Genomic DNA, 72,089 nt, shown 5'->3' on the forward strand with positions numbered 1-72,089 from the left:
AAATATATATTTATTTTTTTGTATTTAACATGACCATTTATAGCGTGGGCACAGCAGGAGAATAATGTAGCTTTTATGTTTCCTATAGTTAAAATTGTTTTTTTTCTTAAAGTTAAGTAATTAAATTTAAATTATCTTAGAAAAACAGTTAAGTATTTTTGTTTCTTTTAAAATACATTAATATAATAATACATATATTAATTAATTATTTAAAATTAGCAAATATATCAACATTTTATTGCATTTTCAATTAGTATATTAACTATAATCAGATAAAATATTTTTATATATGATATGTTTAAGTATAAAACCATATAATTTAAATAGAGATCGATAAATTAATAGATATCGTACTACCATTTCTTGAATCTAGAGGGTAGAAAATTCTTGAAGACATATTATTATTCTGCAGATACAGCGCTACCAGATCGCATTGAAATTAAATCGTAAATTTGTGAATAAGCAAAGGAGGATATGGTAAAATGATAATAATACCATAAAGGTTTATCAAGATGACGAGATATGTTTAGGATAGACTAAATAATTTTATTTGTGATTTTGCAAACTTTTTTTATGTAGTTATATAACAAGGATAAGAGTTTATCATACTATGATGTATAATAAAAATGTACAAAATATTTTATTTTATATGGTGTTTATACATATTTTTTGTGTTTTTAAAGATAGATAAGTGTATATTTTTATTTATTTAAAATTTTAAAGTGATAGTCCAAAACAAACCACGTTTTTAGTACGATATAATTTTTATTGTTCTAATATCTTATATGATAATTTTTTAACATAGGGAACTAAATATTTGCATAAAGGTAGATCAATTAAAAAAAATTGATTTTTCTTTTATCAAAAATATATTAGGTATTTAAATTTGTGTACTTTTTAATGTCACAGAAGAATTTACCTGTATTTATACAGTTCGTATTCTGGGATTTGTTTTTTGTATTTATATTTAATTTCCTTAATTTAAGTAATTTTTTTAATATTATAGTCGCATTATATTCAATATATAAATCAAATTCCAAAATAATATACCAATAGTTATAACTGTTATAAGATACCACAATTTATTCACGGCGCTGATACCGTGCACCGCACGGAAAAATACAGCTAGTGGAAATCAGTCACCACTGCTCTTCTTGTTATTTATTTCTTACATAATATGAGTTTATTTGACAAAATCCCTTCACAATTGAATATGGTACATTATATTGAAATAAATATAGACAAATAAATGAAATAGAAATAAAAATACCTAAAAATAATTTTCATTTGTTAATTAATATAAAATATTTAAAAAACCTATTCTTACTTTTTATAATTTATTAATAATTACAGCAGGTAGAAAAAGCTAATATTACACATACGTGAATATATATTGAAGTATTTTTAAGCGTCTTAATACTCTAACCTTAGAATCATTACAACAGTATCATGGAACTATATTAAAAGAAAAATATTCATACATAGATCTTAAAATTATTGCGAACAGTTTTAAAGTTTTAAACATTCATTGACTGTAAATTGTCATAACATAAAAATAATATTATGCTTTCTTCATTTTGGAATTAGAGTAATATTGAATGCAAACAAACAAAAAAAAAAACAACAATTAGTTAAAGTGTTAAACAAATCCAATAGTTCAATAATATAGAAATACATAATAATTAACATGATAAAAATATATAACAATACTCGAGTAATATTATAAAATATACTATCACATAATAAGAATATTATGTAACAATCATATTATAATTTATACTTTATACGTGGATAAAATTATGAATTCAACTATTTTATTCACTTAGCAAAAACATTTAGTTCTCATGTTGAAATCATTTTCAAGAAGTCGTTATAAAATCGATGACCATATTATTAAATCATCGTACTATGACTGAGAAAAACAATTTTGAATAATTAACTCAGCATATCCACTTTTACTTTACCTGTTTGTTTTTGTTTTTAAGTTGTTATTTTTTTGGTTGGGGAGAGGTGTTCGTCGACGTATGTAGTCACGTAGATCATCATAATACGACGGTGACGTGTCTTTTGTTATAAACTAATATCGCTATAGGATAAACTTATTTCACACATCATATAATCTGTTTTTTCAAGGGTGTATGTGTATAATTAAAAATTACTAACACCGGAAAACGATTTCGAACTCAAGACACGTCCTGTACACGGGGTCTCTATGCTCTATGATATAATGATTTTTTTTGTATACGCCTTTTCGCATGTACACAACTGTTCGTTTAATACATAAGTCTTCGTTAAAAATGTATAAAGTAATTTCGAGTGCATTCCTTTGACCTTGATGACCTATACACGCGCATACGTGTGATAATAAATATATTATCATTGTATGTTATCTGCATGATCAAATTGTTTAAAGCATCTAGGTACATGAATATGAATATATTTCGTATGTATATGAATATGATGTATATGAAAGTACAGCTTTTTGAATACATTCTAATTTAATCTCTTTCAAGACATTATGTATTACATGGATGATTTAGAATTTAGAATGTTATTTACCTAAATTTCGATCTTAATTTTATAGAGTTACATACTTGTGTGCATTCTTTGTATAGGAGAAAATGAAATTATTTATTTCGTAATTAATATTGTAAAATAAAATAATATAGTATTTTAATGTCAAATAAAAAAAAAATAAAATCTTAAAGGCAAACATAATACACAAATAACTTTTTATTTTTGATTTCGAAAGATTTTTGTTTTTATACACCTGAATTAAACGTGATGATATGTGTTCGTGATTAATTTTTAGAAAGTGCTTAGTTTCAGTTCAAAATTCATTTCAATCAAAATTTAGAGTGCAGTTGTAATGGGCGTAGACCGTTTGGGCGAATCGACCCAAAATATAGTCCGTTTGGGCGAATAACTATATACCGTTTGGGCGAGGGTTTAGTCAACTAAAACTACTGTTTGGGCGAGAATTATTCAATTAAAAATACTGTTTAAGCGGTATAAAAATGTTTATAATATACACTCAACAATAAATTAAACAAAATTATAAAAAATATGAATAATTAATAATAATAAGTCAAAAATCATATAAAATGTAAATATTTGGTCAAAAATCATATAAAGTATAAGGAGTCTACAGCCAAAAATCATATAACGCATAAATAATTAATAATAAGTCAAAGTCATATAAAATATAAGTAATTTACAGTCAAAATCATATAAAATATGAATAATTAATAATAAAATAACTTAGATATTTTAAACCACATATTTAAATAATTGTTTTTTGATTTTAATGTTAAAAATATATATGCTACTGGTACATAATAATTGTAAGTATAGACATGTAATGTATATAGTTGACAAAAAAACTTGGGACCATACGAAAATGTCCCGTTTCCAAAGACATTTTTAGATTTACACAGGAATTGTAAATTGTTACGACACGTTATAATTACAATTGACTTTTGTTGATTTATAAAACGAAATTGCTGATCATTGTATTTAATTGTTGATTGTATATCATATAATTGATCAAATGACTCTTTTTGCGATTTTGGTAATATTGGGTACTGTTGTTTACGACTACGATAAATTGATCGCCTAATTAAATCAATATCAGAATAGTTAAGTTCATCCTGAAGTCCTGACTTATCTACTAATTATTCTTTCCTAATAATTTTATTAGGTTTTTCATGTATTTGTTCAGTAACTTTTTTTTTTAGAAGAACTTCGAATTGTATCTATAGCTAAAGATCTTTTTGTACTTGGCTCATGATTATGTAAATGTGTTGTCATCTCTAATATATTTTTTAAATGACTATCAATTAAGACACTTACTTTACATTTTTTGTTTGTACAACGAAATCGAATTGTTTCATTTTGAAGAATATTTGATTCCGTGTACTTGAACTGTTCGATAGCTATACATCTTTTACCTTTTTTCGTAGTTAAAATATGTTCGATTTTTAAATCCATTTTAGATAAATGTAAAAAAATAAAAAAACTTACAACTGACTATTATTGTTAAAATTAATTTTTAAATATTTGTACATGAAAATATTATTCAAGACACTACACATAGCACACTACAGTGTTATTATGTACAACTTGGACTGCGTGTCTGAATCGTATTCTTATTTTCGATAATAGTGATTAATAACGATTAGCAATATTGCAATAATATCATCAGTATCTATCTGTCACCCAGTTTTTACCTCGCACGCAGGTAAAAATAATTTCACTCGCCCAAACGGTACAAATGATAGTCGCCCAAATGGACTATTATTTTTTTGGTAAAAATTATTACCTTCGCCCAAACGACCACCGCCCTTTGTAATGCTACACCGATATCATTAAGATGATGGGTCTTCGATAACACTTTGTTTTCTTAGTAAATAAAAATGATGGGGGCTAATAATAACAATCTTCAAGGACCCTTATAAACATTTGTTTTTACTTTAAAATCAAAATATTTTTCTAAAGTAAAGACTGATCAAAAAAAAAAAATTATCTCAAGGAAAATGATATGATACCTTTAATTTATAAATATATACCTATTATATTTCATAATTATATACCTATACAAAATTTTTAATAGCCGTATTTTTAATTTTTCACGAATTAGGTGTTAGGTATTAATTTAATTTTATTGTAATAAATAATGTTATATGAACTAACGAATACCTAATTATATTTATTTATTTCCAGTGTCTAGTTGATCTGAAAATGCTTTGCTAATGCTAGATTTCGTTCTAAATAGGTATTAAGCTGAATTATCCAGCGTTTCTCGAGATAAGAGTCGTTTATTTTAAGTATAAAAATACGTTCGGCATGGTGTCCTACCAGTGTTTTATTGGCTCGTATTTTTATTGAATAATTATTCGCAGATAAGTTGTTAATAGCAATTTTAAATAATTTTATCGAAGTTAGGAGCTTGGAATTGCATCACATCATTGATCTACTTACGCATCTTCGTTGCCTATAAATAAGTTTGTAAAAAAATGTGTGTTTAGTGTCGGAAATCTACTCGATAATACATTTGTACTTAAATTTTAAAAGTTAGCATGTGTTAGTCTTGGATTGATATCCAAAGGATCCCATTTTAATTGCAAAATGATATTTGCGATTGTTTTGTAAAAGTACTTTGAATTGACTAAGTTTTCAGTAAACAATGAAAGCAGTGATTCAGATGGTGAGATTCTAAACCTTTAGCTTGAATTTATTATGTTCGTAGTAAATTCCTGGTGTTTCATTTTTAAACTTTTGTATACTGTAATGCCTTCATACTTTATTAGTACTTCGATAACTAAATTTGCATGCAGACTGTAATAATTGTAATTTACATCATACTAGTGGCCTAACTATAAATTTGGGTCCCCGGAGCAGTATCAAGTGTTATGGTCACCATATATTTATGTTACTTAAATTAAAAATAAATAACAGTTATTACTTAATATAATTACAGTTTATTTTTATTATATGTACAAAACTACAAAGTAACTATTCAAAGTTTTTTTTTTTTAACTTTCGGCTTAGAAAACGTTTTTATAAGTTCTTTTGTGCCCAATTTTTTCTGCTTCGTTAGCTTTTATGGCTAAGATTGCTAAATCGTTAAGGCGCTTTTATTCTTGGATATTTCTTAAATAACTTTTTATTAATTTAAACTTCAAGAATGATCGTTCGGTATTGGCTGATGTTAAAAAATTATATTAAAGTGATTGTTATTTCTGAAACACTTTAAGTTAGTAATGGTTATTTTATTAAGAACTCTAAAAATTCTTTTATTGAGTTTAACTTGGCTTATTTTTGAAACTAGCATTACTAATTGTAGGGTAAGTTCAGTTGATGAATAATTACTATATTTTAATTGAATCTTCTGTGAATATTGCATTATTATCTTTTTCTGAAAGAGAAATTAATACACTAAGGCTCAAAAAATAAAACTAACTACACACTTTATTTATTGATACAAAACGTTTATGAAGTTGACAACAAACAACATCCAAAATTTTATAAAATACGTTAATTTCGAATGAATGTCTATGATTTTCAAACCTAAAATGCACACTTTGTGCACTACGAAATTTCAAATGTGCACCTAAGTAGTCATAGAACAATGACCAATAAACTATACTTTGCGTTCACCACGTCCCCTATTTTATAAAACTAAATAAATAAATAAAATTATGCATGCCAAAAAGTCAAAAAAATATTAGTCTCTATATTGCTATATGGTAGGTATTGAAATGTCTAAATAATGATTAATGTTTCCAAATTTTTTGAACTCACGGTACCTATAACAAAAAATATAACATAAAAGTTAAACTTACTTGTTCTATCCCAATTTTCAAAACAAGTCGATAGTCGAATGTAAAATGATGTGTGAATGAACAAACCAGAAAATACGAATAATTATTTTTTTATGTTATTATATAATTGTTTTTACAGATGGTGTTTATATTAATATTACGATGGATGTATAGATAATTATTATGCGATAGTAGTGACAATTGTCATACCTTCGGCGTACACAGTTTGCAAGAACTAATCACTAATGGTTACTTTTAGTGTTTAAAATTAATAATTATTTAAAGATATTTATAGTTATGTATCAATATTACGTTTACAACGTCGATGACAATGCTAATACGACGCTGTATAGACATTTTCGATGACAATAGTTTTAAGTTCATAATAATACAATTTAGTTAACATAATATATTACAATCTTTTTTTCTTATCATCCCCAGTAACCCTCTAAGAAGATTAAAAAAAAAAAAAAAAAAAGGCCAAAAGACATCCTTGTCAAAAAAAAAAAAAAAAAAAATAAAAAAAAACAATCTTTCCATATGAACCCAGCAAATTAAACAGGAGGTACTGTTGAATTTTGATGAACGGCCTCCCTCCCCATCAAGTCAATCAAGTCATCTTTATTATTACTATTAAATGTTATTCAATTAACTTATTGTGCTTTTATGTATATATCGTGAATATAGCTTTTATTAATAATAATAAAAAAATCTTTTTTCATTTTTATTTATTTTTCGTTGTCTACAATTATTTCAATTAGTAATACAAAACCCCAACTCGGTCTTAAATTTACTTAATATATGAAATGTGACATGTTTCGCATTTTTTTCTGTCTCGATAACAGCATATCTAAATTTTAAAATTAAACTTAAAATGTTGGTTCATAATTTTTGTATAATAAAAATTGTATTTACGAGGGTCGAGGGCTCTTCCAAGTCTAAGGTCCCGGGGTATTGCCGTGCCTTTCTATCTCATAGTTACATCACTGTATCATAGTGAAATGTACAAAGTTCCAAATCAATATGAACTGTTTGTCGTAATTGAGCCACTTGTGAACGGATTACTTGGACCCTTTTTGCGTGTTGTTTTTGCGATTTCAATTCTCGCGATTGAGCTATTCGTAAACGATCTGCTTCAAGTCTTACTGTATATATTTATCGAGTGATTTTGTTGCACATAATTGAGCAACTTGTAAACGAAGTAGAAAAAATGAAAAGGAAAAATCTCGAACATGGACATAGATAGAACGAAAGGCCAACATAAATATAGAATGATAAAATACATAAAAATGTTTTAGTTATGTTACTTGTCTTTGTATAACATAATTCATAAGGGCATAAGACGCATATAAAAAAATAGGAGTACCAAGGTACATTTCTATCATCATCCAAATGGAGCCTCTGAATTCAATAATTAATACATAGGTAATAGTTATAACAACATTAAACAAAATTTTCAGAAAAACTGAAATGCTTAATTTTTGAAGATCGTCATTATATTAATGCCTTGAAATAAATATTATTGTTTGTTTTGTAATTACGTGTTAAAAATATTTATTGTTTTCAAATGTTTGAATTGTTATAGTTTTATGCATATCTACAACCAAAAAAATTTGTACTTACAGTTCTTTGTAATAAAAATTAAAATATAATCATAAAGTTGAAAAGGTTAATTGAATAAATTATAGATAATTATTTATTCCAAAACACATTCTCTGCGTTATTTTGGAAAAAATATAAGCATCTGCATGCACATTTTTGAAATACTTCATGGCGCTTCGATAATGGTCGGAATGTTTTGAAGTGTAGGACATTATAACGACAATGCCGTTTTAAATGCGCGGCCTTTTATGTATAGACATTCCATTTTATTCGGATCCTTAAGTCTTTACAGGTTTCCAGCTTTCTCGTAACAATTATTCATACGTATCTTTTTTTCAATTGTCATTCATATTTCAATATGCGTTAAAATAACCAATAAACAACATAAAATATACTATAACCTATACCTGTCCTATACCCACCAATTTAATGTTAACACCTAAAAATAGTTATTTTTTATAATTTACAAGTACTCATTTTTATAATACCTAAAGTTATTATTTTCATTATCACATCGACTTCTAAAACTTAAGAAAAATAGAGACGTGTGATCGCTTTTCAGATCGAGTTTGTTTTGCCGCTGCGTAATAGGATATTATTGTTATATAGTTATCATATATTTTGATATATGTTATATTAGATGTCGTTTAGGTGCACGTACCCATTGTGATGACGTCAAAAGGCTATAATATCAGATAGCTCGCACTTTTCAGCGATTGATTTACGCTGTCCGGTAAATTAATATATTATGGTTTTTGCAGATTTAGGTAAATACAATCAGTCAAATATTGAAATATATTATTATCTAAACCGATATGTGCGTTATTATAATATGATAAAAAAAAAATATATTTAAAATGATGATCACATATAATATTTAGAATGAATAATTTAAGTTAAAAAAATGAACTTAATCCATTTCTTTGTAATATATGTACATGCATTGAATAAATAGTTAACTATTATATTTTTATACACTACTATATATTTCATAAATAATACCTAGTTATAACACTCAAAATAAATATAGGTTATGAAGTATTTTTTTTTTTTTACTTTTAAATTTGAAAATTGTATTATAAATATATCATTAATCATTAAATATACTAAAATGATAAAATTGAAAATATGCACTAAAAACTTTTAATATTTTTTTTTATAATGTCGTGAAATTAATTTCAAGCTTACTTAACAATAAATCTAATAGCCTAAAAGTAACATGAAAATACAATAACTTCTGAGCCTTAGTCATTGTTACTTAAAATTCACCATAACCACTAACCATGAATAGTGAAGTTTTAAATTATTGATGTGTGTTAAATATGTAGGAGACTACTAGAGACTTTGGAGTGATATATAAAGTATAACTTTAAGATTTTGACATTTTGACAAAAATGTGTTAGTGACCATGGCAACTAAACTAACTTAGTTTTTATTTTATTATTATTATTTTTTGATAAAACCAATTTTGTTATTTTATTGTTATTCAAAAAAATATAATTTTATAGAGATAGTTGAATTTTGAATATTTATTTATTTTTTTTTAATTTTGTTTCTTTTCAGTTTTATATTATCATAAAATGTCACGTTGCAAGATCAACAATATTTTGTTTATGCTATTATGTTATTCTGATTCCTCTCAACTGTATAATATATAACAGAAAGTACTTAAAAATAATTTCATATACCAATAGAAAAATAAGTAATTATCATTACAATAAATATTATAATATAGTGCATATTATTCGTACAGTATAAAATTCACGTTAAAATTTATCTTAGTACTAAGTGATATATGTAAATATGCGAGTGTTATGAGTGTACATATGTCGCATCCACATAGTGTAGTAGCATTTTTCTTGAAATTGATATCCATTTCATGAATTACAATTATATTGTGTAAGACAAATTAAAGTTCATGAAATGGACATGTATTTTATTCATTACATGAAATGAAAATGCTTATTTTACATTTTTTGTAGTACTATAAATTAATTATATTAATAGGTAACTTTTTCTCTATCGTAACTCTTCGTATGATACAACATACCTGTTTAAAATAATTAAATTATGAAAAAAATCAAAATTACCTTATGTCTTCATCTTCATTATTTTTTTTTATAAATTAAAAAATTTTGATCTGTAACACACAGGACGTCGTACGTTTTGATGAGATAATAATCATGTCTCTCTACTACTATAAAAATGTAAATTTTAAGTTATAAACAAATATTTATCGTAAATAATATTGTTTAAATATTTTGTGATTTAAAAAAATCATAACTTTTTTTAACTAAAATTTTACAACTTTATAATACAGTTAGATTTTGTTATTAATTATTTTTATCTTAGCAAACAAACCAAAAATATTAATATATTTATACAATTATACCTATAATATTTAATTATTACTAATATTAAACGTAAAAGTTTCATACTTTTAAAATGTCATACTCTGATTATAATAATTTCATTTGAATTGTTTTATGTAATTTGTATTTACTAGTATTTTGTATATTTTGATGATTACTTACATTTTTACATTGGCTGCTAAAATTTCTTTAATCATCAATTGAACCTCATTTTTAGTTGGTGGTTTTTTCCCAGTTTGTCTACTTAATAAATATTTAATTTTTCATAAAATTCAAAAACTTAACCAAATATTATTTTAACTATAATATTATTTTGTAATAAACGGTTTTAACGGTTTATGATCACTCATATCAAGTCAGAGGATGCACTTACATTACATGAAAATAAAAATAATATAATACAGAATTTTTCAGAATGCTGTGTTCGTATCGTATTCATACGATGGATGATGGATGCCATTATTTATCGATAACAGGTGTGTATAATATACTAACACTTTAAAAGTATTAGATTCGTATTTCGTATTCACAAAAAGTTACCTATTGATGTAATTAATATATAATATTACACAAAATGTAAAATAAGCATTTCCATTTCATGTAATGAATAAAATATGTGTCTATTTCATGAACTTAAATTTGACTTATACAATATGATTGTAATTCATGAAATGTATATCTATTTCATCAAAATACTATTACACTATGTGGATGCAACATAGACATTATAACTATTACACGACAAACTACGCTATATGTTGGCTTTTCATTGGATCAATTGGTCAGTTATTGAATAATAATAACAATAATAGACCGCCAATTAATTTCACTGTCTTATATTAATCAATGGATGTGTATATATATACTGTATAACATTTATATACTCAGATGCTCTACAATATCTTTCCCGGGAAATCAGCTAAAACAATCTTTTTAATTTAACAGATTCTTTTATGTGTATGACTGAAGTTAACATTTGATACGATTACATCAGAGTGAAAAGTGAGAAAAAAACATAATGCTTCTTTTTAAAATATGTTTACAATACACGGGTAGTGAATATGTATTATATAGTGTATAAGTTATATAAGTATTCTGTATACAATATATATATCAAGTTTTATATTTATAATACAATTTATATTTCAAAAAGAGCACTCGTTTTATAGTAAGTAAGAGTAGTATGATTTACGACTAGTAGGTAGTTGCACTATCACACGTAATATTAATAACGTTTCATAGTGTCAGAAAAAAAATTGAATTTATTTAAAATTTTAAGTTTCAAGAAAAAAAAATATTTCACCTCAAAATATGTAATAATATACTAAACAAATGAAAATGAAAGCATTTCAATACCTATTATGTTTATAATGATTAAAATGTTATTTCTTTATTTCTTTATTTTGTAATTTTTTTTTTCATATATTTTAAACAGAATTTTGTTTAAATTCAGTAGGTTAATCACCAACTGTATTCTTTCAAACCTGATCATGTGTCGACAAATGTGTAATTTTTATTTTTTTAAATAATAATAAACATTGTATTATTATATAACTTATAACGTACGTTTTGAATATCTACCATCACGATATTGGAAAATACCCATTTGGTGGAAGAATTGTTTTTAACATAAAAATAGTTGAAGAATGGGTTAACAGTATAGTTATGCTGCAATAAATACGATACCAAGGGGTTTCTGCATATACCTAATGTATTCAAACGACTTTGAATATAATTTTCAGACATACTTTTTTGATTTAGGTATTACGTCTAAACTTTTAATGCAATATGAAACTAAAAACTATTTTTACTGGCCTCATGACGTTACTCGAAATGTAATAAATCATCACAATTAATTTACTCAGATATATATCTACTGAATACTTATAGTATATTATAGTGTTAAGATATACAACGTATTTAAATTAAGACAAAGACAATATAACTTTAGTTAAAGTTATGAACAAATAAGTTGATGGTAAAATTTGATGATGATTGATTGTCTCTTAATATTATATATGAATCGTATGATACTAGTTTATATAATATGTTAGGAGAACGAATTAAACATAAACGAAGTAAGTCCTGACGGTAATAAATAGCGAGTTAGTAATATTATTTTAAAAGTATTGGTAGTTTTCCTTATAATTATTGTATAAAGGTACTTAATTTATACACAATTATGTAACGGTTTTTAAAATACGAATAAAAATAATAATTAGTTTTGTATAATGGTTTTACAAAGGATTTATATTACATAAATACAAATAAATATAATTAAAAATAAAGTAAAAATGAAATTTTGGTATAGGTCAAATAATTAAATTTTCATTCTGATGTCTGTTGCATATTATGTTTAAATAAAAAAAATAAACCAGTAGGCTCGATCTGCTGTATAGTTGATCTGAATTCAATGATTTATATCATTGTACTCAAAAAATGATTTTAAGTGAATAAAGATTTTCGTTTTAATTAATGTTGTATTATATATTATAACTGTTATCAGTGATTTATTTTTCTATTCTACGGTATATATAAACTGAACTTATATTTTTCAAAGCATTTTATATTTTATAGAATAATTATTATATTATTATTAGATATATCATAGGTACTCATTATACATTGAAGTATTATATTACTTAAAAAAATAATGATATAAACAATTCTGAAAATTTAAAGCATCTATGAGAGCAATAATTAGTTTTTAAATAATGACAAAAAACAAAATCATTTTTATTAGAATCTGGTGTAGCTGTTTTTTAATATAAAAAGTATTTTCAGACATATACACACAAAAAAAACATCATTATGTAACCAATACATTCGTTGCTCTATTTATAACCTAAAAATGCATTACTTATATTGATGATTTATCAGTTACTACAATAATAAATAATATTCATTACAATACGTGTTCACTGCTAAGCAGGGTTTACTCGTTTTTGTGACAGAAAGATCAACGAGTGGGATTCAGACGAGTACACATTTCCTAAAGCATTCATGTCTACACTTTCACAGTTCACTAAACTAAAACTGATGTAAATCGTTAGACTTTGTTACTTTATGAAAAAGACACCGAGTTCCATTTATAATCGTTTTCAGTAGTTATGTATACGGTATATAATAATATGTATACATGAATGAAATATCAAATAACTAACAACTATAGAAATGTCATTTATTTTCAGACCGATGATGAATGGTTTTTTCGTTTATAATATCAACGCAATTTAACACGTTCACTCGCAAAATACTTTATACACAAAATGGTCAAAAACATGAAATTAAATTCGGATAATGTAAGAAATGTTTCCAATGCACATCGCTCACTTTTACTTACATTAAAAAACCACTATTTACTCAATCAATATTCGATAAGAGTAACTTTTTTTCAATATTTTAAAATGTTTCCACATTATCGTTAATGTTTTTTTTATTATTATTATTATTATAAACAATTTATAATTCCCATGTCCATTTTTTAGTATACACACCAATGCACTACATTAGGTTAGACGTTAAGTAAAATTATTTACTTATATATTTGTTGATAATTTGAACTAAATAAAATAGTTATATCTACCAACATCCAACACCATTACCTATATAAATTAAACTAGAATTTGTAATTAAAAATCTAGTTATTTTACTTTCAATAACTGACTCAAAATGTTTAATAGCTTTTATTTAGATACTTAAATAATTAGTAATAACATTAAAATATTATTCATTAGGTACTAAACTATTTTTTCCATACAACATTTATTCAAATGCAATATATTATTACCATGTACTGTTCTTACTTGTTTCATAATTGCTTTCATTTTGGAACTCATTAATTATAATAATAAGTAAGCTATAAACCAATCAAATTTACTTTAAATTAAAAATACCGTAGGTGTCACCTAAATAATTGAATTCATACTAAAGTGACTAGACACAACATTTGACAGCCAACCACTAATTTAGTTGTAGAGTAAACGTTGTACACTTAAAAATAATACAAGAAACAATTTATAATTACTACATAACATGTACATTTATGTACGTCGACAAAAATGAGTCATAACTGGTATCTACGATAAATAATGTAATGCAATAATTTATATGATGCAAATATAATAAGAGTGTATATTTTGTCAGTGGAAATGAATTTCCATTTATTAAATTAAATCACAACAGTCAAACAATAACTTTCCATAATATTAGGAATTAGTTTTTCTGAAATATTAATTCATAATTTATCATATGAGGGAAATCATTATTATTTGATACTTTAATGATACAATTATTGTAATAACTAATAATGTAATAAAAATTTCAACTAAGGAAACGCAGTGACATTATTCGTACCTATGCAATTTTACGAAATCAAAAATATGTCATAATAATACAAAAATTATAAACAAATAACTGAACAAATTATTCTTTCATAGAATTATGGTAAATTAAAAAATCATTTTTTAGTTTTCGAAAAAAATGTTATCCATCGCGACGAAGATGGGATTCGAACCCACGCGTGCAGAGCACATTGGATTAGCAGTCCAACGCCTTAACCACTCGGCCACCTCGTCAGGTGAAAAAACAATAAAAATTTGACGGTTTAATGATAAACGTATGTTTTTATTTTTATAAATTAAACATTGAATTCAATTAATACAGACTTATATTGCTTAGTAAATAGTTGCTTGAAATAATATCCCGAGTCAAATATATAAATAATTTTGTGTATGCGGTATACTTATTATTTAGGTATTTAAGTATGTTACATACAGAGTTATATTAAAATAAATACCTATTTTGAAAATATTTTACTTTTACTTTTTTATTGAACCAAAAAGAGTTTGAAAAATTAAAGAAAATTCAATATGCATCATACTGCCACACTAAATCAGCTAAATTAGGTATCTGTTAGTTATGGTCTTGAAATACCTAGGTATTATATTCAACAATCAATATATTCATTATTGATAATAAACAAATATAACCACATAATCCTATGAGCTAAATAATAAACTAGATAAAAATTTTTCTGACTTAAATAATAAGAGTTAGTAAGTATTTACTATTTACCAATTAATTACCCAGTGTCAAGTGGTGAATCCAAGGAGGGCACAGCAAAACGTGTCTCTCTGTCAATGAAACTATGTTATTAGTTATTACAATATAATTAACAGTGAACAGCTATCCTACCTATAGAAGTTTTATAGTTGGTGCCAGAAAAAATATTTTAGAGCACAAATAAATTGAAAATTATTAAATTATATTTTATTTAACACATTAATATAGGTATTCTTAGGTAATAGTAAAGGATCGTCCAAAATTGTAATTTCTAATTTCTAACTATTATATATAAGTATATAACTACAAAAAATAATAAAAATTCAAATTGAAAAAAAGAGTAGAAACGATACACAAACGTTTATGGTTCTAGTCAAACTTGCCAACACAGTAGCCTAAAGTTGAGGTGGAAATTATTTTAATTTGTAAAATTTCCAGTCAGTAAACGGAATATATTTTTGATCTGTCATCATCAGGGCAGTCTGATATAAAACTTTTTACATAATATTTTGATATTTTACGTAGGTTTAAAAACAGTAGTTTAAATTTTAAAATTGTATTTAATCAACTATCTTATTTCATATAACATATTATTAAAATCTATGGATAATTCAAATTTTTATACATAACGATATCTTTGTGTTATGACGATGTACTATTTCATACTTTATTGCGATAAATAATAATAAATAATAATGAGTAATGTTTAATTTTAATTAGCAATATAAAATATGTAAAAATATTGTTGACAGATAACTTATTTTTAATCATCATAAAAATTATATTAAATACTTATATAAGTTTTTATAAATCGTATCAAATATGTTTGAATATTCTGTATCGTTTAATATACTCGTGACACTTTAGACTTATTCGGCGATAGACTGGTTGAGAAATACTAGTACCTATATAAGGTTATAACGTTATAATATATTGTAAAATTGTATTGCAAATTGTTTTATCTTAATTTTTTTTTTCACAATTGTGTATAATACATAGATGTATATTATATTTTCATTCTAAGTTATAATTAGATACAATTATATTTAATATTTTTGACATCATAACTAATTTTAATATTTTCTATTTATGATTGAATTTAAAAAAAAAAAAAAATGTTTAATTGAGTTGTTCTAATAATACATTTTAAAGAAAACTACTATCTAAAAAAGGGACTACTTAAAAGTTTTGGCCAAAAAGGGTGAAATCTCCATTTTATTGCTTATTGTATTTAGGCATTAGTATATTACTAATTATACATAGTTAATATAACTCTTTGAGTGTGAATAATAAACTAAAACTTCACATTCTTCACAAACTTCAATAAACTGTAATGTATACATTTTATAAAACCTAATTTAAAAAATAAATTATTGACTATGGTCCACTTTCAGTTATTTTTTTTTCTACAGTATATATTATCAATGATTAAAATATTATTCTAACCACCAATATTTGATGATATAATTTTAATTTTACCTTGGAAGAAAACATGAATTTAATAAAAACTATATAAATATTTTTTTAGTTTTGTATTTACTATATTTAAAACAAGACTCGTATTTTATAGATTACGTTTAATATATACATTTTTCGTTACGGTAATTTCCGCTAATTATAGCTATATTTTTACCCTAATTATTATTTCTTACATTAAATAGAAGAGATAATATTTGCGAGTCGCAAAATACACTAATGTATTCGAAACCACAACTAAATACATTTACTTTTATCGGTATAAATTGTAAATTCAATATTAACTTCAAAGTCGTTTATCGTTTTTATGTCTATAATGTGTATACAAATCACTAATTCTTAAATAAAAGGATCATAAATAAATCACGTTAAAACCAAAAAACAGTGGCCGGTGGTTTATGCACTGAATATATAAGACGCTTTTGAAACAAAAGTGTACTGTAAATTCTAAACCAAATTTGTGGAATAATTTATTAGTAATTGATTGTATTCTTTATTATTATGTTTCTTAAAAAAAAAACAGCAAGAAAAATTCAAATAAAATTAATGTATCAGGTTGTTTTATTTTTTTTATTATTTTGATAATGACAAATTTGAAAATGAGCCTGAATAATAATTTAATGTTTATTAGATACGCACACGCATATTAGAGAAAATGGATATTGAGAAAGATGTTTGTATATGCTATCATAATAACCGTACTCGCTTTAAATCGATTTTTTAGTGTTGTATTAATATATTTCTCTCACGACTCTAGAGATTGAACATTAGATGTCTGAAATTCCCTTAGTAACATTTTTATTTTTTTTTTTTTGTTTTATAAAGTAATTGTGTAAATGACTTAATTTGCAATGTACATTTATAAAAAAAACAACAATGCAAAAAACATGAACTTAAACATAAATATACTCGTCTAATTTTCAGATTCGTACGTGCTTTCTTATGCTTTCTATAACTTTAAACTCAATTATTCTTTCCTCAAAAAAAAAAAAAAAAATGAATAAATAAATAATAAACAATAGTTTCTAAAAAAATTGTCAAGTATTTTTGTAAATTCATTATATTTATATACTTATAATATGTAAAATGTTCTCTAAAAATTGATTGACAGTCTTTTTAGTTTTTTATAACTAAGTAGTATTATTGTAATAGTAATATTATGCAATGAATTTACCAAGGGTAAATATACGAACAAAATTGAACTTGAGAATGTAATTATATATTTGAATTCGATCAAATATTTATAACATATCCAAGGAGTATAATATTATATTACACGATGTTAATAGCTTTTGAAGCGGAAAAGTTAATAAGTATAGCCATAAAAGAACATACTTTTGTAATAAATTGTTATCTTATAAGTTATAAAACTGCCTAATCTTTGTTTACTTGTATTTAAGTTAGTAGTAGTGTGTCAATTTAGTTTTTTTATTTTTGTTTACAAAACTTGAAATCAATATATTATTATTTATTATACACTATAATATTAAAAATTATAATGAAAAATGAATATAATATTTAAAAAAAATGACGCGATAAAGGAGAATATCCATTAATAAAATCTTTCAGAACAATCAGAATAAATAAATTTTAATTAATAATTAACTCGAGCTATTTAGATAAAAATATTTTGACACCAGCGTCTTTTTAGATGATGTGGATGGTTGTTGGGGAGTGTGAACGAGGAATGAGGATAAATGAAAAACAAGTCAAAGATTGTGGTAGGTGCAGTTATTTATTGTGATAATTAACGAAATAATTTTTGGATAGTTATACTCAACAGTTTCTATTTTCAATTATAAATTTAAGTTTTAAAATTAAATAAGATTTTTAATTAACTGTTGTATACTTGCGTAGTTCACGTAGTTGTGTATGATTTACTTATTATTTCTTTGATAGTTTAAACATGAGGGAAACTTTGTTAAATATTGGTGTATAATTTCGTCATATTATGATATATGAATTTATAATATTATGTTCAAATATAACAAAGCGGAAAAAGCCTTTCATGCACTAATGAAATTTCCTAACTACAAAATGCTTTCGAGAAGATCCAAAATAAGATTATATTTTTCAATTATTAGGACTACACTGATATATGGATGTGAAGTTTGGATAATAACAACGACTACAAAAAGAAAAGCTAAGAAAATTCGAAACCAATGTATGGTGGAAAATCTATGGCCCCGAATTTGAGACGAATGTGGGAAATTCTCGAAAAAGATAGGTATAATAGGAACTGCGAGAAATTATGAGCATGGCTCTAGGAATTAATTTCATTAAAGGTCGATGAATCCAATGGTTAGGGCATATCTTAAGAAGAGAAGAAAATGGCCCTCTACGAGTTATTTTCGAATGGAAATCTTAAGGAAAACGATTACAAGGACACCTCAGAAAAAGATGAATTGATGGAGTAACAGAAGATTGAATCATATTGGTTATAAAATATAGGCGTGATGAAATTGTGCAAGACAGAGAAAAATGGCAGAATTTGTAGTGATGACTAAAACTCTTAGAGAAGAGTATGGCCAGAAGAAGGAAAAGAAAAAGAATATTCAAATATACACTACTTACGAACAAAATTAAAAATATAAAAAGAATAATATTTTTCTAATAGAGACCTGATTTGGTTTGTTGGCCTAACGAAATAATTAATTATTTTTCAATAATTAAATTATAGAAAAATACATACATTTAATTATAATATTTTGGCTTAAAAAAAAATCCTCTGTACAATTATTGTGTTCAATAATGATTATTAAATGCGACTTATAAGTTATAAATTTATGTTATTATTGAAAATAAAATGTAATGAATAATGTTGATTGGGACTATACAGAACATAAAGCTTTGTCCCTTCATGGCTCAGTAAAAATCTTTTTTAAATGTAATTTAATCCATGGATTATTTATTTTTTTTTTAACGTATTTGTTTCATCATCAGTCATTAAAGTTGTATTTCTTTATTAAAACAACTCGAGTCAAGAAAATTAATAAATGGTAATGTATAAGTCATAGGTATTTTTATGAATTATTATTATTTTATTACTAATATTTATAGGGTTTATTTAATAAAATAGTTAATAAAAAAATAAAATAAATAAAATTTATAAATCTAATAAAACCAACATGTAAATAGGTTATAAATCACATCCCTTTAAGTAGTTTAGGATGGCTCGTCGGTATCAATAATAGGTAAAATCAATACCCATAACGTAATGTTAGTGTCAGTGCTCTGTTTTAGGTTTCTATCTATCGAACATCAGTCATTGTAGCTAATACAATTGAATTGATAAAAAACTAAAGTGTCTTGTTGAATAATGAACAATGACGAGAACAGACATTAAATTCACCAAATACCTATGAAAAATAATTTTAACATTTACAATTATATATTATAATAAACAATATGTTCAAAAATAAATTGTTGATCTTATTTTTTACCGATAATCATATTAAATTCATACACAGTACTGCAGAATATATAAGTTTTACACTTTTACATTACATCTTCATCGGTCATAAACCATGAAACTACTGAATATTATACTTAATTAATTAATTAATTTAATTATAAGAATGTTATAACTGACACTAAAATTCTTTACAATGTCATGAATTTCTAATGCATTAAACCAAATTCAAGTATAAAACTTAAGGCTGTAATGCAATTTCTTTTCATTGCGTGATACCATTGAGTATAAATATTACTTTTAAGTAAATTTGTTGTTCAGTTGCGTTACTAACTGAAACGATCAAAAAAATAAAATAATTTTTAAGTTTAAATTTATCTGTTATCAATAAAAAGGTACACACAATAATTCACTATTCACAAAAAGTTATTTGTAATACAATTGTATTCAGGTCAATTGGTTATAAATATCGATTTGTGTACGCAAAATAATCAAACGATAAAAACCTTTCAAACAGAATGTATAACTAATAGTAATTAAAAAATAAAAATAAAATAGGTAAGTCGTGTCAAAATTAAACTAAATAAATAAAATGTAACGAAATGTATACTGTTTAGTATTTATGCTATATACATTGTTAAACCATGATCAAAAAATTCATAAAATATAATATCACAGTAAAAAATATTTCTCTAAAACTTTTACGGTAATTCGGGTTGTTTCGTACCTACCTCTAGGCTCTAATCATCAATGTTTATTTAGCACGCCTTGTTTCTTTATTATTATATCGCTATAATATAATATTATGTGCGTGCTCGTTAAATGTAAAAAAATAAAAACGTTTCGTTTATAAAAGGAGTGTATGTTTATAATATTATATCTATGCATTATAAAGGCTGGTCTCTGGTCATGTATAAACACTATATCGATCAGGCTAACGCAGGTTATATGTTATATTATATTCAGTCGATATTTTATTCGTCAACTAAAGTTAGGTCATAGAAAATAGGCAATAATAATATTATTTTTATTAAATATACTATAGCCTATAGGCATCTATTTATAGATATCATTCGTAGAACTAATTATGCGTTTATATATTTATTAAAAAAGGACATATTATTATAAAAGTGTTAAATCGAAATTAAACATAAATTTAATATTTACGTATAACATGTTTTGGTAACGTGGCATTTTAAATTTTAATTGCAACATTTTTTAAAATTTCACCACAAATCGTTGCATATTTTTTAGCTATAATTATTTAAGGATTTATTACCTACAGTATATGGAAAGTTTGTGATTCACGTTATAAAACAGTAATTCAAAGTTCTTGCTGTAGTATAAAGGCGGGAAATCCAATCACAATTTATTGAAAAGTTACGTAAATGGCAATAATAATATTGGTCGATTAAAATCTATGTGCAAAGTAAGTTTTTCAAATAATATTATTTTCATCGTCAACTAATAATCGTCGTACCGAATTAAAACATGATACTATAATTATTTCACGTAACGTTTGGCACGCAAGATCTCTACTATATACCTACCTATTAACAACATACAATGATAAACTCGCGTAGTCATACATTTTACACCGTTTTTCGTCAACACACAATATTATGTCATCGTGCATCACGCTCTTTCGACGTGTGACCGAAGGACGTATACATCATATTATACAATATACATATACATTATACGTATACGTCATAGGTGGCCAACTTGCGGCTCGCTAGCCATACGTGACTCTCGTCATCGTAAGATGCGGCTTGCGTCTTGTTCATAAAATCAAAATTTACTTAATATTATAAATAATTTTAATTTTTTAGGTATTAGATTACAAAAAAAAAAAAAAATTATCAAATATGCGTCTTTAAGCGTTTTGGCTATAGAATGATCATTGTATTTGTCTATGAGGCCCACAAACCTATCCATATTGGCCACCTCTGGTGTATATATGTATATAATATATATATATATATATATATATATAGTGAGTTTATACAACGTGGTCCACGACACGATCGTCGCGTCTAACACGGTCTACGTTGGTTCACATCGATATCGTTTTCGGTGGCACGATACACAATATTTTTGTGTTTCATAATAATGATATTATCATGTTACATTGTCTACAGACTCGCGACCGCGCTACGAGACGCCTAACGATGATGATGATAATAATAATAATAACATTATGGAAAACGTGGTCGAGATTTTTTGTTCCTAGGGCGACACTGGGACTCGGCGGCGGCGGCGGCGGCGGCGCCAGCGTCGAACGCCAGTAGAGTGCATGTACATGTGTGCGTGTTTTTGCGATTGTGCGTCGTAGCGAGCGCGCGCGCGCGTGTGCGTATGTGTGTGTGTGTGTGTGTGTGTGAGCGCAAATTCAACGTCGTACACGACTACGGTAGTTCCGGCGGCGGCGGCGGAGACGCGCGCAATTCTCATTCATCCGCCGAACGCAGCGTAATCAGCACGCCGACAGCTACCCCTCGTCACGTACATAATACAGCGCACACCGCCGCCGCCACGGTTATATTTTCATCCGTCGTCGTCGTCGTCGTCATCACACCGTGAAAACCGTTTGGACTCGCCTATCTCTTACACTCGTTGTACGCGCACGGAGCTACACGGTCGTCCGCTTCCGGTGAGTAAAACATAAAAAAAATTTATTTTGAAAATTCTCGCGCTAGTGGTGGCCCACGTCAAAAACGACGGCAATGACAAGTTTTAACGATATTACGATATTGTATTATTACCTTCAGATTTTCGTATTTTTGTTATTACTCTTCCCGTGTCCGAAACTGTGTACAATGTGATTGCTGGTGAGGTGTTATGAGAAAAAATAGAAATTCGATTGAACGGTTGCAAACACGGATTTCGTACACGGTTGGCGGGCACGGATAACGTATTATTTTGGGCGATATATTTTATTTTTTTATCAACCGTTGTGAATACCATTACTATTACTATATTATACTATTAATGATAATAATAACGTTAATGTTTGTAGTATTGCCGGTGATAATGAAACAGGGTCAACGCTCCGAGGGAGATGCTCGACAATAATAACGTTTTAACATGCACGAATTAACAGCGATATTTATAAAAACATATTTTCTGCGTACAGTATTAAATTTGTTATTCCGTAGACAGTAAATTGATCCGCAAACAAAGTTATATTGTTTAGACGACTCATGCGATGCGGGTTAATATCAGCTGCGAGTCGAGTTGTATTCTCTATAATTTTTATCTATACCAGTTATTTTTGACCATACGTATTTTTAATTTAAATATCGAATACCTACTTGTCCCTATACACAGCAATCGGATTGTTAGCAATTTTCAGTTCGTTACAATTATTGCAATTCGCGATCAGAAAAAAAAAATACATGTACTTTTATTTTTATATTATTATGTCTATTATAAAATTCCTGAGAGTGCCTGTCTACACGAGTTTGAATATTTTCATTTTGATATTCGTTTAGTAGTTTCAATTTTGTGTTGTAAACTTTAACATTATAGTAAATTGATTCAAGTATTATTAAACTTATAAACAAGAATATAATTTATATTTTCTAGTTGTTTTTTAAAATTATTTGAACTGTTTAAAAACGTTATATTATTTACTCCGCATTACAACATATCTGTTTTAAAATTGTTATATCATAAAAAACACAATGTTTTAAACCTTCTTTGATAATGGGTCGATTAATTTTAAAATATAAGAAAATAACATAGAATCATAGGAACGATTGAACGTAAGTTTTGGTATATTATGGGTTCGTAAGACAGATATAACAGAGTACGACGTTTTGTATCACGTAGGTTTTTATCGATATTTTCATTTTAAACTGTGTTATAGTAATGTGAAATATTACTTTAAATTGATCATAACTCTCTTTAAAATATAAATACCAATAAAAGCCTACGTGATGCCTTAGATATTATTTTTACTCTTCAATTTTGATAATAGTCAAATTAGTAAATCTACTCTAGTATTAAAGTAAATGTTATTTGCCAAATAGCATTAAATGAATTCTGCTGAACGCAAATTTGCTTTGATGTGTGATTATTATAAAGCGAAAACAGTATATGCGGGTAAGAAATCCTCTAAAGACTTAAATCTCTGAAGATTATTTGTGATAAATTAATAACCTAAATTGATGAATGCTGCAATAGAAATGACTGTAAGAATATACATTTATTTAATTTGTATAAATATACAGTTATGTCCAATAAAAAATAACGATTAATTATAATATTTTGAAACGTAAATTCTAAAAATTAAACTGATTTTGTTTTTAATAATTAGATAAATCATTAATTATTACTATAATTGATAAAAAGTAAACTGCAATTAAACATTCGTTTTCATATTTAATTTGATTTTGGTGTATTATTTTTGTTTTTTCAAAGAAACTAATAGGCAATAGTTAAAAATTGTATTTACGTTAACTTTGCATATAGACTACGGTGTACAAAATTTTATCATCAATATATGATATTCAGTTCAGTTCTTATTCATGCATTTTATTGCTTATTTTATAGCTTAATTTATTTTATACTGTAGTATAAATAAAAATACACATATATTAATACAATTAATATTGATGAATGGCATATGGAAATATTAAATATTAATTTACTTAAGTTAGAATTTTTACATATACTTGTTTTAGTAAGTTTTACCGAAATATTCGTGTGAACGTTCACACTTATTCAACTTAATTGGATAATTGTTCATAGATTAATATATACATGTACCTAATACATATTTAGGCTATATTTCCGGTCTTAATTATAATGTGTAAATTTGTGTAAAACAAACTGCTAATGACAAAGCGCTCAAATAAATAATCTGTTTAAGATCTGTATCAATTTGTCAATAACACAATACGATAACCAATAAACATTTTTTTATTGTTTTAATGAGTATTAATAAACAATTTTTCGTGTAAAATAAATCAGTCAATCGTTATAATTAGGTGTTAGATAGAAAATACTTTAAAAAATGTGAAAACGAAACGTTCATACACGAATTATTTGATCTATTTAAATGTAAAACACATTTATCAATAATTTTGAAAAAAGTTCGTTAAAAGCAATTAAATTATTTTTCAATTTAATAATGAAATTGTCGTAAAACACTTAAACCTAGTATCAATAGTTTTGGTGTCAAAAAATATTTTTTAAACACCATCTGTGACCCCATTTTTAATCTGGAGGAATAGGTAGACTTACATGCTCACGCAATTGTTACTTACATAGAACAAAAAAAAAAAAAAAATAAAAATAAAATAGGATTGTATAATTTTATTTTTCATTTAATTAACTAATTATTTGATGTATATAAAGGAAAAGGAATAGGTTATTTTAATAACTATTTAAATTATAATATAAATACGTGTTTACTTACAACGTTTGAAATATTTAATGACAGTGTTTAGCGTTAACATTTCTTATTATTTCTACATACAAACATTATTTTATATTATAAATAACTGAAATGTAAAAAAAAAAAAAAATAATAATGATTTTTTAAAGCACACTTATTTCTATATATTATCAAGTACAAACATTTTTAAATATAATTTTACATAATGAATCTAACAAATCTGTCAAAAGCCGGATGTCGCAAATTTGAACTTAGTTAATATTAACAAATAAATGTTCCTATTAATTACATGTTTTGAATTTTAAACGTTACTCAAGAAAGCATAACATAAAATATTTAAATGCAGAGCGATATTTTATAGCACACGTTTTAATTTCGTATAATTTATCAATTTATTGTATTTATGATTTTTTCATAATTCATGTTTAAATCGTAGTTCGGTTCAAATATTAAAGTATAATATCGCTTATTTATGTAAGATGTCAGATCTTATAAATTATTATTTTAGTATAAATAATTGTTGATATTTACGTATTTTGTAAAATTGTAAAAAAATTGTGAATTCGTTGTGTATATTTTAATTTTAACATATGAAGGTTTGATTGTGTAATAAAACACATTTATTTTAATTTAACTCACATAAAATTATTTATGATATAAATTAAATTTATAAATTTAAATGACATAGAAAGAAAAATCATATTGTTATAATTTATTAGATATTAATACAAACTTTTTTTTTAGTTCAAATTGCATTTCAACTTCCTTCTGGTGTTTAGTTTACCCTAATAGCTTATACATGGCTTATTAGATTATACTTTTTATTTGTACTTTTTGTTATTGTTTATCATAAGTTTACAAAAAACCACTAGTAGGTAAATTCAAATAATAATATTTTAAGTTGAGATTTTGTATATATTTTGTCATTATTTTAAAAGTAACAGCTTTTTTATTCCGTTCAAAATCTAAAAAGTATGCATGACTATTAGTATTGAGTTAAATATTGAAAACATACCACATTTTTTTTTTTTTAAATTAAGCAAATAAATAATAATGTTGAGAATTAGAAAAAAAGTACGTACAGAAAATTAACGCAAAAAGTGTAAATATGTAATAAAATTGGTCAAAGTAAGAATACTATTTTTTTTTTATAGTATGGATAAATAAAAATATTTATTTTTTCAGTTTTTCAACCTAGAAGAATGAAATGTGAGTATAATATGCAGAAGTAAAATATATTAATTATATTGTATGTCAAAATAGTTGGACTTTATTTTTATTAAACTTTAATATATTTTTTTTAAGTAAACCATTAAAAGTATATTTATTTTCCATGTGTTAATTACTATAAATCCTTATAGTAATAATATCTTTGTTCACTAAAAAAATACATTAAATACACGCATGAAATCTTTAATAATTTGACAATAAAAACATTAAACTGCCTTAAAACGCAGAAAAGGCCTAATAAAAATAAATCAAATTTTGTATTTTTATAAATTTAAATCTAAATTGTATTTGAAATAAAATTATACGGACTCAAATAAATATATAGATATCATCAAATCCATTGATATTGATTGATGTTTCATTCAATGTTTATAGAAATACACAGTATTTTGAATTCACACTATCATAAAGGTAAAATATCATACAGAAACGTTTTTGTTCAAAATGGATATCTATTTACTTTCCTATGATAAACTTAAATGTTCGTATGGTTTATGAATTCAACGAATTAATTAACTATACTATTATGCACTATACTATATTGAAATTATATATTCGTAATTTGAATTTAGATTTTCGATAATATTCTAAAAATTATAAAATATTACTGCAATTCAAAACCAAGTAAAATGGTTGATCTATAATATATATTATTTGAAAGAAAAACAATTCTTTCTTCAATTAACAGAGGAAAAATAAAATTCCTTAAAATATGATTCTATTGCCTTGATCTTTGATCACTTTATATTTATAATAATACTAGTAATGTTTTCATACATTATACATTTATATGTATTTGTATATTGTATAGCGTATGTGTAAAATTATACCGTGTCGTGACTTCGTGAAGTTGGCTTGTATCCCATGGTGTTTTCACAAATGGAATTGTGCGCATATAGCATATTGGCTTTTGTTTAATGTTTTTCTTATCAAAACTTTGTAATACACAACTTCGATAAGTGTTTTCAAATGTTTGAACGCGTGGGTAGTTTTCTGGAATAAAACCTCACCAAGTAAAAAACCATTGTAAATACGAAGAAGCTAAATGTACAATTTTATCATTCCTACTATTGTTAAATGCAGTTAAATTCTGGAATAAAAGAAAATCATTTAAGGTTTTAAAACAGGACACTTTGAATAATAAACAACAACACATAGCATCTTCTGTAAAATATAATTAAATATTAATTTTAATTATATCGTCGTCGAAATGTATTTATTTATGTGCATTTATCTTCTTAAGAGTTCAAAACATGATAGAGAATCCTTTGATATTATATGTACGGTAAAACGGATGTTTAGCATGGTTTAATTAATAAAACGGATATTATTTTGTAAAATTTTTATAATATGAATTATAATTTTGTAAGATATATTATAATATATTATATTTTTCAAAATTTATAAAGATATTATTATATTACACAGTTTAATTGGGTTCACAATAACTGTAAATAATGAAGATGATGAAACATTATTGGTAACTTTTTGAAGAGGCCATCCATTAGTGAAACTTGGGATAGTGGTAAGTTGAATTTTTAATTGCAAAAGATATTACAAAATATGCATTATCATGCATATTTACGACGAGCTTATTCTTGAATACATCGTAGTTGGTAATTTTTTTAATTTAAATTTTCTATACTTTAAAAAAAAGTGTAAATTAAAAATGTATCGATACCTGAACTCTGCTATATATTCATTTTATACACCTGAGTCGGTAGAAATTAAAGGTATATTTTGTTTGGTAAAAATTAATTTGAAGCCTCCTTAAATTCGCTAAAATATTTGACCTTATTTTTAAAATTGTCATCTAACTTTTTACATTTGTATTGACGTCAATCGTAAATTTCCAACTAGGAAACGATTTGAGACTCGACCGCTTTAATTTAGTTTTATATCCTATGGTTATTCGTATTTGGTTATCAATGAATGAAAAAAATAATACGTTGAAAAAGTCTGTTATATAGTAAACTTTGGCTGTAAATGATAATTCAAAGTTCTAAAAATTGTATGTTTAAAATATCTGAATACAAATATATTAATACATAAATTAATTTTTTTAAATAACGCTATTTTTTGTATTTTATGCTTTGTTCAATCACTTTGGAGACAAAAGAGGAATGGCGCATTCGAATTAAAACACTATGGAAATAAATGTATTGTCATGACACTCATAACTTATAAACAGTTACTAATAATAGCTATTTGCTAAACTATTTAGAAAGCTGCGTTAAACTGTTTGGTAATGGTGTTTTCGTGACTACTAAAAACAGTAAAGGTTATCCACCACCCACACCTAGAAAATTTAGCCAATTGTGTAATAAACGTGGATGGGTTGTTATTAAAATTATCTCTGGTCAATTTATTTGTTCTGCGTAAACTTAACCGTCAACTTTTGGTTAAAATTTAAAATAATTACATATATATATATACCGTTTAAAAGTTCAAACGAATTTTGCTGTCGTCTGCAGTTATCTCATATTTTGTATGATAAATACCACGCTCTTAACTCAATCTTCTTTATTTTTATATTTTACTGGCGTTTTATAATTTTAATATATTTAGCATAATGACGTTACTGAGAAATTTAAACTTTGAATACTGCTTTTTTATGACTTTATATAGTTGCACAATGATATTAAAAGCGGTTTTGAATGTATTTAAAAGATAACGATATCAATGTTCTTATATTATTTTAAATGTTTGCAAATATTCCTAAGACTTAAACTCAAAGAGCTGTATAACTAAATTTTGTTTTACCGATAATCTGAACTTTTTATAGAATTCGTATGTATTTATACGTAAATAATTATCAACTACGAGTTAGGTATAGCTCAACAATATAACAAATTTTTTTTAGCCGTAAAAAAATTCTAATTAAATTATTTTATTTTTTTTTTAAATAGGATACAATTACTTTCACGCTTTATGAGGTAAACTATTTTTCATTTTTCATATCTATTTTATTATAAGCATATATTAGAATATTAATAAATAATATGTAACACAATTACATGAATATTATAAAATAATAATAAAAACAACTAAATCATTTAATTCATAAAAATTAAAATTATAATAATTGAAAATATGGAAGAAGTTTAGGTAGTTATTCTTCTTTTTAAAACCAATAATGGAATTTTGTTGACCTTTGAATTGACTTTGGTAACAAGGAGACCTATACTAGCTACCTATAAGATGCAAACTATATATTTTATTTTTTTTATTCCAGAGAAAAATAGAATAGATGTTTACCCTTAATTGTTTTGTTTACAAACTACCGCCTGAATATATTAAATATAGATCATGATTTATTTTACAATTTTTAACAAAATAATATGTTTCATACTAAAAAGGTTAAGAAAATATATTGTGCACTCACTTTTAAAATAGAATCTTATTTATATTTTGTTTGAAAACATAAACTGTAACAGTATTTTTTAAACACTTAAAAAAAATACACAAACAACTTATATTTTAATATGTGGATATTATAGAATATATTATACATTTTTCATTTTCTTGGCCACTCGAAATTCGTAACCACTCTTTTTTTTTCTTTTTGGAATCTATAGAAACTAATTATATTACAATTTACATTGCATTACATAATATGTAATGAAGATACTATTATATACTCTGAAATTAAAGCATTTAAACAGAAAAACCTAATAATACATTTTATACGTCACAGTTTAATACAACACGCTAAACTTCTTTTTAATAAAGTTTGAATAACTAAGGAGAACCTTGTATTCAATTTTCTAAGTATTATTTTTATGAATGGAAAAATTTTAATAACATTTTTTGAAATACAAATTTATGTATACGATAACTAAACAATAGTAAATATACTTAAGATATACTTATATTGTTTTAATATATCACTAAATGAAATAATCATAAATATCGATATTTTAGTGCTAAGTTATAGGTATTTTATATTTTCAAAAAAAAAATAATATCTACAAAAATATATAAAATTTGGCGCTCCCTGAAAATGGTGTCTAGGTGACTGCCTGAGTCGCCTCACCTTCACGCCGGCCCAATATCTACTTTTTAGTATTTATTATAAATTAAAAATCTTTTATAAATAACATTTAAATTCTGAGTTTTAGATTAGGTAGATCATTCTATTGAAATACAATAAGGAAGTTTAGGAAGATACTAAACTAGATACTAAATTTTTCATGCGTTTTGTATTAGAACACTAACAAAATAACATATTTTATTAGAACGATTATCTTAAATAATTTAAAATATAGGTAGGTACTTACAAAAAGTTGATCTTATCTCGGAAGTAGTTTTTGATGGTTCACGAAGAAATGAGACGATATTATTTTCAATTATGATAAAATGGTATTATCAAAACAAAAATGTACATATATATTATATATTATTGACTATAGTTTTAATGATCTATTTTTTGTATACACCCATCTGCGATATACTTCATAATTATATTTATTATTTATATACCTCTCTTATTAGACGGAAATTCCGTAGATAAACCGAAATAAAAACAATAATCAATATATCTATACGTCTAACATCGATTACGGTGATCAGATTTCACAAGTCATCTCTATGTCTCTATAATTAATAATATCGTAAATGATAACAAAACAATTAAGCATAAAGATGTACCTACTTAGTATTTATGTATAATGATTACAAAACATAATTCGTTTAATATAAAACACACATATAAAATAGGTATACTCTAATAATATGAAATAGGTAATTAAAAATTATAATAATATAAAAGGAAGGGTGAGAAGGGCACTACTGAATTATGGCGCACACCGGGAAAACTCTTGGTGTCTCGGTGGACCAGTAAGAGTCTGGTAACTACCTTTTTCCAACGATCACGGTTTCTTGCCAACTAAATGGCATCTTTCAGGGGATAAGGATAGCCAATGATGATCTTGATTTGATCAATTCAGTGTATTGGTGTTCTCTTATGACTCATATTACTTTTTATCTTTTTTTTTGATCATCAGTTTATCCAAGCTCGATCAATCCTTTCTTATGATATGACCAAAGAATCTTAGAATCTTCTGCTTAAAAATCATTGAAAGTTTTATTTCCTCATTTAGAGATTTTGGTCCTCTTTTTCATCTAAAAGGTTCTTAAAATTCATTTTTAGGCCTACATCTCAAAGGTGTTTAAGCGCTGTACATCTTCCACTTTGAGTGTGCATGTATCAGATCCATATAGTATTACTCAGAAGGTAAGTGCCTTGAGTAGCCGCAATTTGTTGTTCTTGGAAATGTAGTTATCCTTTTATATTGATATTAACCTACTGACTGCTTCTCTCTCAAGTATAACGCAGCGCTTAATTTCTTTTGATAACCCGCAATTTGCTTCTACAAATGATCCTAAGTAAATAAAATCATCCATTTTCTGAGATTCAAACTTTATTGCACAGTTTCCATAAGATCTTTGGTTCTTTTAATTTCAGCATTTCTGCAGAAACTTCATTTAATTCAGTGCCTTATTTTTCCTTAACTTTGAATACTTTTAAAATTTTCCTAGAGAATTCCAGGTTTTTGATCACCATAGTTCCATTTTCAGTGTACTCATCTGGGTTTTTAGTTATTGCTTATTATACAATTATATTAATTACCAAGTATTGTGTGGGGATTGGAAAATAAGTTATCTGAATACTGATCATATCATCATCATCTCTTCAGAAGTGTCTTGATTATATATTATGTAAAAGCTTAAAGCTCGATAAAATGTAAATATTAAAACATGATTTTATTCGTTGAAATTAAAAAACTTAACGGGTAAGTACTCAGTTACTGTAAATCGATATTTTAAATTTGAAAGCCTCACTGAGTAGTTGAATAGATTCTTTATGTGATTATTGTCAACATGATAATAAAATATAAAAGAAATAAAACAGTTATTATGTTAAACAGCTATAGAGTGTTGAATTTCTTAATTTTTTTTAAGTTGTTCTTGCTAAAATCTTTTTATATTAAAAATATTTTTGATTGAAAAATATTTATTATAGTGAATATACTTATACAGTTTGAGACGATATTAAATTTTTACTTGAGTAGTTGGGGGAGGATGAGTTTATGGGGATGTTTGATGTATCACTATGTATTTATTTATATCAACGAAAAAGTTTTCATAGGATAAAATGATTTATTAAAATATTCGAAAAAATGTATGTGTGTTCTATATTGATTATACAAGAATATTTGATTACATTTTCATATTACATTATTATTACATAAAAATTTTTTACTAGTACCATGATGTAATTTTATTATGTCTTTATTTTTAAAATGTGTTATAATGATTATTTAAAAAATTGCTATCCATAAAAAAAATTCAAAGAAATATTAAAATATATACAACGTCTGTGATATACTACAGTTAATAATATGATATCGAATTGTCACTTTTTGGTGTCGTGGCAATTCAATAATACATTTTACTCTCGTTTATTCTTCGTCCTTGTTAGCCATTCGATTTGTCATAATGATAAAAGCGTATTTGCATTTGAAATAAATCAATGGCTAAAAATACAATAGAAATAAATAATAAAAGTCAAGGCCTAATAATAAGTATGAGATACTGAATTGAATGAGAAAAAATAATTCAAAGAGAGTTGTTATTTAAAAAATTAATATTAAATTATTTCTATTAATTTTAATAATGTGTTACAGTTATACTGACGTAAAATTATTGACGAGTAGACAAGTGGTTGGAAAACTAATTTTGTGTTAGGATAATATTTTCAATAGTAATAATTATAATAAATTATAAGCTGATATTTTATATTAAATCGATTTCATTACCTAAGTAATATAGTCATCAACAGGATTTTAGAGAGTTAAATTAAAGACTCAGCATTACGAAAAATATTTGAAATTTTAATTTAGCAACAATTGTGTATTATATTTTTTAGTCATTTTTGTAAATTGTCACTAAGTTCAGATTAAATAGTATAGTTAAATGACTAAATATTTAACTAAGTGTATGTCCGAGTTATTTTATTTTATTTTATTAGTTAATAACGGTCAAGGCTCATAAATATAAAATATATAAATTAAATTAAAATAGGTGTTATAAAGTAGCAGTTATCGTGAAATAGACTGTAAGCTAATTAGAAAACTCATTAGCTAGGTGAAGTTGACGATTACGACTACTTGGCATAAAATAGGGAGCGACAGAGCGAGTTCAATCTTGAGGAATACAGACGCAATAATGCAGAAGAAAATGTTGACCATTGTTTGAATTATTCAACATTTTTTGTGGTAACAAGGAGTTAACATCAATTTGGCTATTGACTAGCGTTGACAAACCCTTATTAAAAAAGAACAACAAGGGCAAAGAAACGTATAAGTCCTTTTTTAAAATTGATTAATCAGTGGCAGTATAAGGGCCCCAAAGGATGGAATAATTTTTAAGTGTAAAATAAACTAAGATAATTATACAGATCCTTGCAGAATAAAGGAGAAAGCTTAACTCTGATAATTCATTTTTAAGAAACACTAAAACTTTATATACGTTGCAACTAATAGACAGGGTATGTGAACGGTAAGTAAGACCATTAGTTAGGAATATACCAAAGTCTTTTAGGATGATATATTAATACCATTTAATTATGTACGTATTATTAATGAGTTATTTTTCATGTAAAACTTTGACTGGAAGTTATAAGCATTCAGTTCTAATCTAATTGAATTAAATTATAATATTATTGAGATCGCATTATAATATACGAACATTTTGAGATCTGGCAAAAAATTATTAAGCCATCTGAGGTTACAGTTCGATAACATTAATAAACAATACAAAGTGTAAGGGAGAAAAATGTGTGCTTTTAAAAACACCTGAAATGGTAATTAAAATCATAGACATATTTTCATAAATGTTTACCCACTGTTACCAATCCGTCAAATATGACTTGAGCCGTGACAAGTTCACTAAAGCCAGATTTATAAAGTATTTCCTGAGTACCTAGTATTGTGATTGACTCTTTTAAAAACTCTGGAAAAATCAATGAATATTATATTCACCTAAAATTTGTTTTTTAAGGCCTCTAAGTAAAAAAAATTATTAATACATTTTGTCTAATTTATATGCAGCTGAATAAAATTAATCAATATTATTAGTTAGTAGAAAATTTAATACAATTCTAAAAATTTTAATAATAAAATTACAATTTATTAAAATTAACTGACTTCCTAATACAAATGTATCTAATTAATAAGAATGTTTATGTATTGAAAAGATTTTTTCAGTCAGAATTTTGTACAGCAGTCGGAATTATTATGTAATAGTTTCAACTAATTGAATGTTCACTATTTCATTATTAAAATAAAAGTTGTCATAATATTAATACGTAATATGTAATCGGTAATTGCTTATTATTAATTATTATATTTATCCCCTCACTTTCATTTATTTAACAATTTAAGAACTTCGAACACTTTTACCTATAATAATCTCCATCTTAGATTTCTGATGGATGGTTGCCACTTGGTCACATGGTAATAAACCAATACCTACGTAATTATTTTTATTTTATCAAGTTAAAAGGCAAAAATTCTGTAGACTATGACTTTTTATTATATCTATTTGCAAATCTTCTTATTTCAGTTGTTTGTTTTTACCAAGAACAATGAATAAAACAAAGAATTAATTACGAATTTATGTGTATAATACAACACAATATAAATATTTAGAATGTGTTCATCGACTTAAAAATTCATACTACTCTTAACGCTATATAGTTGTATAGTACAATCCTTTGTAGTTCTCTAAGCAGGAGGTTCGTATTTTATAATACCTTGTATAGCTAGTAATTTTATTTTATGACTGAAGAGAAATAAAATGTTAAGGGTATTAACTATATCAATAAGTAATTTTGATGAGCACTTTTTATAATAAATGATTTTCAATTAAAAATGAGAAAATTGTGAATTCTTAATCTTTTTTTTTTTATTCAAGTATTTTACGCAAAAGAACAAAATAAAATTTATCATAAGTACTTAAATATCAGATTTGCATGAAATGTAGTTATATTATTTTTGAGCAATTTAAAATAGATTTTTATAATATATAAAAGTGCATTACGTATAATTATTATTTTAACCATTTTATTCTATCTATTTTAAACCTACATCAGTATCTTAAAACTTTTTTGGAATTAATTGGAAAAGAGTTTTTTGAATTGAAAACTTCATATTTTTCAAGAAAAATATACAAATTTTAAATAAAAAAAAATAATTAACTTTATGTCAATATTATTAAGTTATGGGTTTGAACTTAAATTATAGATTTTCAATACTTAAAAACGGTTTTTACTTATCAGCCGTTGTAATAGCTCTGATCATAAGAGAACTTTTAAAATTTAAATGTAAATAAAATGAATTTGTACAACTATTGTCAAAATGTGTACACTTATGTTTCAAACAATTTTTAATGATATTTCATTGTCAATTTTTAAATTATTTTTTGTAACTATTAAAAATCCAAAGGTTAAATATAATTTAATAATTTTAATGTTAAATATTTTTTTTTAATTTAAAACTTGTATATTTCCCATAAAAATTATAAAGTTCCGAATTCAAAAAACTCTTATAAAAAAATTCAAACAAGTTCCAAAATATCGATGAGGGTTTGAGGTTGAAAGGATAAAGTGGAAAAATCCTGTACAAAGTCAACTTTCTATTCAAAAACATGTTTTTTTTAAAAAAGTATTAAATTTAAAATTCGAAAAACTTGGTTCTAAATAATTCCAAATAAGTTCCAAGATTTGATGTAGATTTGAGATGGATAGGATAAAATAGGGGAGGGGCAAATTTATGTTATCAGTTGGAACTTCAAACTTTTACCAAATATTTCTATAAGTATTTTCTATACATAATGATACTTGTATTTTAGAGTTTTTGATTTATGTATAGCAAAATTATGAATAAAAAAACTTGAAAGGTTATAGTAATAATTTTTATAGATTCCTTGTAAGTTATTCATAGTGTTACGAAAAAAAAAACGAAAATACATAGTCACATTTTTTATAAGCACTTATGGTACAAATATTTATAAAATTCGTTAAAATCACAAAAATATATTAATTTTTATAACTTAATAAAATTCTATAACTGAATTTTCTTATTGTTTAGCCTATCAATATTTCCTGTACTAGGTACCTTATTATAAATATCATGAATATATTATGCGGTCTAACAACGTTTTGCGTTTTATCATAGTTTGCAAATCAGCATCATAATAAATTGCTTTCTTATTAACTTTAAGCAACTTTTGATGTAATTCATAGTGATACATATTTTATCTTCTAGTGTCAATGTTATGAAATCAATTCTTCATTGAATTACATTTTAACATTATTGAAATGTTTTCATTGATGTTACTGAAATAATTTCTTGCTTTACAGTAACAATGGATACTTGAAACCTTCTACCTAAAACCTACACAATAAAGCGACTTTCTCCTTTTTTTTTTTGTTATACCTATCAGTTATCACTAATAAATATAAAAAAGTTAATTATATTACTAAAAATGTTTTTGTCGAAATAAATATTTGATAATAAATACACTATATCCTAATTTTTAAAAATAGGATTCCAAATATTTCTGTGAAATGTGGAGTAAAACTATAAATACTTCAGTGCATTTTGTAAAAATACTTAACTGTTAATACTACTAACTGTTCAAATTATATAAGTAAGAAAAAATTTATTTTATCCGCAGTTTAGTTTACAATTTTTTTATTTTACTTATATTCTTGGATTTAATCAACCCTATTAGTAATAGTTAAAGAAATAAAGTTATTCTTATATCATATTATTAAGAGATGTTAAGTTTCATATACTCCATGTGGTATACATGAAATTTCAATAGCGAAATTGGCAGAAAAGTTTTACACTAATTAAATTTCTTACTCATGCTTTAATGTCATTTATTTTATTTGGAGTTAATTTTCAAGATAAAATGTCTAGTCTCGAGGGAAACGGCATGTGTTCTAATTGGGCTTATTTATATGTACACTATTAATTAATTGTATATATGTCGTACTTACATGATTTTTTTTAAAAGTATAAACTGATTGGTAACGCACTTATCATAATATGTTATTGTATTAAAGAAAAGGATAAGTCATAAAACTTAATCTGAACAAATGATATTCTGAATACAATTAGGTTTATATTTTCTTAATTTGTTGTATTTTAAGAATTATTCAGGAACACTGATGATGGAGATTTTTAAATTTTTTTTTAACATATTCTATTCCTAATTAATAAGTAGGTTAATTATTAAACATTATTTTTTCCTTTAATAAACACAAATTAAATTGTTCTATTAAATATAATGTTTAAATCAATTAAACCTAATATTCTTTAATACCTGTTGTTTTTATTTTCGGTGCTTCAAACACGTTGTTCGAAATATTCATGAATAACTTCATTGTTTTCCTCGAGATAATCGGGAAAAATAATATATATCATATTAATATAATATATTATCATGGAATTTGTATAATAATTTCAAACAATCCTTATTGTACTGTCTAGTATAAGAAAAAAACCATTCATGTGATAATTTTCATCACAATTTTTTTTTTTTAATATTTATGGATCCATTTCATTATAAATGCATAATATTAAATTAAATTCGTAAAAATAGAGTTCATAAACACCTATAATATATCCACGCGTTTGTTTTTATATTATTGCAACTCCTGCTTTGGGATATTCAAATTAAATTAGTTGTATATTTTGAAGATTAAAAATCTTTTAATTTATTAAATATTTATGTTATTTTAATTAATTAATAGATTTAATATTATTTAATATATATTATACTGTTAGATTTCCAAAAAAGCTTGTATTTTTTTTTTTTTTTTTGACAACAACGTATCACAGAAAAACTTTTTGTATAGAAACTTATTGAACGAAATGTTTTATTCAAACTGATGAGGTAATCCATTTATCCCTATCACATTTTCTATCTGCTAGTCTTATAAAATATAACACATACATATAGGCACGTATATATATTATTGTTGTTAAGTAAATCTCATTGTATTCAAAAACTAATGCTGTAAACAGTATAAACCGTAAAAGTGCACTATTAATAATTCATAATATTTTATTATTTTATATTTATACGCATACATATATATATACGAGTATATATGGATTATATACATTGTGCAATGGTAAAGGATATCTATAGCTGTATTCTCGCCTTTATTCATTCACCATTTGTTTTCATCTTTTTAAAATGTTTAATTATTGAACATTTAGATGCTTCCTGGTTTTATGAATTCCGTTTTTATTGAATGGCTATAATATGCAAATTTTATCAGTTTTAGATTTTTTTTTTTTAAGTATATTTACTTATTTTCTTTGTTTATTATTACGTATTAAGGTAACATACGTTCAAAGATTAATTAAATATCAAATTAGGAAAACATTTGTTGTCTTATTTAAGTTTGAAATGAATGCATTTTTTTAATATATTAGTGTATTATTTATTAAATTACGTAATTATGCCTTCTCTGGAAGGCTTCTTAAAACCATCATTCAAGCTGTATAATCGGTCATCATTTCCATTTATTATTTTGTTTGTAACAGATAGTGGATTAAACTATGAAAAATTAAAAAAATTAAGTTTTGATTTAATTTATATCACCAGAATATTGAATGTGATACCTGCTAAATAATTTGATTTTTATTAATACCTACCTTAAAATTAACTAAGAAATGGAGGAATAGTATGACATTATGATATGTCTTAACAACGGTTAGGATATATAACTTAACTTTAAATTATACAAAATGTGTATTAATTTGTTATTTATACAAACTATTTTAAAATACATTTTTTTTTTAAACTGCAATACTTAATTTTATAATTAGAAAAAAATAACAAACTAAACTGTGTTGCAATTTTATTTGATCCTTGAAATCTGTTAGGTAGTATACAAGCAACACTAATTCAGGGAACTTGGTACTTTGAATATAAATTACGCTTTTATTTATTCTATACATAGGTACTTATAGTTTCTTATTCAAAGATGATGTTTAATATCTATTAAAATAATTTAAATAATGTCGAACTATTTTTGTACTTTAATATTGTAATAATTTATTGATTTTAGTGTTTTCATAGTTATTTATGTATTTACTTTAGCTTATGACTTTTAATTCGTCTACATTATAGTTTGGTATACTTATACTAACATATTACATTAGTACGAGTTTACGATGTTTAACTTTTAAATATGGAATACTAAATGACTATAGGTAGATTCAATTTGTAATTATATTAATTAGTAACTATATAAAATATGAATATTTTAAATAAATAAATAATAAGGTTCAATTTGTTCATGAATTTGAATTTGCATTATCAACAGTTCACTTTACTAGTAGGTAAAATACCCAGTATCTAGTTCTCTATGGTTATAAATAACAACCTATTGAAATAAGGACCAAATACTGTTTAGTAAACTTTTACAGCTATATTACACGTTTAGATAATTATACTTGTACCTAATTTTTTTCAAAGACTTTCTTTTATAAAATTTTAAACATTAATTAATGAAAATTATACCTAAAAATTAAATGATATATTTCAATTTTGTAATGTGATTGAAATTTAAAAATTCATACTTTACAATTATATAATACTTATATTTAATTGATTGAAAATTATAAATTACAGCGAATCATGAGAATTCGTATTTTGAACTTTAACGGATTTATTATAGCACGGAAATTTGTCTATAAGGTAAAAGGTCATCCCAGAGGGATTAGTTGTCACGATTCTCATATCATTTCTGGATGGTCTGATGGTGTATACCCCAAGGGCCTAGGCATTTATCAGATAGAGTTTATTACATTAGTACATTACTATCTTATAGACCATTTTCTGAGGACTTAAACTGACAAATTATAAATGTGTTCAGGACTGTACCAGTAACTTCTGAAAATTATATTTTTAAACCGAGTCATACGTACGTATCATAGAAATATTGGAATAGTTACCAATTAACTAATAATGAAAAAATAACAAAATATATGTAATATTTTGATCAATTTGATTCTTAAAAACTAAATTTCATGAAAATTATCAAGAAAACTTCTTAAACTAAGAATTTACATTTAAGTAATTTTCATGAATTTAAATCTGTATTCTATCGAATAACTTTTTTTTTTACGCTAATAAAACCTAGTAGAATCTTTCGAAATTTTAAATAAAAGTTTCAAATACTGTTAATAATCTAGAAAAATTATATTTAAAAGGTTCAAAAGTTAAAAAAAATTTAAAAAACCTATTAATAACATTGAATTTAATATTCTTTAAATAAAATATATCTTTGTCATTAACTTAATCGATTAATAGGATTAAGAAAATTTCACTTGCATATTTTATTCGTATGGTGTGTTATATCTGTCTTACATACTTATAACATCAAAAATTAGAAGTCTACATATTAAAATCTAACTACAGTTAATACTTGAGCAAAATTATTTATTATTTTTCATACTTTTATTTTAAATTGAGTTATATAAACCTAAACACATGAATTATTTAAGCATTTACAACTAATTCATTTTAAATTAAAAATATAATAAAAAACTCTTTGCAATAGGTAGCACAGTTATTATAAAAATACAATATGTAAATTCCCTCTGTTATTCATTATAAATAAACTTTTATAAAAATCCGATAAGTACATCATATCACGTATGACTTACAAATTCATGTTTCAACTTTATTAAAGATGATATTAAGTCTTATATATTTAGATATACAAATTTTCTAGAATATTATAATGATAAACTGAGATGAGGTATATTTAGTTATTGTTTTTTACTTTAAAAGTTTGATTAGGTTTTATTATAAGAATAATTATAAAGTTAAGTAAATGATTGGCTTTTAGTAAAATTAAGTTTAATCAATTTAAATTGATTTTTAAAACTAATTTTAATTTTCTTATGTAAATAACGATTTGCTTTGTCTACACATAAATTATTAACGTTAAAAAAAAATGTATTCATATGGTAAAGCAAATTTAATATTTATCATAAAATTAAACCATTATTAATTTAATAGAAAAGTGAAATTATAATTTTCAAACTATATATATTTACAAAATACTCGTATATAAATATTTTTGAAATATAAATATGTAGTTAAATTAATTGTAAGTTGTAACATACAAATAACGTGGTCATTTATATAATGTGATATTATCAATAATAACTAATAAGCATATGACAAAATTGATAAGCAATGGGGATTATCGATTAGTAAAGAAATGCTAAAAATATAATCCAAATTACAAATATTATTTTCTATGGTCGTATAGTTTATTTAAATTTTTAATTAAGATAAATGAAACGCCACCAGTCAACACGCAAATTCCTTATAGATTAATTAACATCCGTACGATTCAAGTTAAGTGCCGGTAATTCATCAATATTAATTTGATGTCAAGCGTATGCATACATTTTACACGTTAGTAATTCTAATTCATATTATTTTGTATGCTATAATGTATATATATATATATATATGTATATATATATGTATAATGTATATATTATACAACTTTTTACCTTTCAAAAATGTCGTACGATTGAATCCATTACATTAATAACTTTCTTCATACCTCGACCATCATACTATACATATAAACTATCTTATCAACTATTTTTAATATTATACGTCATATATGTCGAGCATTGTTTGAGTCGTTTGAGAATTTGAGATACTATAAAAATAATAACTGCATCAGCTCAAGAAGTACATCTCTAAATTTTATTACTTTCTGAATTCCGTTGCGGTTGTATTATGAAATGTGTATTATATTATACTATACATGTATAATATCTATAGTTTATCGCAGCGCGTTATTACGAGTATATTGTACGCACGCATTATATAGTAAATATTATTATTATTGTTGTTATTAAACCGAGCTGTCGCGTAATATCCACACGAAACCGAATAAAGTCTACGTTTTTTTTTTAAATAAGACGTATTATCATATCATTATTATGTAGGATATTCACCACACGACACTGCTGTAAACAGTCAGGACGTTTAATTATATTATATTCACCTACAGTTTGTGGATCCACTACGCAGGTAGTATGTACCTATAGCATTTCATTTAAGTGGGTACAGTAAAAATCACTTACGCCCCCAGACCCATTACAACGAAATATCGGTGAACTAGATCCGTCGCAACACTGCTATGGGGTCGATTTATCAATGGGTGCATATTAATTTATAATCTTGTGCATTATCTGCCCACGTATAATAGGACCACGTAATGTTTACCATTTAGTCTCCGCTTAGCTATCGCATGTTGGAGCATTAGCCGAGGAAGTAAACGACGCGACACATTTATCTACTGTTTTAAATATAACGCTAATGTTTATATGACTTTTACAACTGATTTTTTTTTTTCCCATTCCCTGATTTGTAGTTCCTGGACATCGGGAGACCCGAGTGCGGTCGGATCGCGTACAGCAGATGGAATCTCGGCGGTGGTGCGGGCGGAGGCATCCGCATCAACAGCGGGTCGACGGTCCGACGGCGACGACAGTACGTGCGGTGGTGACGGTAACAGCAGGTGTGTACATCTGCGATATTGTGTAATATCGGTAAATAACATCATACGCAAATACGACTAAAACGACCGTCGGAAACAAGCTCGAAGCAAAAGACATGTTTTAGTATGATATAATAATTAATTAAATAACTGTTGCTGACATGGTGCGTATCTACCTAGCCCGAGTATTATGGAGTTAGTCCGATACTAATATTATGATTCGGTATAATACTACTATAGGTTTGTACAACATGCTTGTTTCGTCTCACTGTTTTGTCCCCTCTAGCTAAAAAATAGAGTGGTTTTAATATGTGGTGTATACGTATTTGTTTACTTTGTGCTTGAGAAGATAATGATCATCTCGTTTCTTCCTGCAACAATAAACGAATATTTTCCAACAGACAATAGTGTATAATAACGTGAAAATGGCGTACCTTGTTTAAAAGTATTCCGGTAATAAACGCGCAGTATACGTATGGATGATTTCGAGTATATAATATTGTTTTAAGTTCTCCCAAAGGTTTCCAAATGTGTAAATGTGTGATGATTTATTTTCAACGGCTTTAATACAACAGCTATAGTCAAATGTAGGTCACCTGTGACTTACAATTACTTGTGAATTGGTATTACATGAATCCGACGTATTTTCAAATACGTTCCTAAGTACTTATTAAAAAAAGCACACTGCATTTAATTCGATTTTTGATTATGAGTACGAATTTATCAATAAATACAATTTATCAAAAAGGAAATATAAAAGGAAAAAAATTCTAAAACGGTTTAATATATATATTTTAAGCGTATATAATAAAAAAAAAAAATCAATGGTAGATGCTAATTACTGTAATTATGATAGTTAAAAAAAATCGCTTTGAAATGCATAAATTATCATTTATAGAAGAAATGAAGATAAATACATTATATACTAATATCCGTGGTAATTAGGTACCTAAGTTCAATTTAAATTCTCCATAATTCACTACCTATGTATATATTAAAAAAAAACAATATTCCAAACAATTATTATTATTTTTATCAAAATATATTTATTTTGTATAAAATTATAAATTTGATTTTTAATTTTTTTATTGGTCAAAAAATTATATCGGCAGTTATGACTATTAGTATACAATTATTTAGAACGAAAATTTCATGAAGGATTTATAACAGTTTTTAGTTTTTATATTAATTAAGTTATAAAAACTATGATTTATTTTTATGAACTTAAAAAAAATAATAATGTATTGAAAGTTTAGTCTTAAACCTTAGTGCATACCCGATTTGTAGTGAAATATATTATTGTTATTCTTTGCACCATAGTGTTTGCGGAATTCAAATAAATTCCACAAAATGTATTATTCGGATTAAAACTTTACTTATATTGTAAAATAAATGTTTATAAATAATCCAATAATTAATCAACTAATGCATTATAAGGATAATAATTTTAAAAATTGTTGTTTTCATTAGATTTCCAAAGAAAACTTATACGTATTGCCACACATAATATTAATTTCACCTAATTATACTACCCACCACTACGACATATGATACACATAAACGTAACTAAACGTAAAAGGTGGGTTGTCGTTAGAATTGTTTATGATTTGATTACGTATAAAGACATTGTGTATTTGTACATAGTTATTAATTTCACTTATATTATATGTATATACGTGTATATATATATTATATGGTGAATACTAGAGTATATACCTATAACGGTACAATTTCAACAAGTGGATACTGCTTTGCTGTAGGTACATTATGTGTCGAGTGGATCACTTTTAGGGGTATGTTAAATTTTAACTCAGTGTTATACTATTGTATATAACATCTATACTATTAAATATATTTCACAATGTATATTTTTTAATGCTATTTAAGTCATTTATTTTACTTTTTGTATTATTGCATCTATTATATTGTTAGTATTTAATTATTGTAATAATATTTATTCATATTATATTATATCAATATATACAACTCAAAATGTAATAAAATATTTTTGTAAATACTGTACAATTGTAAATTTAAGTCCACAGTATAAATAGCTAATATCTTAAAATCAATTAAAAATATTATTGCGTGTAATAAAATTCATAATAATATATTATACGTATAAGTTTTGAGTTACCACTGGTGATGTTTTTAAATTATAACAAAATAATTATTATCGTAATTTATCGTTTAAATAATGAATTATGTATTTATTATATTTTATACTTTCAGTATCAATTATATATGAGGAATCTTATATTAAATTTTAAAAATTTGATATCAAAATAAAAGCTTTTATGAATTTCAAATCATAAAGAATTTCAAATCATAAAATAGATTACATTGTCCGTTTTACCTAAATTTTTTTTTTTAATTTATCTAATTATTTTGAAAAATATAAAAAAAATTTTATTTTGACCCTTGTAAAGTATAAACTATACCTAATTTGTATCCAAAATTATCCTCAAAGTTAAAAATCAAAGCATTTTATCAACTACTTACCGTGTACGGCGTGTACACATACACAAAAAAAAAGGAAATATCATTGTTAAATAAATACATTCATCCATCCGCTCCGAATATAATTTAGTCACATCTGTGTCAACCGATTGTTGTTGAAATCAGTTATCGATTTTTTGAAGAGCTTTTCATAAACTTTGGGACGCTATGTTCCACCATTACTTCAGTTTTTTAGTAGCGTAATATATATTACACATGCACAATATATTAAAACGTGTATTAATTATGAATTCGGACTTCTGACGATATATCTACGCGGACGTGTTTCAGTGGCCCACCAGTGTTGACCGTTCACATGACGTCCGATAACGATGGCGATTCCGTGGCGGCGTCATCGGGCTACAGTGATTACCCAAATCCTGTGCCCGGCGCTAAAACGGGTCGTGTACCCACCACCGCCGCAGCCAAGGGGATACTGGTGCACAACAACAAGAAATCGGCCAATACGAACCGTGTGAGTTTCGTCACGAATTCGTCTTCATCGACATCCTCATCGTCATCTCCTTCACCGTTGGTCGAGCGGTCTAAGAAAAAAAATCATCAGCAACAGCGATCGGATAACGAGAGCGACGAAGTCCAGCAGTTACCTTACTATGCCCGGACTGGCAGACGACTTACGGGTTTTGGCGTCAAGAGTTACTTGCACGAATTCTATGACGATCCTGATGACTGCGAATTGTTTCAGGTTCGTATATTATACGTGATCTTATTTTATGTTAGGGTTAATGTATAGGAGGAGTGATAAGTTCTTTTGAAACTATAAAGGCAACAATTTTGGTTAATAGCATTACAGCGCATAAGTATACATTGTACTGTAGCGTTATTACATTATATATATATATATCTACGTGGATATACTATTTTACTACATAAATGCATAAAGTAAATTTTAGATTTAACATAGTTTTTCTGTTAATTAAATGTACAATTCACTAAGTTAAAGCCCATTAAATTTGCCATATTCTTTTGGTTAGGTTAGGTATAGTTAAGTTATGTAATAATACTATTCGTGTACCTATTGGCGTTTTTTTTGATTTGTTTAAAAACTGATTGACGTTATCATTGATGTACAGCCGAAATTCCAAGAAAAATATTAGATATCTCTATTGTGTTTATGAATGTATGAATAAGGTGTACAGATTTATCAATAAATTAATTATTATATAACGAGTAGAATTTTTGTTATTTGTAAATAATATACTTTTTTAAGTGACTATTAAATTAATTATAAATCGATAATTATTTCAGACATATGACAGGATTTTGTATAAACACAATACTTTTTAACTAATTGCTGTGACTATTTTCAAAAACTAAATTCTAATGCTAAGATTTGAGATGATATTACTTTTTTAAGACATCTTATTTCAAGGTGATAATTGTTTTTTTTTTTTTAAATAGTACAATTATAAACTATAACAATAATATCATAAAATTAGTATTAGTTTTGAATTTTAATACAAGTTGTTTTACAGTAATAAAACCAAAACGAAAAGATTTAATTGTAAGGAAAAAGAAATAAAATGGGCTAAAGAAAATAAATAATTTACGAGGTTTAAATCTATTTGAAGTATAAAGAAAAAAAATGTATAATGGAATGTTTTAAAAATGTATTTTTGATTTAAAATTTCCGCACATAAGTGAAATAATTTTAAATATAACTTATTTTAACTTGATATTAAATTCATGAACATAAAATAATTATAAATATATAATAGCTATGATTTTAAACTGCACTCAATTTATAAGAAATTTCTTCAATGAACAATAATTTACTTTGTTTAATTTTTTTTTCTTTTTGAGGGTAATTCCATGTTTATTTTTTGTTAAATTATTACTATTAATAGGTTAGATAACCTATTATTTTAGTTATAACACTTTTAAATATAAATGGATGATCCATAAATATTGAAACCATTATTATTATTCTTTTTGATCTATAGTTTAAACAAGTTATTTCAAAATATTAGTTAGAACTACGACAAAGTTTTATTTTATTAATTGTCCACTACTAAATTTAATGGTTGTTTACGTACTACAAGTAATATAGTTATTTAATCTACAATAAAAAACATTAGCCAAAATAATGACTAACAGGCAACAACTATGACCACGGTAAATTTACATAAAACAACGATTGCCCTTACTAATGTTCCACAAGTGTATATTAAATTAGGTAGATAAAATTAAAAATTGAAATTCTAGTATTGAGTCACTTCAGTACATTTTAACAATTTAAATTGATAAATTATTTAAATACAACTGAAATTTTTTATTATCGATATCAGAATAACATTTTATGTGTACCTACTATCTATTTATGTTGGTTAATGTATTATTTACTGATAAGTGAAAGGATATCAGTACAATATAGTTGTCCTTTGTAAGGAATAATTTTACCATAATTATTATTTTAATAATAATGTACAAGTATAAAGTTAAAATTAGGTAATGTAAAATATTTTTTTAAATTATTTATAGATCAACAAATACTGTATAAATATTATTCATCATTATATGTATATATTTAATAAGTTGACAAGTTGTTAACATATTTTATAACAAAAATACTCGCTAAATATTCATAAAATAGAACAAACTAATAATGTGATGATAATAACTAAAAAATAAAACAAACATTGAATTTTTTTGTTAACTTATTTAATTATATTAAGAATAATATATTCTTCATTGATTACTTCAGTCCGCCAACTGAAAAAATTAACATTATTTAATATGAATATTTTTTATATCTTTATACTTAATTCATGCTAAATATAATTAGTGTATTGATAAAATAAAGGATGCATACCTAACCAATAGCAGTATTGATGTTTTAATAAGTTTATGGTATTAGTTTAGATGTGCATATCGCTATTCGTTTATAGCAAGCAGTAATTAATGTTGTCCGCTTGGATAGGGATATGAAAAACTATTGAAAAATCTTACATTAAATAAGTGTAATATTTATTACTAAAATTATATATTGACATAAGAAATTCATTACCTTGATCACAGATATAGGTTTACTAACTTTTCTTTATTACAATTTTAAAATGTAGTTACTTTTTAATTTTTCCAAAAAATATATACCTATAAATTTTAGAAAAAAATAAAAAATGTGAAGATTCTTTATAATTTTGTTATCTAAACTTTGAATTTTTTTTAAAATAAACATGAAATTCTATTTTAAATATGATAAAAATTCAGAGGATTTCACCTTGCGTATCTATAGATAATTTGCTAGTCATAATTATAATACCTACATATTATTCGTAATACACCATAACTATTGTTTTGTCGGTAATGCAAGTGCGTAGGACGTGTTAGGTATGCGTTGAAAGAATATTATAAAAAATAATGTTATGATTACACAGGTGTTATTTTATAAATCATTAAAATATAAGTGTTAAATGTATTCAATGACAACAAATATTAATTATATATTATAAACCTATCATCTATAAATTAATTTAAAAATTTTTAAAAATTTTAAAATTACTTTTATAGTTATTTTTACTAAATTAAAATATGATATGTATTATTAATTGGTTTCATAATTGAGGCACGAGTTGTATAATATTTCCCAATACTATTATGGAATATACGACAAAAAAATAGGAGAGTAAGTAAACAAAGATTGTTTTATAGATCAACGGTTTATATTTTATATTTTTATTTTTTATTTTTAAAATTTATGTTATATGTTTTTGTTATTTGTGTTTAAATCAGATTGATTTTATATTTTTCATAAACCGTTTTTTAATAAGGAAATTTACGTAAAAAAAAGTTACCTACCTAACAAATAACAAATTTACCTATATTTGTTTTTCAGAAACATTTATTATTTTAAATAATACTACTTTAATAATCAATTAAATTTAAGATATTTATTTAATTTATATTTTATTTTTTTTTCCAATTCGTTGTCTTTTTTATATTTGATAGGCCATTTTCAGCACATATTTTATTTCAATATTTATTAGTTCTTAATTAAAGATATATTGTAGTTTTTTATACGTACCTATATAAGTTCCTATTTATGATTATAATATCGAAAAATTGAATAATAACTACATTATTAAATAAATATTCAGAATGATCAATTTTAATTTAAAATTACAGTTGGATAATTATGAAGTATTATTATATTAATAATATTTTTTTCTTTAAATATTAGACATCTTCAAAACTTATCATCAAATTTTGATTTAAAAATAAATGTTAAAATAAATTATATTTATGAATCATATAAATATATATATAATTAATATATATATATTTAATCATATTATTCACTTCTTCATTACATATAAGTACATCAATACATTGCAAATATTGTATTATTTACTTATACTAAATTATAAAAAATTAGATATTTGACTGATAATTGACAAAATTAAATAAAATCATAAAGATATAGAATATAATAATGGTACAATACAATTATACAACTGTTTTGGATAAAATGTATTACCTATCAAAGTAGTTTATCTATTGTGTATTGTTTTATAAAGCTTGATAAGATTGTATTTATTTTATACAAAATGAGCTTAAGTCCAAGTAATCAGGGTACATATAACATAAAATAATATCAAAACATTATAACAATAAAACAATTAGTAAACAAAAAGTATAGGTACACATATAACAAGTGTAAAATGCTAATGGATTTATATAATAAGAAAAGAGGGGTCCTCATTTGCCAGTTTCATTAAACGATTGATTGATACATTGGTCATATAATTAGTTGAGGAGAGAGAAATAAGAAAAGAAATTTTATTACGAATAAAACATGGGAGTACTTAAAAATTTACAAGAGAAAGAGCATCAATATCAGAGGAGATGGATTTTCTAAGGAAAGATAAGTTATATGAGTATCGATGGTCAAACATAGTGGAGAGATTGGGTTTAGCTAAGACGGGGGAAAGTGGTAAGATAGGCAGGAAATTTTCAAATTGTAACTGAAGAATTTACTTTGGACGCCTCCAAGTTGACAACTCAAATCATCACATTGTAGATCCTAAGCCACTGAACCATACACAAGAATCGGTTTGACGAGAGCACAGTAAAGGGATTTAAGTAAATTGAAAAACTTAAATTTATTTGAAATCCTTCTAATAATTTATAAGCTTTGCGTGCAATTATATTCATCAGTGAACGTGGATAAAATTATAAATAAAATATTTAAATAACATGTTGAAAGGCTTAGACTTTATTTTCGATACTAATGTAAGGTAACACTATATAACAACTAAATTGCATACTCTAAGATGTTAAGTACATAGATATAATAACGAGAGTGATGTGATATTAAATGCTATTTTCGTTGTTCATACTAATGACCTAAACTGTTTTATCGTAAAAAACACTTATTCGATATATATTTATATATATTAACACATATACTATGTTTTATCCGTGATAATTAAATAGCTGTGATAAATGGATTACTATGATATCGATTTTCACGTCTTTTTAGTGTTTATTATGTATTTTGTATTATTTTTCGGATAAAAGACACATAAAACGTTTGATTGTAAAGTGTAGGTTGTAAAAAAAAGGAACTGTGAAAAAATATTAAGGCACAAATGAAATCTCGAATGAAATAAAGTAATTTTTATTCAAAAATACATAAAATGTATATGTACGTTATTCAAACTTATACTAAGATGTTTTTCCGGAGTTAGCTAAGTAATTTTTTTTTATGTTACTGTGATGTTACCTCTAATAAAAAAAATAGGTTATGGAGTAATTTTAATCTTCAAAATGTTGTGTACAAGGACAATAAAAAAAAAAAAAAAATCGGTTCTCATTTCACGTATTTATTTTTCATAGTATCAAATTACACATAGTTTTCTAAGTAAAATGAGTGTTAAAAGGTATGATAAGATCAATGATTTCTTATGAAAACACTTTCAACAAAAAAATTACTCTCTATAATTTTGTACTGGTTAGTTATAGAAATTTACAGACTATAATATTCCAAAAAAGTATTTCATACTACTATCACTGAATAAATTAAAATAATACATTTTATCTAAATAAAAAATAGTAACTCATAAGAAGCATCTCTGAGAATACATTATTTTAACACTTGATGAGATGATTAAATATCATTTAAAAATACACTAATAATATGATCTTGAGACCAACAAAAATGTATTGTAGTTTACCCGTCAATATTATTTAAAAAAAAAAATAATTCAATTTTGAAAGTATCTTTGGAAAAAATATAATTTTAAAATATAGTCAATATTGAATTGAAATTGTAATTTATTTTGTATATGGAAGTTATCGATAAAAATACCAACATTAAATAGCAATCATCCAAAAAAAACATTTAGACTACTGAGACATTTCAGGTAAATAAAAACCAAACCACAATAAAATGGATTACCCCCATTTACGATTTATTCTGGTTAACACGCGCGTAAATATATTTGTGTCAGCATAAAATAAGTACATAAGAGAAGTAATTTTAAAACTGTCACTTTTGGTAACACTACATTTTTAAAATAGTTTGATAAATCGTTACATAAGATAGTTTTTCAAACTATTTACGAAGTATACGTATTATATAAAATTGGAAAAAAACTTAACCAAATAACTTTATTGGATTGCACAGTACAAATATAACCCAATAATAAATAAATCGTAATAAAAGAGTAACAGCAAGGTTTATACCAAACAGTAAACAGTATGCATACAATTTGTAATAAAAAGAATACATTTGGTTTACTATTTTATTTTAAATGTATCTATTTATTCCATAATAATAATGAAAACTCTTGAATTAGTTAGTCAGTAGTTTTGGAAAAAAAAAATGTTTTATGTGTTTACATAATATAAACAAGTTTAAAAAACTGATTATATACTGACTACTGTACAAAAAATTTCAACAATTATTATTTTTCTTAAAAGTGAACATTCTTTTACGTAGCCAAGGGAGTATTGTGAATTAAGAATTCTTTGTTTTCAATAACATTTTTATACCTAGAGAAGAAAAATATTCTTACTGTTTAGTAGAATGCACCTGTTATGTATATTGTATAGTGTGTTTGAAGTTCTTGTTGACAAATACGTTAGCTAGCATTACAGATTTCATTATAGGCACTTTAAATGACAACAAAATCTATCTCTAATTTTCTTTTTAACATTTTATAACATTTAAATAATATTCGCGTAAACTGTAATAGAAATAACCATTAAAAAGAAATGTAAGTGAAAACAGAAAAATTCTAATATTCATAATATTTAATACAATGAAGTTATGTTACTTAAACGCAAAAATTTTTTGATTTCAAACCAAACGTATGGAATGAAATCAACTTAGAACCACATAAAAAATAATAAATAAAAATAATTTAGTAATTATAATTTACTAAAATAGTTTTTTTTTTATATGACAAAGTAGAGCGACAAATACTTACATTACTTAATAATTATAATAGTAATATAATCCATAATTAATAGCAACCATTTATATAAATAAAAAAAAATATCCAATTTTTATGAACCGAAATTAAATTCATGAATGAATTATATTATTTTGAATATATGATCAACATATAATAATCAACATTGATTTAAAAGGGAAGTTAAAAAATACTATCCAAGTTTCTTATGAAATCTGTCGATATAACTTTTAATGAAATTGGTCAATTTGTTTCTGAGATTGTTAGCAATAAACAGGTAAGTAGTCCGTTTTTGGTTTTTTGCATCAAATGATTTATCTTTATTTTTTTTAGGGGGAGGTGCATATAGAATATTTTAAACATAAAAACAATATATCAACGTTTAATAACAAAAATAATTGTTCAAGAATCAATAAGATTTGTAACTTTATTCGTAAAACATTTAATGATTATATCATTTCTAAATAGATATAGATTCGTTTTTGGGCTAACGACTGAAGGCTCTTGTTATTATTTTATTATTATAGAACAAACTTGAAAAATCTTTACCAAAATTAAATAGCATAATAATATAATTACACAGTTTGAAAATACTCTGTTCAATTTATACGGAACATTGAATATCAAACTTTATGTATGTAGTGCTTATAATTTTCTATAATTTTATGTTTGTGTATAAAGAAACGTCGCTATGTATCCTTTTTTTTAAATTAGGTTTTTAATTTTCATCTAATAATTAAATTCGACGTTTCTCTTAAAAGTTTGTTTATGCGATGCTTTTTTTATAGTTGGTTTTTGGACTCAAAACGACGGTGGGAACTTCTTAATAATAGCTTTTACAGTTTGTCACTACTGACTCGATCGAAAGCTATTAATCATTGTCTGTTTATCTGTTTATAGTTCATAGTATAAAAAAAAAATTTAAACGGTAATAATAAAGAATCGAAGGTTCTTGTGGATTTTTGTCATAAAATTGCTGCGCACAATACTTTGCTATTAGCTAGCTCATATATAACTATTTTTGAGATACAAACATAATTAGGAAATGCTAACAAAACCAAAGATCGGTGCGTGATCATTATATGTAAACAAAATCCGGAATAATTGTGAATCTTGATCTGAAAATAAAGTTGGATCCTCTTGATTACCAGAATCGTAATACTATTAATGAGATATTTAATTTCAAATAAAATGTATAAGATTGTATAAGTTCAACAAAAATTAGAATATTCGAAAAATGTTATGATATAAATTTTAACGTAAATGAATATTGAATATATATCTACTCTTTATAATATTTAGTGTTAATTAATATTTTAGTATTTTTTAAGATAGATAGTTAAAAATATGACAGTACATTTCTTTATTAGTTATTCAGTGGATTTGTGAAGTATTAAATCTCTAAAAAATTTCAAGTTCACCATGCCACGAAAATATTTAATACCTACCTATCAAGACGTATAATACCACATTAAAAACATTCGATCAATAAAATATTGTTTATGATTTTGTATGTTAAATTTTTTGTATTATTAACCTAGCATAGTACATTAAAAATTATCTAATAAATTTCCTGTTTTAGTTTTAATTGATATTTTATCAGCATATTAGTTTTTTTGGATAATGATTTAACTGAATACCTATTCAAAAATTAATTTTGTTTTTTTATTTTCCATGTAAAAAGTAGTTCTCTACTATTTAGTTCATTGGTATTACATCTAAATATTATAAAATTCTTACTAACTATAGTATTTATATTATAAATGTCGTAAAAATTAAAACACTTTAAACTAATACTTTATTTTTTATGTGTACACACAAATAAACAGGTACTTACTAACCTATTTATGTAAATTCTTTAACACAGTTTTGGTAAAATAAGCATTACATATTTGAGAAATGTACTCAAAATTAATAAAATAGCTGACTGTAATACGTACATCAAAATTCCTCTATAATATTTTAGTGAATCGGCATATCATATTATACTCATATATAATCAAACATGAAACCGATAAAATATTTTATAAGTGCGATGCGTTGTATCTTAAAAATAAATAAGTAAACACTTAATAAAAAATAAAAGGTAGATAATTTAGTTATATTGAACTAGACTATAAATATAAATGAAAGTGTATTTCTTTTTATAGTGAAATTCGTGTATATATATATATATATATATATATATATGTATATATAAGTTATATTTTCAAGTACTTGGTTCGAATAACTATTAATTTGAAAACAAATATAGAATATCACAAAACTTTCAAAATGACAAAGAGCATTTATATACCTACAAACCGTTAAACCTATTATTTTTTTTCATGAACTCAGAATAAATTGCTGTATGCATTGAACGTTTTTGTATGAAGGGAATATCATTTCAAACGTACGGCACTATAATAATAGCGTATAATATCAGTGACGATGTCTACTGGTGAGTGCTTGCACAAAAAAAGCCTCCCTATTTATCAAATAAAAAATCTCTTTTCATAATAATGATTATTACTCAAATGTAATATGAATGTTGCAACATTTATTTTAGGTATTATAAATTTGTCAGTCGTAGTAGAACTGCATACTGCGATTATATTATAGATCGATCGTAATAAATAGCACGATATCCTTAGGAATTGTGCATAAAATATTATTATGTAGAATGTAAGGCCCGGAAGGATATTATAAAATGTTATAGTTATTTATAAAGCAGTTCATAGAAACTAAATACTATGTATTATATTTAACATTTAATTTTTTTTAAACCTATTTCTTTCTCATAACAAAACGCATTTTAACTTAAACTTTGTTTTACTTTAATTATTATAAACATTTTAAAATAAGGCTTATAATATTGTATTCAACCAAACCTTGTCAGTAGGTTGTTATTATCTTTATGGAATTTCTATGCATTTTGTATTTCAAAAAATGTTGGTCATCCTTTTGTTATTTACTTCAATTTTTACATTCCTTCGCTTACTATTTAACATTCAAAATATTTTAAAAATTTCCTCTTAAATAATATACACATACTGAATGTTTTAAATTTGATTATAAAATTATTAAAAGAAATATATAAGATACATAAATTTTTATTTTATTTTTTTGAATTAAAAAATTATTCCTTTTAACCTTTCTTGCAGATAATCAAATAAAAAATGAATAAAAACCGTCGAAATTTTAGAAAAAATATCACAGATAAGTTATAGTGTACTTCTTACATATATTAATCTATATTTCAAATTTTGAGCAGAGCAATGAATATATCGGTTTTACAGTGATGAGTTTTTTGTGTATATACAAATTAAATAGTAGAAAAGTTTTGATTTTCAACTTTGATGATGGTTTCTCTGTATAAATTTACCTAAATATAGTATTTATTTTATTATTAATATTTAATTTTAACTATAATATTTATTCATACCATATTATAGTTAAATTATTGTAATTAACTTTTGAATTCATAACACTTAACTGTAAATAACATAAAACAGTATTAACCTATTCATATTATAATTAGAAAATATCGTTAAAATGCATAATATCGTCCAAATCTGAATTAAAGATATCTATAAAAAATAAATGTATAAAATATTTGTAGTTTGTCATTTTAATGATATTGACGAATTTCATAGAAATTTGAACTACATTCGCTTATAAAATAAAAATTTACTTATGTATTTTTAATAATTGTATTATACAGATATATGAAAAACTTATGTGAAATCTTGTATTAAATTTTAACAAATTTTAATTCAGTAAATAACTTTTTATTAACATCTGTGGAAAAAAAAATAAAAGTAAACGGTTATTAACCGTTATTATGCGGACAAATGCCCTATACAATATAACATTTCAAACAAACATAAAAAACTCACTTGATATTCCTATAATATTTTTTTTTATTTAAGAAAGTAAAACTTAAATGGGGCGATCAGTGGTTTCCAGAAGAACGTTAGGCGAAATAAATCGGCGGTGAGTGGGACATCGTGTATCATTCCCTCTCAGCCCGGGCGGTTAACCACACTCGTGAAACCAACGATATCTCGTTTGAACGTCATCCCGCCATAGCACACAGACGTATTGAATTTTGAATTTCAGTCGTGAGACTCGCTGCTATACTTACCGGAAACGACCGACAACTCGATTTTTCGCGGACGCGATAAACTCGAACCACACGCGCAGCGTTCGGTCGACGGGCTTTCTTGCGTAATCTTCTAATAATATATACGCCCAGTAGTTGCCGGATAATCCGGGTATCCAAATAGAAGGCACTGCTGGCCCGGGCGATATCTGGACATCCTATCTGCCCGGACCGGACTTTGGTCGCCATGATTTGACCGATTTTTTTACTTTTATGTTTTCGTTGCGCAGGACGACGATGGCAACGACGATGACGACTTCAAATACTTTGTGGAACCGGAAATCCGCTGGTACCACCACTGCAGTGGCGCGTTCGCAGTGCTCGGGCTGGTCGTCATGGCTGTGGGCGCGACGGCGATGGCCGTCGGCCACCTGTTACCGGCCAAGGACCCGGTGGTCGACCGGTCCACTCACATGGAGGTGATCGACCGAAGGGCCGTCTCGTTCAACGATCACTTGGCTTCGTGCCGTTACATCGGTTCGATGGTGTTCGCCGTCGGCTTCGTGTTCACCGTGGTCCGGTTTTGGACGTCAGTGATAAGGAACGGCGGTCGCAAAATCGGCGGCAATGGCGACATGCGGGCTGCCAAGAAACTGCGGGTCGGCAAGGAACGATCGTCGCCGACCAGGACGCAAACCGTCCGAATACCCATCTCGGGCAGGTTGGAGAGCGTACAGCCTGACCCCTTGGCCATAAAACTGCAGTTCGCCGACAGCGGTTAAAAGACTATAAAATTTCAAAACGCAATATATTATTAAAATTTATTATTACAATTTATAACATTGTAATTGATATGCTGTAACATCACATGTCGAGTACCTTCTAAACTGTGTTAGTGTAAACTGTATAGATAGCATTGTCGTTGTTATTATTATTATTATTACTATTAATATTATTGTGACGATTATTTATATAGTATATGTATATATTATAAACCTGAAAAGCTTAAGCTCGTAATGTGATTGTGCACAAAAAAAAACATTTGAAATTTCCAACTTGATATACACAAAACAATGATTACTAGTGTATACTTACTATGAATGGCAAACGACGGTGGTTTTGCGGAGTTTTCATCGTGCGTTGACTTCCGCAAAGTACGTAGTCTAAACAGTTTAACGTCGTACTCTAGGCCCAATCAAGTTTCAATAGTATCGCCCCATTCTCTAGATTTAAACACAGTATTTCATTTTTCGTTAAAGCACACAGAGTCTGACATTATTTGTGATATTTTTTTTCTTTTAAATTTACTATTTCGTTAATGTGTTATTACTTCAACTATCAACAACATCAAGAAGTAATGTCTAGTGTGATAATTTTATATATGAATCATCGGATGTTTTGCTAAAAACTGTTCTTCGGACAAAAATAATATTCTCCTATTGACTGTTAAAAAAGAATTTATGTTTTTCAATAATAATAATAATAATAATAAATAGGCGAAAGAGCTTATGGAATTCTGGTCTTCGCTATAAAGATTTGCGGTAATAGCATTGTACTTAAGGAATTGTTATTTGTTCTTGATATAAATTATTTTTATTTGTTTATCATTGTCAAATAAGATATTTCAAAAAATAAAATAATATTTATTTAGCGTGCAATGTTTAACACACATACATTCTTATATGTAACCACTTTTTAAATATAAGAATAACCATTATTATGATATTAAACAATCCAATTAAACATAATATATATATTAAATAAATACAATTTTAATAATACTATGTTATCCTATTATACTAGAGATTTATTATTTATTAAGTTTATTTTAACTAAAATTGATCTAAATAAATGTTAATATTTTTGTGATGTGGTATCAATATTTTAAATAATTTAATTAAAGGCTGTGGCTTGTAATATACATAAAATTGGGTATTGGTTTATATTTATAATTAAATTTTTCACGAAACGTCAACAATTTTTGTTTATATATATTTTTTGGCTAACAACATATACTTTGAAAAAATAATAAAAATAAATTCCTATTATTCATAGTTATATCTAATATATTATATAAATATCATTCTGGTATTGTGTTTTAACACAAATTTCTCAACATATATAATATTTTACAGTACAGGTTTAAAAACGAAATATATTAAAATCAAAATCGAATTGCTAAATAATGCTATTTTTTATAAATATTAAGTCATAATGTACCTACGTATTTATACATTGAGGTATTAAAACCTCGATGTATACTGATTTTTGTATATTTTATTTTTGTAACACACACGATTGTTTGTAATTTTTAATGGTACACCGTGTATTTATAGTCTAATAATGTTCTTTCCCAAATATTTTGTGCTACATTAACATATTTAACTAAAATTTGATTTAATCCATGTTAAAACAATACACATAATTAATATAAGTTTATTTATGTTTAGAATGTTTATGGTTGTAAAAAGTAAAAAATGTAGTCAAAACAATAAAATACCTATTTAAATGTATTTAAAAGTTTTATTTTTGAATTGTAGTACGTTTTACTATTATAACGTTTAAATTTATTTTATTTTAAAATAACAAAAACGATATTCATATACTATTGTCAAAAAACATATCACTTTATTATTATTTTTTTTTTTCAATAGTTATTAATGAAAGTTTTGTTTGGCACCTATTTATGATATTAGCAAAACAATATTTTATAAATTTAAAATATTAATGGTTAATAATTAAATCCTTGAAAAATATAGATATACAATAATTAACAATAAAATATCTTCCAAATTATATCTCTATGTTGACAATTTGTTAATAGATACCTATTTAAATAAAATTTTAATTTAGCTATAATTACAATTACATCATTTAAAAATTAAACTTTATTTATTACATAAAATATATATATATATATATATATTTAATAAACGTGTTTTCTGGATATTTAATAAAGTATTAAAATTAAATGTAAAACTTTATTAATCTTGAATTTTTATATTTTAGTTACTGTTATTCACGGTTTAATAATAAAAATGAATAATTTAAGAAATACTAATTATTATTAATATTAAGAATTTAATAATTGCATTAATTTAAAACTAGATAAATTGAAATTTATCTAAATCAGTGTTATCCTTCAAGCCCAAAATATGTATGTAACAACATTTTTAATTTATAAAAATGTATATAATATAATAAAATTCAATTTTTTTAATAATTAAATTGTAATTTGTATCATATAATAACTGTGTACTGTTACCTTTGCAATAATATCTAAAAACTTAAAATAATAATTAAAACTATGATAAACATTCTATTTGTATTTGTATTTTATTTGTTTAATATTTCTTTTAATATAAAAAATCGTGCAACTAATTAATTTTTATCTTTCATAATATATTATATTACAGCTTCGTCCAAGAATTTTCAATAAGTAGTCAAAATATACCTCAGACTAATTTAAAATATGAAATATTATGCTTATAAATCACATTTATGAAAATCTTCAAGTAAAAATCAAAAATATCTATTTTGTACTATTATTTTTAAAATTTATCATACATTGATATATCAATTAATTCCATACATTATTTTAGTTATTTTATACACATTTCAGTTATTGTTATAAATCATAATTGTTAAATATAATTATAAATTAAAACTGATTTATTATTTTGTTGTGATGTAGGTATAAATAAATAATATTGTTTAATCATTATCATTTATTCACTCATTTAAATTTAAACAACTTACTATAATGTAATTTAGTTAAAAACCATGTTTTAATTTTTTTTAAGAGGAGTAGATACTATACGGTGTAGAAAGTAGATAGATAGATACTATTGTTTTATAATGAATAAATTGAATAATATACAATACCCAAACATAACTGAGCAATGATATATAACATACATATATACTATATATATTATATAGTATACTGTATTACACAAACAAATAAATATACATATTAGTATTGGAATTTTAGTCTGAAAAAATTATGTTAATTAAAAACTTGTGTTAAAATATTATTACGCTAATATTTTAATATGAACAAAATGGTACTTATACATGCTTAGTTGATATTACATTTATGAACTTAATATAAATGTATATTTATACTAATTTTTGAAAAAAAAATTATATTATGTACATTAAAAATCTATAAATTGTTGAAATCCAATATTGCTTGCAACTAGTTAAGTATTTAATAATTTTTAAGATGAATATAGTTATCAAAAACCTTTAAATTTAATAACTGATTACAGATAAGCTGATGTAATATTTTTTAATATTTTTGTTTTAAACTATCATATACAACATTGTACAAAATGGAGAAGTAGAAAGTATGACAATTTGGTAATATTTTGAAAATGTTATTGTTAGAGCTTAGAGTTATAATAATTGTCGAGTTAATTCTAATTTAGTTAATATTTATGATATAATTCATTTATTTTTAATCTAATATCTATTTATCAAATATTTGTATATTATGTTATAAACTGATATTATTATACGATACATTAACAAGTACCTAGACGATTCAAAACCAAGACAACATTTTAATTTAAAATTTAAAGGTTAAAATAAATATTTTGATTTGAGAAAATAAGACAAGATAATTTAAATATTAACCATATTTATATTCTGAATGGAGCGATAAATATATTGATTTTACAATGATGATTTTTTTTTCTGTTTGACATTACCTTTTGGAAAAATAAATATGTTACAATTTTCAATGTTGGCGGTAGTTTCTAGAAGAAAATTTGATCTAGTAAGTACTTTTCGATCAAAAGTAATAAATTCCTAATATTTTTAAAAACAATTCAGGAAAAACGGTAATTTTTATGCAAAACTAACATTCAACAAAACCAATTTTGTTTTTTTGGTTGTAATTCAAAAACAAATAACAATAGACATTTGAAATTTGTTAAATAAAATATGTATTATCATTATTACATGTCTATGCAGTATGCACGATGACATTTTCAAATTATTTTGACTTTTTTTTTTGAGCTATTTAACAAATTTCCAATTTTTATAAGTTTTTATTTCAATTTTCTTAGATAAACAATATTTCTAGATCAAAAAATGTAATAATTTAATACAAAATATGTTATTATTACTTATTATAGTTATTGCCATCTAATTAAATCAATGATTGCTTAGTTTTTTTACTATGTTAAGCACTCGTAAAGTAAATATATCTTATGGGCGTCTCCAAGGAGAAGCCAAGACGGGGTAATTTCCCTCCTAGAATATTAAATTTGTTACATAATTGTAATAATTTAAAGTAATAATGATGAAATATAATAATGTTCAATAAATAAAATGTATAAAAAAATCTTCAATTATTTTTTAAAATTAATTTTGCTTCCCCCCCCCTTAGAAAAATGTCTGGGGACGCCCATAATATAACTATGAGTAATGATATAAAATTACCAGTGATATTTATTTTATATAGTAATATTGGGAAATTTATTTTTCAATATTAAATCGGAAATAAAAATGTAATATTAATATATTATTAATAACCTATAATCATAGGTGTAGGGTGTTCAAATTTTTGAAGGGGAGCTGTAGTTCTCCTAAAAGTAGACATGTACCAACTCTTTTCGTCTGCATTTGGAGGGGGGGGGGGCTATTTTCCGAATCGGGGAGGCATAGTCCCCCTAACTACACCTATACCTATGGTTAAACTGTATTCTAAATGTAAATTTGTTTAAAAAAAATTCATACTAAGTTAATTTTGATATTGTTTCTCATTTTATATAATGCATTGAAATATTTTAATTTAAAAAGCAATAAATTGAACCAGTCTTGAGCTATATTTCATCATAAAATAATAAAACAATATAAAAAAAAACTTCACTTGTTTGTGTAATTTTAGAACAATGTTATTCAACATAATATTAAAAAAAAAAAAACATTAAACAAACACAAATAAAATAATTTAATACAATAACTTATTAATTTATAAGAAATTATTTAAACAAATAAAGATAATAGCAAAACAAAAATAAATAGTAAGTAGTAACTTTCAGTATTATAAAGTACTATAGAAATCAATATACAAATTTATTTTAATAAAATATAAGCAATACATTAACTTATTAGTTATTTAGCCAGTATCATAATTATATATTTTTAGTTTCAATATTATTATATGGTTCTACTTCGGCTTCATATTCTGATAAACATTCAGATGTTTCATCATCAGCATATAGAATCACAAAACTTCCATGAGTAGAAAAATTAAAAAATTAAATTACTCCTAAAGTGATAGTTAAAAGTAATATTACTGATTTACGTCACTAACTAGTAACTGTGAGTGTGAGTTACGGCTGAACGTTTCGTTAACAATGTTGGAAACTGATGAATTGCAGCTCATTACTTATAATATGTACTTTACTACATACTTATGTTAACTTGGCAAACGCGGTGGTAACTACATGACGGTAATTGGTAAATATTATATCTTTATATAATATGATAAAGATAAAAATAATCGTTTTATTAAATTTTCTGCCGTACGAATTGCATTTATAACGATAATCGAATAATTCTAAATTACAAAACTAAAATTATCAATGCATATTTATTATTTAGTCCGAAATCAATCTTTGTTTGTTCAAGTTTATATTATACAATATATATATATATATATATATATGAATTTACGTCATGGAATATGTAAATAGTGATGAAAAATCGAAACCATTTATAATCTATGAAGGTTACAGATTCCGATTTTATAAAACACTTAAAGATGATGTCCAGGGGTGGCCTTGCTGTGTCAAAAATTGAAAATATTTTATTAAATTATCTCCTTAAAATATAATAGCGCTCAAAGTAACACCGGTTACAGTCATTTAAATATATACTAGTTTATGTTAAAAATTAAAATTTACCCTTAACATTATTCATAACTGTTTTAAGTTTGAATTTAACACTATTTGTCATTATCATTAAAATTCAACAATTATTTTGAAGTAAAAATGTATACAATTTTCTCTTTTAATATTTAAGAATTGAAAATTGAATAGATACGTATATAATCCTTGCTAGTTGTTTATTATGCAACTTAATTAAACACATCAAACATTTATAATACCTGTGTAAAGTTCAAAGTTTTACGAAATTGAATATTTAAAAGAGAAATGACTATTTTTGTTATAATTGAAAGAGTATTAATCAAAGTGAAACTTTTCAAATTAAGTATTTAAGTGTATTATTTTTTTATACATACAATTATTACAATCATATTATAAAAATATTCTTATTAATTCTAAACTAATTATATAACAAACCAATTATTACTGTTCTTCTTAAAATTAGAAGTATTAGCTTTTATAATATAATATAATACAATTTATTTTTCGTTGAATAATTTAATTCAACCTTATGTATTACAAACAGAAAAATACATTTCTAAGAGAAATATAAATATACAACAAAATACCCTCAGAAATATTGGCTGATAAACTGTATCGTCTCAGCGTAGTTCATAATTATTGAATTTTTGAATCATCATTGAATCAAATATAACACATTAGAGTTGCTTACTCAATTATAAGGTATGTTTTTGACAACTATTATACAGCAGAGAGATTTTACCGGTTTTTGTATTCATAGCTAATAAAGTACAATCTATAAAATTATTTTACAATAAATCTTTTAAAGTGATAAACTTATAATAATCGTAACAAAAATATGTAAAGATCACCTTATTAGACTTATCATAACATTTTTATTAAATGTGAATAATTGTTAACGGTTTTTTTTAGGATACACTAAAGTCAGATTATTAGATTTAGTTTCTATTTCTTGTAACCGAGTACTTCCGAGAAATAGCTTTATATTATTTTTGCTTTTGTAAATTATACCCTTTCAATGACAAGAAGGTTTGAATATATTTGAATTTGTTCTCGATTTGTATAATATTAAAATTTTGTTTTATTTGCGAACCTTTAGTGCCAACCATGTAAATATATTCAATTTTGTGACCACAGTAAAATATATGTATAGTGTATACATAATAAATTGTACATGTTTAGTATTTTTAAAACATTGATAGATGTTAGATGCATATTATTTATAAAGTTTACAAGTAGGTTAACCAATAACAATACTATTTAGACTAGTATAAAATTAGTATCTTGATGATTTAAAATTAAAACCAGTATTCAGCTTTAGTGATACACTTATAACTTATATGGTTTAAAACTAAAAACGAGAAAACAAAGTCTGAAAAAACCAAAAAAGTTTTGTTGTATAGATTTACTTTGGTCATTCAGTTTTACGTATATGTTTATGACTTTGTATATATTGGTATAAACTTGAATAATTTGTATTCATTTTTGCAGAGCTAATTAGACACGAAACGATATTAATTAACTACGACCAGTAACCACCATTACTGACATCATCAAAAGATTTTATATTTTATATACGTAGTCCATTGAGTCTTTGAACTACTACCACCAGAATTTCACTTGATTTCACCATTGCTTATTTTATAATAATTAGCGCTTAAGATATTAAATTATGAATAGGTACCTTAGTCTTTTATATTACTTAGGTGAAATTAAATATTTTTTTTTTACACGCTCTTTATTAAAACAAAAATATTAATTAAAATAACAGCGGATTCGAGAGACTTTATTTTGCTTTCCATGAAAGAATAAATAAACGATGACAATAACAGTTTGTACAATACGCGTAATAATAGCGCAGAAATAGTTTAGATCGGGTGAGATGGGATGGAAGTGACACGGGTAAAACAAATGATATTTCAATTTGCATTAAACATTTTACTGCTAGTGAATAGAAAGGAAAAAATGTATCTTGGATATGGAGAGGGGGATGTGTAAGAGAACGAAAGGAGGGTTGAAAATGTTTTAATGAAAATTATTGCACTCCTATTCACAAGTAAACCAACGGATTTTAAAAACTTACTCGGATTAAAATGTCGGCGATTCCAAATTAAAAAAAAAAAAGAAAAAAAGAGGTGATTGTATTTCATGATGAACCTTTTTTCACTTTAGATGGAGAGAATAAACGGATGGAGTGAGTCATATAACAATAGAAACACAAACAATCTTTAATTCATTACTTATAAAAGTTACATTAGTGGATGGGCAAAAATAAAGTTTGAATTATTATAAATTCACTAAAAAATTATTAAAAAAAAAAACACAAGTGTACAGTATACTTCTACTATATATAACTAAGATAAAATTCAATTGTATTATTTTTCCAAAGTTATTTTTTCAAAAAATGGATTCGAATAAAATGTATAATCAGAAATCAATAAGATATTAAATCATTTATGAAATCATAATAACAATGTTTTGCTCTTGAACAGATGTCATAAAAACATAATAAATAAAATCCTCAAAGTCTTGTAATTACAATTCATATATCTACTATAAAAATCGTACAGCACAACGTACAAAAAACTTAAAAATCAACATTTATTGGTAATTTATGGATTAAAATTATATTATTATAATGATTTATAAATATTGAAATATGCACTCCACTAATTAATGTGTATATAAAAACAAGTAACTATAATATTTAGTATAAATTAATTCAAAAAATGTGTCTGAGGTGTGGACGATTTGATCAAACATATCTATTCATCCTATTCTTTATATCGGTATTAAAACTTTTCGTGAAAGAATTAAAAAGAGTCAAAACACATTTAAATTATTGTTGATATACAGTCATGTAGACACTATATTTTAAATATTCATTGATTTATTGTGCCATCATAGCATTTATTATCAAAATAATTTTTAAATAGTAGCTCATAGTAGGTATTATATTTATTTAATTTATTATATTAATTTATTTATTTTTATAAGGTTGCAATTTATAACAACTACTACTATTTATTTACAAATCTCTTATAATCCTAATACAATATAAATTAACGTTTAACTTTACTGGTCTCTAATAATATTGTAAAATTAAAGCTAATTTATAAGTGACAATATGTGTTAAATAAGTATACATTATCTATTAATAAAAAAACTTTTCAATCAATGTACTCTGATATATTTTTATATGATAATTTTTTTTTTAATTTTGAAAATTCAAAATATCTAAATTTAAATTCAAAGTATCGAATTAAATAATGACATTTTTATGAAGAGTATCAATTACCTGTAATTGTTAACAAAAATCAGAAAACCCATTTAAACATTTAAATAACAAATCTACATTAAATTTATTTCACAACTTGAATGGTCAATATAAATGGCAATAAAAATAAAAGCAAAAAGAGTTCATAATGATTCACCTAATTAATAATCGATTAATAACAAAATGGGACATTGATTTTAAATGGATAGGGTTTCATTATTTATTGTTTTAAATTTAAAAAAAAAAATTTTTGGGGAAACTAAAAAAAATGAAATCAAAGAAGGTAGATAAGTGATTTTCGTTGTACTGTACATTAGATGTCGAGTGATTCACTGTTATACGTATAGGTGTCCCAAATTTGAATTCAATAATATATTTTAGTATACAAAATACGAATCTGAGCAGAGAAGGTCTATTGGTTTGTATTACTAAGTTAATTTCATATTTTTTTTTTTTCTTAATAAAACTATTAAGTCATTTTTTGTTTGATATTATGGATAATTGATAAAAAAATGTTCCGAAAATATTGTATTTATTTTATTATTACTTATTAGTATAATATTTATTACAATAATATGTATTTACAACATATAATATCAACAAATAAAACTCAAAAAATTTAATAATGTAAAACTGTAAAAATAAGTTCATAATATAAATAGTTTTTAAATTTATTTTTAGAATATTTTCTAATTATTCTATGAACCTATTTTTACGTTTATACAAACAGTAAAAATTATAATGTTTTTTAAATTATAACGAAATAATTAATATCGTTATTTATCTTTTATTATGTAATTTCATTCAAATTTGAGATTGATAATGTCTTTAATATATTTAATTAAAATTTTATTGTATCAAATATTTTTTTATATTTTATGATTTCTGTATAGACTACTTATGAATAATCTTTTATTATATTTTCAAAACTTGATATGAAATAGTTAAAAAAAATTTTACGAATTACAAACATAAAAACAACTTATACGGTATTTTTAATAAATTTTCAAGAATTTTGAACTAGTGAATAATTTTTTATCGACTTTTATAAAAAAAATCTAAAATTTCTTTATCCTATAAAAAGCTGCTCAAATAGTCAAAATATTTTGAAAAATTATTCCATGTATATGGTAAAATGATAACATAAACATTTTAAGAAAATTATAAGTATCTACGGTGATTTATTTTTTAATTACAAGAAAAAACAAAAATCGTTGAGAAAAAATAATTATTATGCATTATTATACAGGTAAATTTTAAATGATATTATCGTAAAAATTTTAAAATCAAACGATTATAAAAAAATAAAGTTGACTTTCCGACAATTTTATTTTTATGGAGGTTATAAAATGTATAAAGAACCTTGTATTAAATTCTCGTTCCTTATGTATGAATAGAATTTTTTTTGTGTATTTTTAAGTATTTTTAACTACAAAATGATTATTTATCTAAATTGTAATGCTTAAAAAAAAAATTTCTGAGTATAAATACACAATATTTTTAAACTAGGAAATTAACCACTTATTAGGAATCTTGCATTAAATTTTCAAACATTCTTACTCATTCATAATCTTTTTTTATTTAAAAAAAAAAAAAAATCGAAAAATTAAATTGTCTATAAATTATTCAAAAAAAGTCAAAATATTTTTTTAAATTAACTATATATTAAAAAATGAATATATAATGCTTTGTGAAAAATTCAAGTTTCTGCGGTTATTCATTTTTAAGTTATAATAAAATAAAGACATTAATTTAGTTGAAAACTAGTTTAGCGTACAAATTCCAGTTTTTCTTTAATTTTTAGTTTGTTTTTCTTGTAATAAAAAAAATAAGTACTAAAAATTTTTATTTCGACAAATAAAGTTAAAACTAGATCCAATTTTCTATTCAAATCCATTCTCAAAGTTAGGAATCGGAGGATTTTATTGACTAATTATCGTGTACGTACATATAGGCAAAAAATAAAGTGCACATCATTATCAATTTAATAAATTTATCACTTCGCTCAGAATCTAAAAAAGCTATATCTACCATTATACTATGATAAACCTACCCCTATATAGGTCATATGTCATAATAATTATTAACGTATCGAAATATTTCAATTATAAGTAGTTACTAAATAAATTATACTTAAGACATAAATATAATTAAAGAATAATGATACTTAATAAAAGCTTAATATAAATTTAAAAATATAGTATATATATTAAAAAATTGTACACCTTAAACCTATTCAAAAATTTAAAAATATTCAGAGTTAATACACGTTATTATTAAAAAATTAAAAAATATAAATTATAAACCACAAAACAATATTATTTGTCTTATAAACTTAACTGTTGGTTACTTAGTAAAAATTTGGTTATCCGTGTCATCAGTGTTGGAAATTCGATAATTATTAATTACTCGTATTATAAAAAGAACACATTTAAAAAAAAAAAATATAATGTTTTTTTATTAGAAATATATTTATATTATAGCCAAACCATAGCTAATAAAAACGAAATAACTATTGGTTATTATTTATTAATTAATATTATATTATTAACATTTAATCGTTACTGGAATTTCAAATAGTTTATCTGATATCCTAAAAGTCTAGTAAATATTTTATAAATTGATATATAATTACAAAATCTTAGGTATTTTACTGTAAAAAGTTTCGAGGTTTTAAAAAAGCTCAAACAATTAATATATTTAGTATATTTATGATCTGTAAATTATCGTATAATTTATTATATTTTTTATTAAGTTTTATTAAGTGAATAGTTTACTTAAAGACTTTGAGTTCATTTGAATGTTTAAAGAATGCGCATCCGCATATGATGAGAAATTAATTATAAATGAATACAACACTGAACATACACACAATAGTAGAAATGTACAATACATTTTATGTATAGTTATTATTCATCTGTACAAAACAATCGAAATCCCAATTAATCAGATGAATATTCTTTATTGAAATAAATTATAGAACCAGTTGAAATAAAACAAAAATATAAAAAAATGTATTTGAGTAATGTAATAGACGAAAAATAAAATAATAAAACAATAAAAATATTTAATTAGTAGGTAATAATACTTAATAGTTATAAACAGACAATCGAACTGTATAGATTATAGAATGTAACGTATCTGCAGAATTTATGTCATATTTAGTTACTATATTCAATGGGTTTGAGAGGAAACCTTGCTAAGTCAGAATAATTGTTGAAAAGGGATAGAAACATAAAGTTTATTTACAATAAGAACAATTTTTCGCGAAATTAGTGTTTTGTGATTATAACAAAAAAAAAAAAAAAATGTTAATGATAAAAAAATACTTTAACTTGGATATGATCTAATAAATACGGAGAGTAAATGTGGCTATTGATAAGATTGTAAAGGAATAATTTATCCACTGCTTCATGTATAGTGGCTATAGTAGGAAAATTCAGTTGCATACTAATTGTTTAAGAACAGACGGTATGTCATTAGTAAAAGTAATCAAGAATAAAGTGAAACGAGTGCAAATTTTTCAGCAACTCGATAAAGCTCTCCACCGTCCCCACACGTGTGGGCAAATTACCAATGCACACGCAGTCTGTTTTTTAAAGTCAGTGGATATAAAAGGATAGTCCAAGCACACGTTTCTAATCGTAGAATCGATGAACAATTTTCCGCGCGGTAATAATATAGTTATTGTGAATGTAAGGTAAAGCGTATAATAAAAAATATAATGATTGAAATACTCAATTTTTCACTTTTTTTAATTTTTTTTTTTTTTTACGGACAAACGATAATTATTATTTTAAAACTACCCGTAAACATCTGTTTGCATATTATTATTATTATTATTACTATTATTGTATTCCGTTCGTAGTGCACAATATATGTAAATACCAGTCGGCGGTGGCAGCATCGGTTGAGGTGGTGGTGGTGTATACGTTGTTATATTATACGTACAATGGCTGGGCGGGATCGGTTTTTAGGGATTTATGATTAAAAACGGCTGCGGTGGTGGTGGCGCGCGCGGCCCATTGTTAAAGGGCTTGGCCAGAAGATTATGAAAACATCATGAACCGAATATTCTCATTCACTTCATCGCAATCAGTCAGTCAAAAGTCTTTGTCTGCAATAACTCCCATTGTTGTTTTCTCTGTGCGGGCTCTGTTCGTTGTTGTTCGTTCGTTTATTATCATTACGATTATTACGATTATGATTATTATGATTATGATTTCACGTTTCTCACACTCCGCCGCCGCCGTCGCCCCGTAATATACATCCACGGAGACTTGATGAAGCCCCCGGACGATTTCCGACCGTCTCCGATACACACCGTTGCCCATCACTGTAGCCATACCTCCACAGCCAACCGCGGCACCACCCCTTGGCGTAAGAGCGCGTTTAATCA

At 24.6% G+C, this 72,089-nt stretch overlaps 1 protein-coding gene and 1 non-coding gene across 7 annotated transcripts; one reads left to right on the forward strand and one right to left on the reverse strand.

Annotated features, from left to right (window-relative positions):
* Positions 1 to 14,792: 14,792 nt before the first annotated feature.
* On the reverse strand, positions 14,793 to 14,874 carry Trnas-gcu. The gene has a single exon. It is a non-coding gene; the product is annotated as a tRNA-Ser (tRNA).
* Positions 14,875 to 22,680: 7,806 nt separating this feature from the next.
* Positions 22,681 to 59,259, forward strand: LOC112604368. 6 transcript variants are annotated; one of them, XM_025353360.1, is made up of 8 exons: positions 22,681 to 22,902; positions 26,839 to 26,862; positions 27,259 to 27,294; positions 28,312 to 28,408; positions 29,793 to 29,819; positions 43,382 to 43,528; positions 46,298 to 46,712; positions 57,820 to 59,259. In XM_025353360.1, exons 5-8 carry the CDS (start codon positions 29,815 to 29,817, stop codon positions 58,309 to 58,311), a joined length of 1,059 nt encoding a protein of 352 aa, XP_025209145.1. In that variant the 5' UTR covers positions 22,681 to 22,902; positions 26,839 to 26,862; positions 27,259 to 27,294; positions 28,312 to 28,408; positions 29,793 to 29,814; the 3' UTR covers positions 58,312 to 59,259. The 6 variants fall into 6 exon arrangements, with proteins under 6 accessions (XP_025209145.1, XP_025209144.1, XP_025209146.1 ...); XM_025353359.1 differs by lacking the exon at positions 27,259 to 27,294; XM_025353361.1 differs by lacking the exons at positions 26,839 to 26,862; positions 27,259 to 27,294.
* Positions 59,260 to 72,089: the final 12,830 nt, after the last annotated feature.

The sequence above is a fragment of the Melanaphis sacchari genome, unplaced genomic scaffold (genome assembly GCF_002803265.2).
Source record: "Melanaphis sacchari strain LSU unplaced genomic scaffold, SCAv2.0 Contig11_pilon_pilon, whole genome shotgun sequence".
Lineage (NCBI taxonomy): Eukaryota > Metazoa > Arthropoda > Insecta > Hemiptera > Aphididae > Melanaphis > Melanaphis sacchari.

Excerpts from the sequence above, each read along its gene's own strand:
- LOC112604368 (XM_025353360.1), top strand. Across the intron at positions 43,529-46,297 it reads GGTGGTGACGGTAACAGCAG|TGGCCCACCAGTGTTGACCG; the intron begins GTGTGTACATCT and ends GACGTGTTTCAG. Across the intron at positions 46,713-57,819 it reads ATGACTGCGAATTGTTTCAG|GACGACGATGGCAACGACGA; the intron begins GTTCGTATATTA and ends TTCGTTGCGCAG.